Here is a 72089-nt window from a genome sequence, read left to right as displayed (position 1 = left end):
AAAGGAAAAGGAGGAAAAGAAATGAAAGAGCCAAGGTAAGCAAGAAGTAAATGTGGGGGGAAAAATGCATTTTACATGTACATAATCCTGATTTAGTTTGGAGAGCCAAGTCACAAATTTCACACAAAGCTAAAGGCAAGTCGAATGTGATAGCAAAGGAAAAACATTCAAAGACTGAGATATAGATCGATAAAATAGCAACGACCTAAACTGGCAGGTTCTCCAAAGGTTTCTGCCAACTCAAACAAAACCTCAAAAGAGTCTTGTAATACAAAATGCAGAATTACAAAAGATGAACCTTGTCCCCTTCTAGTATTAGTCACTCAATGACTTTGGAGGCTATCAATGAGGCATTTTTAGCTGAAATTTCCAAGTAACCTAATGACATCGATGGCACCATAGAGGCCACGTTGATCTCTTGAAATCCCTTTCTTCTTTGCCGTTCACCAATTCTACGATGGCAAATTGTCAAACTATTTGAATTTAAACATTTGAAGTAATTTGAGTTGAAAAAAGAAACGAGCGGCTCAGAACATTTCCTGTATTAAATATAAGTTAGGAAAGTATACCCTCTCCGACAAGTTTGAGGGCCAATGCAAACCAAATGATGCAATTGTTGCGTGTGATTATAAAAGACAGAAAACCAACTGTCCTAGATCGTGGTGCCATGTTGAGGCCAGAGAAGGTAGACCTGGCCCTTTGATTTCATTTTTGCTCTTTTTATTTCCCAAAAGGCAGTTGATTGGTCACTCAAAAAAATATAAACTTTAATCTTACAGCACCCCTCAAGGGACAGGTGCCAAGATTTGGCTGCCACCAAAAGGCCGCTTATACAGAAAGCAACGTAGATGGCCTTTAATGAGGAACAGGCTGATTGACCTTGAGGACAATATACATAGGAAGAAAAAAGGGGGGATAGGAATTGGACAATGTGGTTTTAATAATGACCCTGGCTACCTCAGAAATATTTTAAAAACAGTAAAGTATTTGGCTCACAAAAGGCTTACTGAGCACCTAGCAACAAGCCCTTTTGTATTGGAATAATAATAATAATAAAAACTCAGAATAAAACTGCTTTTAATAACTCCTGTTCTATGTGTGGTATTTCTTGGACATTCTTTTTACTGACAGAAATGAAGATTTGCACCAACCATGAAGATTCCAAGTGCCTTTGATCATCTTCTACTTATTAAGGCTGGTCTAATTCCCTCCCTTTCCTCCCCAAATAACACCTGTAGGTACAAGGGGCTCTGTGTAAGTCTCACAGTAATTTTAGCAAGCGTTGGTGAACTGCGTTTCACGAAATGTGCATGAAAGACTTACTTATGAAGACAGACATTTTTAAATCAAGGTGCTTCTCCAAGCTCCACCACAAGCTCTTTCAATGGAATTCAATAGCTGTCATGTTGCAAATTGAAGTCTGCTTTAGAGGAATGGAAACATGGCTAACAAGCTTCAAATAAAGTGAATGTTTGGGTATTCCTAAGAATTACATTATTTGGGATATCAGGCTTAGAAAATGGGAAACATGACCAACTGAGTTTTCATGGACAATGTTTCATTTAACATTTGTTTTTTTACAAACATTTCATGCCATCGTAGTGCCCATTAAAACCAAGTTTCCAGGTTTTAAAAATAATTGTTTTGGGCTAAATGACATGGAAGAATTGACTTTTTTCTTTAATATATATGTGTGTGTGTGTATGTGTATGTGTGTGGGTATATATATATATAAAATTTATATTTTGCTGATAAAGAAATAAAAGGGAGACTAGTATAGATTTCTTTCTATACTGCTTGAGGGCTCCTGGATTGGAGCTGAAAGGCAAAAGGGATGAAGTACGCTCCCTCCCACATGTTGGGCTAGACCAGGTGTCTCGATAGAAAAACACATAATCTCTCCCCTGGCTCAAGCTGATGAAGGGAGGAGAATTTGTGGCTCAGAGGTTAATACAACTGCCTAACATGCGGACAGCCCAAGTTCGAATCCAAGTAAGGGTATGGCTAGCTAAATAGCTTGAAATAGATCTATACTAGTCTCCCTTTATTTCTTTATCAGCAAAATATAAATTTGGTATAAAATGGTTTGTCATGAATGCGACTTCTTGAGGGCTCCTGGATTGGAACTGAAAGGCAAAAGGGATGCAGTACGCTCGCTCCCACATGCTGGGGTAGACCAGGTGTCTCGACAGAAAAACACACACACACACACATATATGAACAACAGTATAGTACTTGGGTAAGGGCCAATTTTTCTTTCTTCTTTCTAGTTTTTAGGGTTTTTTAATTTTATTTTTGGGGATTATTTTTCAATCATCATGTCAGTTTGGCAAAAAGCCATGGAGAAAAATATGGATTATTGGAAAATATGTGGCGATAGGAAACTTTTGCAAAGGTCCTTTGGTGTCAACTTTTCCAAGTGGTTGTCAGCATTCTGATGCTGCCATAAAAAGGAGGAGACGAGGCTTGACTTTTCACCTACTTATTTTCTCTGTAGATAATATCCCCTAGGAGATGGAATGGGAGGTGGGGACATTCCTGTGGGCTGAGGTCAGAAGCTGGGGAGACTGACTTGGAAGATGGCTAATGAGAAGATGAGAATTGGGGAACAGAAAGGGAAGGGTTTGGGGGTCAGAGGGTTAGTATCGGCTATGATGAAGTCGGGGCCAGATCTGTTGTACTCAATAAATGGAATATTTTAGCAAAGATTAATTATTTCGGAGTGCAATTTATTTGAGATGACACCGAAACCTGACAGTTGTCTTCTTCCACTTGGGTTGGGACCGCAGCTCCTCTGAAGCTGGAGAATTGTAGTTCCAACTCAACAAGAAGGTGTCACTTTAGGAAAGCCTGCTTAAGCCTATTACATTCAAGATATGCAATCAAGGGTCTCGCTACCTCATCACTGATGGATGTTCATCCTAAGCTTAAATCTTCTGTACTGAAAGAGAAGATGCTATCCTCTGTTTCACCAGAAACTTACTCTTTTGTTTAGCTGAAGTCTGGTTTTTTATGTCACTCCTACGTCCACCATTGATTTCAAACCTGTTCGTCCAAACGATGGACTTCTATGGTCTTTCCATTTATAACTGATGTTCTTTCAGTTAGAAATTAGGAAATCGTGACATATTCCACATTAGTAACTTCCAGCTTTTAGCCTTCAGATTTGGAAGAAAATAGTGCAACTTGGTAAATGAACCTTGCCAATTGGACAAGTTTGCTAATATTTTTTTGACCATTTTTTGCCTAGTCAACACAGTCTTCTGCTCAGGCTATTAACCTCTGCACACTTGAGCCAGGAAATATATACTTCAGATCTATTCTGGTGGCATTGCTCATTCTCAGACAGTTTTCAGTGGAACATTGGTGGGTAGAGTTTTAAAATAATATAGGGCATATTCTCTGTAAAGAGTGCAGTATTTGATTATTTCATTGTTTCTGTAAGTCCTAGAATAAATGCACGATGCATGCTGACACTGAAGAACAAATACTGCTCCAACCTATAAGTTGTTTTTCAATGAATTGCTTTGCTGCAAAAGATTTTTTTTATATAAAATGAAACACTTGGAGATATAGGTTGTTTATAAGGAGAGGTTGTTAAAATTATACCCAAAGCTGTATTATTTCATAATTTCTGTTGTCTAGATTTAGAATAGAAGTTCTTGTTATAACTGGGTGATGTGAAGAACTTTGTAAGGATATCTGTGTGGCACCTTTCCAATTCAAACTTTATAGAGTAAAATCAGAAAGCGCTCATCTGCCAAAACTCAGCTGGAGTTCAAAAAATCAAATAAAGACAAAAATGCCGCTGAGTTTTAGATATATTTCAGGCGAGCTCTTAGTTCAAAGAAAGCAAAACTAGCAGGCAGTAAGGGGGAAAATCCTCCACTTATACGATCTTCTCAAAAGTATTCAGTCACCTTTTCTTAGTGTATGGTGAATGTTGAAAAGGGTATTATTAGACGTGATAGATTGCAAGAATCTAACTTTTCAATGCTTGCATTGTATTACTCTGGCAGCATTTACAAATGAAGATGAAGCAATTCTGGAAAATGAGCAGCTTCATGTGAAAACAGAAACTAATATAAATCTTTCAATGTTAAGACATCCAGGCTGCACTATGCACTGATCAAATACAAAGAGTTATGGCTGCATTCAGTGTCAAATTATTAAATATGCAAGTCACTGGTGGGTTTCAAAATTTTTTACTATTGGTTCTGTGAGCGTGGGTTGGTGGGCTTGGCAAGGCTTGGTGGGCATGGCTTGGTGGGTGTGGCAGGGGAAGGATACTGTAAAATCTCCATTCCCACCCCACTCCAGGGAAGGATACTGTAAAATCTCCATTCCCTCCCGATCAGCTGGGACTTGGGAGGCAGAGAATAGATGGGGATGGGGCCAGTCAGAATTTTTGCTACCAGTTCTCCGAACTACTCAAAATTTCTGCTACCGGTTCCCTAGAATTGGTCAGAACCTGCTGAAACCCACCTCTGATGCAAGTTTATTTACATAATTCAAATGTTTTATGCTTCTTCAAACTTCACAGAAGTGGCAAAGCTGCTCCATACTATAAACTCAGTAAAATAGAATAATCCAAATAGCATCTTTGCTACAATTTACTTCCAAATCCTAAGAGTGATACAAGCGCCTAAAATCTGAGTAGATAATGAAAGATCTAAGAAAAAAAGCCATATCTTCCAATTTCCCTTGCAGCAAATATAATTATGATTATAAATTTCTCTCTTATTCCATGATTACACAAAAAAACCCCTCACTTTTGCCTATTATCGAAAAAAAAATTAATCATCAAAACTATAAGTCAAAAGTGCATTTTTTTCTGTTTCATGCAAAAATAATCTATCAGGGGATTCTAATCAGCCAGAAATGGAAATATTGTCTTTTTTTTTTTCTTTGATCAAAGGTATGAATTAAGCCATCTCTGGAACTTCCATCATTATTTGTCCATTGTTGGTAGTTTTCTCTTTTGAGCCTATAATACTTTCAGTGCAGCTATCATACATAAAACAAAGTTCTATGAATTCTTTCTAATTGTTTATCCATTAGTCCCAAAAGAAAAGTCTCTGATTTAGTTCTGCCTTAACCTTTAATATCTTCTGAATAAATTAATATGTTTTTATCCTTTTTTTTTTTTTTTTTTTTTGCTTTCTTACATGTTTCCCAAACATGTTGTTCACATTTCCAGGAATGACTCAAAATACCTTTATACATTCTAGACAATTTCTCTGGTGAAAAATATCAATGATATATCATATTATAAAAACTCTCTTTAAAGCTAGAACATAATATAAATTTCAGGCCTTTCAACAACATATTTTCCCGTTGATCCATTTGTATATTATAGCCAAAAGGTTTAGCCCATTTGATCATGCAGTCTTTCATAACCTTGATCTTCTTCAGTCTCATATTTCAGCAAATGTTTATACATTTTAGCAACAATATGTTTGTCATTAGTATGTAATTCTATTTCAAACTCAATCTTACTTTATTCAAAACTGCAAAAAAAAAATCCCCTTAAACAATTGTCCATAACAAAATCATTGACAAGTATATTTATTTATTTATTTATTTTATTTTGCCGAGTACATATTAGATAATATATATAAATATAAGCATGAATTGAATATATAAAATGAGTACAATTAAAGGGAACATTAGGACAGGGATGGTAGGCACGCTGGTGCTCTTATGCACGCCCCTTACAGACCTCTTAGGAATGGGGTGTGGTCAACAGTAGACAGTTTTAGGTTAAAGTTTTGGGGGTTTTGGGATGAGCACAGAGTCAGGTAGTGCATTCCAGGCATTGACCACTCTGTTGCTGAAGTCATATTTTCTGCAATCGAGTTTGGAGCGGTTCACTTTAAGTTTGTATCTATTGTGTGCTCGTGTATTGTTGTGGTTGAAGCTGAAATAGTCATTCTGTTGTCAAAGCTTCTCTTGTTTTCATTTTGCAATCAAGTGAAAGAATTGAAAAATATAGATGGAAAACTCTCTTTTCAAGTCAAATCAGAATATAAGTATAAAGTTTGTTTTTTTAATTATAAAATCAACCTATGAGTCAGAAATACCCTTTAAGGGTAAATCAGAGAAATAAGGCACAGATTAAATACATGTAAACTTCAAAAGTAACTGAAAGAAGATTACAACTTGCTTTATATAATGGGTTAGATCCATAGATTTAGTTAAACTTAGAGGAGACTCAATCAAATCAATGAAACTTGCCCTGGAGTTAGTCATGAAATTAGTCATAGTTAATTTTAGCAGGCTCGTTAAAATGAAATATCTTCCAATTCCAATTCCAATTCTATTATCTTTTGACAATTATTTCTAATAAAGAAATAAAGAAAAAAATTGCTTGTATTTAGCTCTCTTCTCTTGGCTGGCTTAGCTTCTTCCCATCAGTTCCATGATAATTCAGCTTTCCTTCCTTCCTTCCTTCCTTCCTTCCTTCCTTCCTTCCTTCCTTCCTTCCTTCCTTCCTTCCTTCCTTCCTTCCTTCCTTCCTTGAACAACCTCATTGGGATTTCACTATGTCCACAAAAAGAAGAAAATCCAATTTAGCATTTCTATAGAGTGAAGGTGCTATGGTGATTGATTCTTGACTATAAAGGGATGCAATTCTGCAGTTTTCTTACATGTTTATGAAAGAGGTTTGACATTGAATTCTTTCAGTGTATTTTCGAGTTTCCCACTTCAGCCAAAAGCCCCGATATCCTTCAATGATCTCCCATTCTAGTGTCAATCAGGTCTAATCCTATTCAGCTTCTGAGCCCAGTGGTTCATATTTCAAAGGTGCTTTTCCAAAGAGAACTGGATTTTGGAAAAACACCTTTGGGACAACCTGATTTGGATGACTGAGAATCTCCATAGACAAGTGGATCGTATGCTGCAACATGCTAAGATAAATTGAATAATACCAATGAATTTTTAAATTTTAAATTTTTAAAATGCCATTCGTTTTTATATAGAATGATCACCATCCAATCAGAAAGAACAGAAGTTTAAATATTCATGCTAATGGAAATGGATTTATACATAGGCAACATCACCATCTCCCAAACATTCTCAAATCCTTGTTTGTGGACTCCTTGCTCATAGCTGTTGTAAGGTTCCTTAGAATGAGCCAGTCTGTTCTCCTGATAGCTGACCAGAGATCAACCATGGCTGGTGACCCTTTCCTATACCTCCATCTTTTGTTTTGCCATATTTGTTTATAGCAAGGAATAATAACAAGTGGTATACCTAGAAAAATCCCTGTAATCTATAATAATGTCACAGCTTGTTCTGCCCCAGCTACGGACCCCAAAGAACGCAGCACACACAAAGTCCGTTCAAACCTTAGTTTACTGAATAAACCAGTCTTTTATAACAATGGCTGTTAATTAATTGCATTAACAGCCGCCAAGAATTCAAAGAAGAATAACTGAAAACTTACTATGGTTGGCAGAATGCCCAGAAGCAATTTGCAGAAAGCTGATAAGATAAGCAAAATAAAGACACGAAGGTATGTGAACTAAGTTGTTTCCTGCAAATTGCTTCTGTAGACGTTCCTCCTTAAATAGGCTAAGGGAGTGGCCAATTAACCCCAAGCCTTACTCTCGAGGCAACCTCCTCCTGAGAAGCCACTCCTACCTTTTGGCAGCTCTGCGCGCCCGTACATCAAGAAGAGGCTCCTCCTCTTCGTCCTCTTCACTTAAGGGAGTTTCTGGAGGTTCTGAAGGCCCTGGCTGAATCCCCGCCTCTGGCATCACATCTTCTCCAGCCTCCTCATTGTCCAACTCGAGTGCTAGATGCACAGGCTGCTAGCGCAGCACCACACCAGCCTCCTCACTGTCGGAATCAGCTACTAGCTGCACAGGCCGCGTAGGGACCACAACACAGCTGAAGTGACAAAGGTTGACCCATAGTTCATCCCCTTAGCTTTGAGTACATCAAGTTTTGTTGTTTAAGTTTTTCCATAGCTGAGCTAGAACAAAAGTAACTTAGGTGTTTATTGGTGAACCACTTATTGTGGAATTACAGCACAGAAGAGGAGCCCAGAGGCACTAGGCCACTATGAAAAGGGTAGTGAGGCTCAAGGCGAAAATGCTGTAAGAGTTCATTTTGTGTTAACTTATTCTGATGGAAATCAGAAAGTCCATAGCTTAAGTATCTCCCACGATCAAAAACTATGATTAAGGTTTCAAAAATAATGGGCATGACGTTTTCTGAAATGTGAGCAATTTTTAGTTTTTAATCATAGAAGCAACAGAAAGTTACTCACTCTCCTGGGGTTCAGAAAGCTCTTAAGACCTGGCTTTGTTCCCAGGCCTGAGGTTAATTTGTTTGTGGGGCCTTTGTTGTCTTTCTATTGTAGGACTGTTTTTATTTCAGTAAATTTTCTTCCATGTTTATAATTGTTTTTACTCTGTATTTTTTATTATTTTGTGAGCTCCCGACGATCTACTGGAGTGACCATAACAAAATATTTTTTTCTTCTTTTGATTATCATCATCATCATATTGTAGTTTTTCTTCCCTTGCTTAGGGAATTTATATAAATATGTATGTATATATATTTACGTACATGTTTATATCAGGGATGAAATCCACCAGGTTCTGACAGGTTCTGGAGAACCGGTAGCAGAAATTTTGAATAGTTTGGATAACTGGCAAATACCACCTCTGGCTGGCCCCAGAGTGGGGTGGGAATGGAGATTTTGCAATATCCTTCCCCCAGGAGTGGGGAGGGAATGGGGATTTTGCAGTATCCTTTCCCTGAGTGGGGTGGGAGTGGAGATTTTGTAGTATCCCTGCCACACTCACCAAGCAATGCCCACCAAGCTACACCATGCCCACCAAGCCACGCCCACAGAACTGGTAGTAAAAAAAAATGGATTTCACCACTGGTTTATATATATACGTATTGTCTGTCCCCAGTGATAATCCCAATTTCCTCAGTTCTCATGTGCATCTGGAAAAGAAAATTCTCATTTCCCATGCAGGAAAGGATGACCTCCCACACCTTCTCAACATTACCAGCCAGAAGCAAAACCATCAGCCAGTGACAAGCACTGCGTGATTTGAGGTACAAACTGGTGATTCCCAGCTCAGAGATGTCCATTATGTAAACAAAGAAAGCCATTCAGTTTCAGGACCACCAGCTTATGCACAAAGTATCTTTGTAAATTCAGAAAGGCAGGAAGAAGAAGCCACAAATTTAATCCCAAAATGCATAAATGCCATTTATGTTTTCTCACCAGCAATGGGCAATCAATTATTGGGTAGGTTTTATTCTTGTCCTCAATAATCCTAATAACTGAGGGAATAAGCAAAGTGGACAACTCTCACATCTTATTCAAAATTTGGATTTGGAGAACTCACGGCATGCCTGAGTTCAGGGAAGATAAGTTCAAGCAGAAGCTAACAATTAAAGACTCCAGATCTTGCTTGTTAGAAAATAAGGCATTACCCTCCCCCAAGGCTTAGTGGCTGGGTCAATCAGAAATTAAATGAACCCTAGGCATACAGATCGAGACATCAATCATTCCTGTAGTTCTATAGAGTCAATCTGGAATTGAAATATAACTGGAAGCTTTAGTAAATCTTGGCACAATGGACAACTGAATCCTCCATCCCCCACTGCAACCACTCAGCTGTTCAGTCTCCTGTTAGAACCTTCTGTTTATCATGCCGGTCTACTCTTCTCCATAATGCAATGGGATTTTAGTCCTTAACACACTAAATCTTTGTTCAAAAGGAGCCTGTAAAATACTTCACAGGTAAGGAGGGACCTGTATATGAAATAGCCAAAAGAAATAGCCAGCTTTCTCACATTGGCTTCACCAAACAGCTACACACGTTACATGGTGGCATGAGTGCAAAAAGAGCTCATGGAGTTCAAATCATCCAGCGTTCAGCCCTTTCTATATCTTTGCCAGCTACCATAAAATGTTATTGCTTGCTAGATTTTTTTTAAAAAAAAGATAATGCAAGACATTCAGCAAGGAGCTGCTACCAGAGTAGTCATCGTATCTTTGATGCTTGGCCTGAAGATCCCACAGCAGCATTCAGTCACTTGGTTTATTTTATTTTTTTAAAATCACAATAATTTAGGTCAATTTCATTCAAGAATGGGCTGTCAGACTCTTTAGAAAACTCCAATTTTGACTCAGCATTTTTAGAGTTGCAATCACCATCTTAATTGTTTTGTAAAGGAAAGCGCTTAATGTATGTTCAAGGTAAAGTGTTCAAGGTATGTTCAGAAAGTCAGAATGGCAGCTGAGATGGTTGGATCAAGGTTCTATGTGTATCACATGTGAAAAAAACGTGGAATTTCGATTGCCCTGTCACACCTGCCATCTTGACCTGCCATTTTTTTAACCATACTTTGTTGACACATCTGAAGTTTTTTTGTTCTCCTGCAATGTTAGAGAAAAATGAAATCAAGTGTAGTGTCTATGGATGTACGCATACATTTGCATTTCTTGGCTATAATTAAACATTTAATTAGTGGGGGAAGCAAAAATCATTGCCCAATGGTTTTGCCTGTCACATGCTAAGACATCTATCAGAGCCTAGGTTCCTAAATCCTTCTAAAGACTTTTCTAGATAGATTTTATAGGAAATGAGATTTTGAATGAACACAAAAGGTTTATTCAATGTTTGAATTATCAGTATTTTAAAAGACATTGAGGAAAGGGTTGGAAAAAATACAGATGTGGCTTGTATTTTTAAGTAACATTTTTAAAAAACAAGGAAAGTTTGAAGATCTAAGTTTGGCTCCTTTTTAAGTGGTTTGTTGTACAAGTCAACACTTCAAAATAGTAGTATTTTCCAGGCATCCTTAGGCTATACCATGGCAGTGGAAGCAAAATACCAATAATTCTAGAATTTGCATTAAGAGGATAGAACAGGCTTTTGATGTTATGAAGATTCAATAGTATTTCAGTGTCACCTAAATTGATGGAACATTTTAAAGCAAATATTGAGGTTGAAAGTATTAAAATAGCACCATCCTGGCCACACAAGAGGTGAACTGCTCCATGTCTTGCCATATATTATGTCAAATAATTGCTATACTAGCAACAGAAGAACATGTCTAAAAATAATTATCACTGCTTTTGCCTCAAAGACATTTTTTTTACAATGAAGCTAAATCCAAAATAACAAATCAGTCATTCTCCTGAGCCAGTTGTTTAACCTGGATCATAGACAATTTTGGATCACATCACCTTATGGATGGCTTGCTTCTATCAAAAGACCAAGACTTCCAGATGATCTGTACAATAATATTTGGTTCAATACCGTAAAAGCATATAACCTTTAATCCAACAATAAGCAGATTATTAAAAGTAAGGGATAAATTGAACAGATAAAACTTTGCATAGTTCAATAATCTGTATTTTTTTTTCTAGGAATATCCTCATGAAATTGCAACTTAAATCAATCACAATTATTTCTTCTTCTTCTTGTGCCATATCCGTCTTCGGATGTTGGCAATCATGTTGGCGATCCTATTTTTATCAACAGCCGCACAAAAAAGTGCTGCTGAGTTTTGTCCAAACCAGTCCCTTAGATTTTGAAGCCATGAAGTTCTTCTTTTGCCTCGACCTCGTTTGCCCTCATTTTTTCCCTGGAGGATTAAGTGAAGTACAGCGTCTTTTTCCGGGTGTCGCATCACATATCCAAAATATTCTAACTTTCGCTTTTTAATGGTTTTGATGATTTCCCTTGGCTTTCCCAGGCAGCTTATCACCTCCTCATTTCTGATTTTGTCAACCCAGCTTATACGTAACAGCCGTCTGTAAATCCACATTTCATCCACAAATATTTACTAGTTCTTAATGCTTTGAATATGTGATATTTCTTCAGTCACTACTGAAAAAAAAATGTAAAGCAGTATTCAACATATTTAAAAAGGAAAAAACTTTAAAAATGAAAAAGCGTAACGGTAGAGATAATTGTAGTACTTCAGAAATAAATATTCTCTAAATCCGAAAACGTTCAAATCACATTCATATCAGAAGCACAATGTCACTTCTGGGTTGAAAGGATTAGCCAGTGACATCACCATTGCCTGGGGAACACCCAGTTGGGGCTCCTTTTGTGTTCCTGGCAGGAGCTGGAGCAAAGGATGGGTACTTACCCCATCTCATGGCAGCATTCGGGTCTCAAATGTAGGCTTGCTCATTTCCAATCCAGCATCTTAGCCAAGGAAGCCACCATGGTCAGGGGTGAGATTCTACCAGTTCGGATTGGTTCAGGCGAACCAATAGTTCCGACAATCAGTTGGGAGCGAACTGGTTCTCCCCGACATTCAGATGGACCCACCTGCCCGTCCACGCTTTATCTTCTCAGCTGATTTGCACAGTAGAGCAGATTGCCGCACAAATCAGCTGTGTTACTCCTCCGAAGAAACCAGGAAGTGAAGATTTCTTAAAACTGCGCCTGTGCATACGGCAATTGTGTGATTTGTGTGTGCGCTGTGTGTGCATGCGCAGTTTCAAGAAATCACCGAACCGGTTGTTAAGCCAGGAGGATCCCACCACTGACCATGGTCGTCATCTTCAGGCTGTTGTTTTCGGCTTCGTGCTTCTAGGAGCAATGTGTGATCGCAGCTGTTTCTTCTGCGATCACACATTGCTCCTAGAAGCACAAAGCCACACACATACACACATACACACACACACATAACTTACTCTATGTAAAAAATACTACCGGGATCTTTATCTTATTTAGGGAAACAGTACTTGTAAAATCAGTTACTACTTGTTTTCCTTCATTTTCCCTATGAATTGAAATGTAAAAGAGAAACTTCTTAATGCAGCTACTACCACACCAATGACAAGTGGGGAATATTTTTAAGGAAGTAAATCTAATGTTAAACTTTCTCAGGAAATATAATATAAATCATCTGTGAATTTGTGTTTTGTGACTAGCTACAATCCGTCAAGTGAACCATCTTGTAAATACTTGCAATAGTATTAAATGAACCTACGTCCAACAACTGCAAAGGCCGAGCATGTTGCAATATTTTCAGGATCAGACTCAATAAAGATAATAGGAGTTAGAGCTTTAAATATATTTCTTTTTAATTATGATAGGCATTCTATATTCACTGAATATTCAAGGTAGAAGCGACGAGAATGGTGAGGGTGGCTCCTTATATATACAAGGGGTGGAGCTAGGAATGGGAGTGGTAAGTTATGAATACATTAAAGTCCAAAGAATAAGTTAACCTCTGATGTTCCATATATACATTATTTACACATTGGAGAATAAGGCATTTACATCTGACAAATCCCCCTCTAAATGCCGGTTCGTTACACAACACCAATTACATTCTGATTCAGGACAATATAATACATATAATTTAGAAGTTAAATATTTGTGTTGTTTAGAAGGTAAGGGTTTTGTTAATATGTCAGCTAATTGTTCAGAAGTATCGCAATGTATTGCTTTAATGAATCCGTCTTGAGACAGTTGTCTCACATGCTTAAACTTTATATCAATATGCCTGGACCTTTGTCCAATTGCATCGGATCTGGATATTTCAATGGCCGCTTTATTGTCTTCATGCATAATAAATGGTAAGGTGGGTTTCCTCCAAACATCAGTGATCAGATCATTGAACCATACAAGGTTATTTGCAGCCTTGGACAAACAAACATATTCCGCTTCTGTAGTAGAAGTGGCTACTAGTTCTTGTTTACCAGTATACCAGTAAACTGGACAATCATTCAATAGAAAAACATAACCAGAAGTACTCTTTCTGCATGATGTATCACCAGCCCAATCTGCATCAGCATAACAAGTAATTTTTGGTTCTCTGTCATTATTGGGTTCCAACATTAAACAAAAATCTAATGTACCCTTCAGATATCTTAGAATTCTTTTGACAGCTTCCCAATGATACAAGGTTGGTTTACTAACATATCTTGACAATAGATTGAGAGGTAATGCAATATCTGGCCTAGTCCAATTAGATATATAAAGGAGTGAACCTATAACTGATCTGTAAAATGTGTTGTCTTTAAACTCAGGGGAAGATTCATCAGTGTTTCTAAGAAAATCAGTTTGCATAGGGGTGTCACAGGTTTTAGCATTATTTAAGTTACATTTGTTTAGGAGTTCGATGATTTTATCTTTCTGTGTAAGTTTGAATCCCCTTTTAGTTTTGTTAATTTGCACACCAAGGTATTTATTCACTTTACCCAGAGATTTCAGTGAGAAGTGTTCATTTAACTTATTTACAAAGATTTCCCTGCTCTCTTTATGCTTTCCAATGTATAAAATATCGTCCACGTAAATTAATACAAATTCAATATGATCATTACTCTTTTTTACAAAGAAACAGTTATCAGCAGTGGTGGCGTTGAAATCCATGGTCTTAAGTACTTTTACCAAGCAATCGTACCATCTTTTGCCGGATTGCTTTAATCCGTACAGACTCTTATTTAATAACCAAATTTCGTTCTTATTAGTGTATTGACTGTGTGGTGCTCTTACATATATTTCCTTATCTAATTTTGCATGTAAGTATGCGGTCTGTATGTCATATTGGAATACGTCCAGATTGAGTGCAGATGCTACTACAAGGGCTGTTTTGACACTCTCTGTTCTCACTGTGGGTGAATATGTATCAGTATAGTCTTCTGGATATTTTTGTGCATAGCCTTGTGCAACTAGTCTAGCCTTGTATAAGGTATTGCCTCCTTCTAAGTTCTTAATTTTATAAATCCACCTGGTACCTATAATTGTTTTATCCTTAGGTGCGATCGCAGGTGTGAATACATTTAATCCTTGTAAACTTTCCATCTCTTTTTCCATAGCTAGTTCCCATTTTTCTCTTTCTTCATGTGGAAGTTTCAATACTTCTTCATATGTATTAGGTGTTATTTGTTCTCCATTCATATGCATTATGTAATCTTTGTATTTATTTGGTATTTGGTTTCTATTGTTTCTAATAGTTCTTTCAGGCTTGCTATGGTTATCATGCAAATATCTAGTTTCCTTTTTTGTTAATGTGTCTGTCTTTATTTTATGCTGACTATTAGTCCAAGTTTTGGTTTTGTTCTTACTTTTGTTAATATTTTGATTTTCTGTTGTTCCTTCCTCGCAAGATATCGTATCTTTACATTTATTAGGAAATATTTCATTAAGGTGCAATTTTGACCAATTGGCCTGTTCATGGAACACAGCTGTTCTGGATACTATAAATTTGTTATTACTATCAATAAATCTGTACCCTTTGGTTCCAGTTTCGTATCCCATGAATCTTAATCTCCTGGATACGTTTTCTCCCTTTCTCCTCAATTGTTTAGGTATGTGTACGTCTGCAGTGACTCCAAATATGTGCATGTGTGATAATTTGGGTTTTCTATTGTACATCACCTCATATGGTGTCTTATTCACAATACTGGACCAGGTTCTATTTTGAGTGTAATTCGAATAATGTAATGCCTCTGACCAAAATTGTTTGCCTAAACCAGCATCCTCTAATGTGCACCTAATCATGGTTTGTAGTGTGGAATTTTTCCTCTCTGCAACTCCATTTTGAAATGCAGAAAAAGGATTGGACGTGAAATGTAACATTCCTCTATCCTTTAACCATTGGGAGAATTCTTTAGACATGAACTCACATCCCCTATCTGTCATAATTTGCTTTATTCTGATATTATGTTGTGTTTCTATACGTTTGTAGAATTCCTTAAATTTCTGAAATGTTTCATCCTTGTGCTTTAATGTGTAAACAAAACCATATCGGCTGTAGTCATCCACTATTGTTAGGAAGTAACGTTTTCTATAGGTAATTGAGGGACTTAATGGACCAACTAAGTCCATATGTACCAAATCAAAAATATTGTTAGTTGATCTGTTAGATTTTTTTGGTCTTGGACTGGTTTTTAGTTTGGTGGACTTACATACTGAGCATTCCAAATAATTTTCACAATTTTTTATTTTGACACCTTCTGCGTGTTCAGTCATTTTTTGTACTACAGGAAAGCTTGCATGTCCTAACTTCCTGTGTAAGATGTGAGCACACTCATCATGAATTGGTTTACCTATTTTTGGTTTCTTTTCCTTGTATGTATTTTTGTGATCATGAGTTATTCTACACTCATCATTGTCACTGTTACTGACATTTTCATCATCTGCTTCAATACAATCTTCCATATTTGAATCAATGTTATGTAAACATCTTTCTTTAGTTATCAGATAGGGTAGACCTCCTTTTATCATTACAGTACCTACATTTGTTTTGTTCTTTTCTATAGTTGCTTTCCCCTTTGAGAAAACTATATTGATATCAGATTCTCTGCTTAATTTTATGGCACTTAGTATGTTGTGAGGTATTTCTGGGATTAATAATACCCCCTCTATTTTCCCTAGACCAGGCAAGGTCACATTTCCTTTGCCTAGTACTTGAACCTTTTCTTGATTAGCTACCTTTATCACAAACTTATCTTCTATAAATGAAGATAATATACTTTTGTTGTTGGTGGTGTGATTTGTTGCACCAGAATCAATAAGCCAATTGTTATTCTCATCCTGCTGTGTTCTGGTGCTGTCTTGTTTATTTAGCCCATTCAGTGACCCAGATTTCCTCTCTTTTGAATTTTCTCTACCCCTTCTACCTTCTTTGTAATTTGGTGGACTTCTATATTTGTGTCTATCTGTGGAAGATTGTCTGTAATTATATTTGCTCCTATATTCTGGTCTATGTCTCTCTCTTGAGACTTTGGGGCAGTCTCTTCTACTATGTTCCCTGGATCCACAATTGTAGCATCTAAAGGCCTCATTATGTTTATCTTGAAAGACTACTTTCCTAAAAGGTTTGTGGTCTGTTTGGTTACTGGATCGATTTTTTCTTGAATTGTCTTCTGCTATCAATTTGTTAGATAGACTTTCTATGGATAAATATCCCAAATTAATGGTATCTAAGTGTGACATAAAGCTATCCCATGATGGATCAAGTGAATTGATAATAACACTTTTCATTGTTTGATCTGAAATCACTTCCCCCCTCAATTGTAGCTCAGCTCTTATTTTGTTTAGATTTATCAAATGCTCACTTATAGAAACCCCTGGTTTTACTCTAGAGGAAAAGAAATCCTTAGACATTCTTGTGGTTGTAGCTACGCTATCGCTGTGAAATAGATTAAACATGCATTGAATTATTTCTGATACAGTTAGGTTTGGTTTGATGCTATGATACATTGCAGGAGACACGCTAGATATTATTATGAAAAATGCTTTATGATGTAAACAATCTATTTTTAAAGTCCAAGGTCTTCTTGGAGGGCTAGTTATAAAGAATAGTAAATTTTCTTTCATGAAAATAACCTGAAGCTGTTGATACCACTCTTGTAAATTAATGCCATCAATTCTAAGTTTTGGGAAGTCACTGGGTAAGTTACCTACATTATTCTGTCCATTACTTACAACCTGGGGCAGTCCGTGATCTCTCAAGTGCAGGAAATTACAGAACGGCATTGGGATGCTTGCAATGAGTCTGCGCGGTTCTCTGGCCAGTTCAAGTCCTTCTGGGTCGTCTACGTAGTTTCGCACATGCGCGTTGCTCATTTCTTCTTTGGTGGCGTCGTGGAAGGTTCTCTCCCTTTCAGCTCTCTCGATCCGCTCCTCCTCAGATGAGTCGGTCTCTGGCTCGGTTTTTGGGGTTCTGGTGGTGGCGATGGTTCTTTTCTTCTTTTTGTGTGCGTTGGTATTCGATTTTGTCTGTGGTATAGGGCGAAATCGGCATGGCTCTCTGGGCTCGGGCGTCGTCGCTTTCGAAGTCAGGATGGGAGCGTGCAGGTCTTGAGTCGCCGGTTTGATTTCTTGCTTCTTCGTAGATGTCTTGGTAATTTTCAGTCTTGGCCCAAAAGCAGCAAAAAGCGTTTTCATTGCTGATTTTACTTGAGATTTTGTTAAATCGTCTTCACTTTCTGATTTTGGATCATCTGAAGAGTTTGAGACTTCTTTCTCACTTTCTTCGTCTGATAGTGTTTTTCGCGCCAGAAATTTTGAACTGAGCGTTTTGATTGGCTCTGCTCCATTCTCTTTTGAAGTTCGTTGAAACCAAGATGGCTGCCATTCAAAATTTCGCGCGGGATCACATCTTTTCTTTTTAACAACTATTTTCTCAGTAGTCATCTCACTTACGGTTTTTTGATCTTTGGGTTTTTCTTTAATGACGTTTTTCTCTTTCGCTGCTCCGCTGTTCTTCAGCATCTCCTGGAGGTCCGCGATGAGACTTTCATCATTCTTTTGGCTTTTTAGTATCTTTAATATCTCTGACCTGAGTTCGTTATTTTCTATTTCGATTTCTTTCTGGTCATTATTTTCACTCATTAGTTCTTCTTCTTCAGTGGTGTATTCTTCGGATTCTCTCGAAATCGCATTGGTGGATTCGTTGATCATCTCTTGATCAGTTTCTATTTCTTTGCTGTAGGCCCTGGTGTTGGGCCTATCTTTCTTGGACATTTTTAATTACTTATTGAGTCAATTAACCATCCTCTGCTACCAGCTTGTTGCAATATTTTCAGGATCAGACTCAATAAAGATAATAGGAGTTAGAGCTTTAAATATATTTCTTTTTAATTATGATAGGCATTCTATATTCACTGAATATTCAAGGTAGAAGCGACGAGAATGGTGAGGGTGGCTCCTTATATATACAAGGGGTGGAGCTAGGAATGGGAGTGGTAAGTTATGAATACATTAAAGTCCAAAGAATAAGTTAACCTCTGATGTTCCATATATACATTATTTACACATTGGAGAATAAGGCATTTACATCTGACAGAGCATTAATCTAATCTTCTGTCATCTTCAGGAATTTACACAGTCTTGAGCTGCCGTGCTTCAGACAGTTCTCTCTGAAGCAAAAATTGTTACTTGACAAATTTAACTACTTTAAAGTATTTTTTCTGAATAAAAAAAAAACTGTAGCTCTATGTGCACATTTGCCAAAGTGACTCACCTATTCAGTAGTTACAAATATCTCCAAAGCTAGCCACTGACAATGTTACCTAATTAGGGTAATGAAACATCTGCAAGCAAGCTCAGAGAGTGCTAAGGACCCGTCATTTCAACCCTGAGCTACAAATATTCTCCTTTATTGGTATCTCTAAAGTGTTTTCCTATACCAGGGGTGTCACACTCAAGGCCCGGGGGCCGGATCTGGCCCACAGGATGCTTAAATCTGTCCCACAGGGCCACCCCAGAAACAACAAAGGAACGGCCCACTGTGCCTCTGCCAGCGAAAATGGAGCTCGTACGGTCCTCCCGAGCTCTGTTTTCACTGGCAGAAGGCTGCAAGAGGCCACCACAACTGAAAACGAAACTCCAGAGCCCATTTTCACTGGCAGAGTACTTGGGCCATTACAGGAGCCCCCATCACGAATGATGAGCTGGCCATGCCCCTTGGCCACACCCACCCTGACCCTCCGAGGTCAAACACAACCCTGATGTGGCCCTCAGTGAAATTGAGTTTGACATTCTTGGCCTATACTACTGAAACTGATGAAAAAGTAAATAATTTTACTTTACTTCCATCATAATATTTTTCTCTACGAATCATACAATAATTATCAAATTTTGCATATAATAGTCGGGGGAAAGAATAATCACATGTTTGTTTCTAACTGTGCAATGCACATCTGGCCTTGTACGTTTGTTCAGAAGCCTGTTCCACTGAATTTAGCAATGGGCAATTTTTAGAAGATTGCCTTGTTTTCATACTCCACTGCACCACTAATGACATGTCGATAAGTCTAAACAAATGGTATCAATCAAGGAGGATCTTAAACAAACTGCAAATTAAAATACAAGTCTTCTTCATCCTATGCACAAATAGCATTTTTCCCCTCCAAGGAGCTGGAATAATAAGCAGTCTTGCAGGAAACTGGAAGAAAACTTTACGCCTGCTCCTCTCAAAATTAATCAAATGAGAATTTGTCATTGTGGGTAGTCATAGAATGCTAGATGGTTACTGAGGGATGAACATTTATCTTGACTGACTAAATTTCCAGCTGACTGGAAATTTAAATAGGAACACCGCAGATGGTAATGCCTGAGCTGATTCTTCCTTCCTTCCTTCCTTCCTTCCTTCCTTCCTTCCTTCCTTCCTTCCTTCCTTCCTTCCTTCCTTCTTTCCTTTCCTTTCCTTTCCTTTCCTTTCCTTTCCTTTCCCTTCCCTTCCCTTCCCTTCCCTTCCTTCCTTCCTTCCTTCCTTCCTTCCTTCCTTCCTTCCTTTCTTTCTTTCTTTCTTTCTTTCCTTTTGATAAGAAGAATCAGTTTGGTGACAGTTCTACCAATATTAGTCCAATAATCATATTGTTGTAAGTGAAAATGATAATAATAATCATAACCCTATGTAAACTCAACTTATGTAATGAATGCTTGGACAAGTAGCCCAAGTACAGAAGGAATGGCCTGAAGATTGTGCTTCAAAATGGGATCTTGAAAGTGACATTTTTTGCCACCAATCTTCTCTTTTCTTTCCTTTTTCTGTCCTGTTCCTGCTTCTTCATCCAAGAAGATTAGATTGTGTCTTATTAGGGGGAGCCATATGGGTCAAAAGTAAGTATATTCAAATAAGCTGTCCACCAAAGAAAAAATAGCTCTTCAACAATGGCCAGACTCAAAGAGAACAAATGGATTTTCAAGCTGTATTGCTACCATGACTCTTTGTGGCTAGTCATTAAGGTAGATTTTCTCCTCACAAAAAGAAGTGAAGGAGTTCCAGTTTGTTGTCATACAGGCATTATGCAAGAGACTCTAGATGCCTATGGAGATTCTCAGTCATCCAAGTCATGGTTGTCCCAAAGGTCCTTTTTCAAGAGGTAACTGGACTTTGTGGTTTTTCTTTGAAGATGTTTTACTTCTCATCCAAGAAGAGCTGAAAAAGCTTCTTGGATGAGAAGCAAAACGTCTTCAAAGAAAAACCACAACGTCCAGTTGTCTCTTGAAAAAGCACCTTTGGGAAGAGACTCTAGATCAGTGATGGCTAACCTTTTCCGGACTAATTGCCCATAGCGCGCATTCGGCTGAACCCCCAAAATGCAATGTGCACGGGGGGGGGCATGCATGTACCCACATGTTCCCTGCCCCATGTGCATGGGGCCCCCCTGCATGTGCCCCACCCTCCATGCATGCACATACACCCCCTGCATGTGCCTCCCATGCATGCACATGCAGGCCCCCCATGCGCCCCTCCTCGCCCATGCATGTGCGCACGGCCCCCCCGCACCTGCTCCACACATGCACAGCAGAGACCCAAAAACCAGCTGGCCGGTGGGAGGCACACACCCCTGTGCAGCAGACCTGAACTGAGGCAACAGCACGTGTACCTCTGGTACACGGGCCACTTCTCTAGACTTATATCGCCACAGTTCTTTTTGTTCTTTCTAAACAAACTGTTGTAAATTGAGAACTACCTGTATTTGTCCTTGATATGCAGATTTTTAATTGTAGGTTCCTCTTACTCCAGAGTGTATTTCAAAATTCAGTGCCTTACTTTTGTTACCAGCAGTCTAAGACCATACAAGAACTATAATCTTGTATAGGTAGTCCTGAATTTATAACAGTTCATTTACTGAATGCTCAGAGTTACCATGACATTGAAAAAAGTGACTTATGACCATTTTACACACTTACAACCATTTGCAGCATCCCCGTGGTCACGTGATCAAAATTCAGATGCTTGGATCCAAGGGTCATGTGATCACCTTCTGTGACTTCCTGACAAGCAAAGTCAACGGGGAAGCCCGATTCATTTAACAACCATGTTACTAACTGAATAACTGCAGTGATTAATTTAACAACTGTGGCAAGAAAGGTCATAAAATGGGCAAAGCTCACTTAAGAAATGTTTCGCTTAGCACAGAAATTGTAGGCTTGGTTGTGGTCATAAATCAAACACTACATGTAATCCATAAACTCTTGTCTTCATGGTCATCTGACTAGGGCCTTATACAAAAACCTTTGCACCTATAGTCCAAAAACATTAATTTTCCTATTATTATCTGTCTTTTATATGATTGCAAAAGTAAAATGAGCCAATGAAACAAATAGCATCAGTTGAAGATGCCAGACAACCCCTGCCCCCGGGAATAAATGAATAAAACACAAATAAGTAAGTAAATAAAAATATTTGCAAAGTTCCAGATGTTCTTTCTCACATAGATTTTAGTTAATTAAACAAAATCAGTCAGAAGGTTTCCAGGCTTCAGTCCAAATTCAGTCCAGTTAATAAGTGAATCCTATTCTCTTTTAATATCTTTTAAATACAGAGAGTCCTCAGTTAATGAACGTTCGTTCATCAACCATTCAAAGTTACAATAGTGCTGAACCAGTTCTTGAAGTTCTGGACATCCCAGCACCTCTGCAATCACCGGCATATGATTTGTGTCTATGGTTATGCTCAGTGGTGGGATTCAAATTTTTTTATTACCGATTTGGTGGGCGTGGCATGGCTTGGTGGGCGTGGCTTGGTGGGCATGGCAGGGGAAGGATACTGTAAAATCTCCATTCCTTCCCTACTCCAGGGGAAGGTTACTGCAAAATCCCCATTTCCTCCCGATCAGTTGGGACTCGGGAGGCAGAGAATAGCTGAGGGCGGGGCCAGTCAGAGGTGGTTCTTCGAACTACTCAAAATTTTCACTACCAGTTCTCCAGAACTGGTCAGAACCTGCTGAAAACCACCTCTGGTTATGCTTATGAACCCCATGCCAATATTGATTTTCACTCTTCTTGAAAAGTCTGAGAATCTCTAATTTTAAATCATCTTGCTCTAAGGAAGAATTTATGAACCCTGTGTCCTGATAACTAATTAAGACTGTGTCCTGTTTAGAAAGCATAATATGAGACACGAACAAAAGAAATTAGATTCCTGTCTGAGAACAAAAATAGATGCTGTGCTCTTGGAGTTTCCATTATCTAATATCCCTACAGAAATAGCCTATTTCTCTGAAACAGCTGAAATAGAAACTAGATGATAAGTCTTCATTCCAAGATACTGCTACTGATTACTAAATTTCCCAATGTGGCCATTACCAGGCATTTTCTCCTACCTAAATTTTTACATTTTTTTAAAGTCTTATAATTAAAAAAAAAAGTGGGGGGAAGCTGGCATGTACCAACAGAACAGCCTTCATTGTTACTTTTATTTCCAAAAATGCCTCTCAGCCCAAATTGATCCCCCAACTTTTGTTAGAAAATAAAAAATGATAATATGACTTTGGCTGTTTTGAGATATCCCCTACATATGCAGAAAAAAGGAGCAAAAGTTAGGAAGGAAGCAGGACTATCCAAGATGGAAGTAGGCAAAAAAATCAAGATGGCGGTGGCTGCAATTGAAAAATTGAAACTCCACCCATTCTGTTCAGTTCCAAAGAGATCAACCATTTCACCAAGCCTCTAAGCAAGGTAGAGATATTCAAGACAAAAACAGCTTTAAAAGAAGAGGGATAGCATATTAAGCACGAGCCAAAGAAGAAAACATTGCTTTGCTCACACTCTAAATCAGGTGTGTCCAACCTTAAAGTTACTAAGGTTGGACACACCTCCTCTAACTGGTCTTGTTCATCATGCTGAAATTAAAAACATACAGTGGCTTAGAGGGGCATCTCCATAGCATAGCCAGTTTATTAAGGACATCAGTGTGTTTAACCTGGTTTCTGTTACTACAATAGCAGATTTTGTGTGTGTGTGTTTGTGTGTGTGTGTGTGTGTTTGTGTGAGCCCTGGGACCAAGTTTGTTGGAAGAGTCAGTATGAGGAGAGGATAAATATTAGTGTTAGGAAACAAATTATTTTTGATTCATTGAAAAGGAAGTCCTTAAACCAATCCAACAGTTAGCCACAATACTTTTTTTATGTGTATTGGATGAAGAGTACATGTAAAACCAGTGCTTCACTCACATAGTCATAGGTGCCATTTTGCCTTTTTTCGACTTCCCCCCTCCCCAACACAATAGGTTCCTATGGGACGGTAAGTTGGAGAGAATGGCAATAAATCTGATTAATTATTATCCCTTAGGCCCACTGCCATTTGCAAATGGGCAAGTCCTGCAACAATTATTTTGCATAAATCCCCAGATATGCCCCAAATTCCAAATGCTCTCACATTTCCTCAAAAGTTGTGGATTCCTGGTTAATAATTGGTATGTACAGTATATTTATTTTTCCTTTGATTACTTTTTGAGTGTTGGGTTATAGATCTGAATGTGTTCAAGCATAAATTCCATATCATATTTTCCACTTCTGTAACCTAAAACATAGACATGCATTGGTGGATATTCATTTGAATAACTATATTAGTATTATTTTTGAACTTAAGAGCCATTTCTTACTTTTTAAAATAATTAGTTCAGTGAATAACAGATATCAAACAAGTTCATAATGTAATAGATGTATATTTCATAGACCTACAGAAAACATAACCTTGCTAAAGATTTAAATGGAATTCAAGCAGTCTGGGAAGGATTATGATTTGTTTTGTATTTATTTAAAATACTAATATTTAAAACTGTGATATTGATGTTTAAAAAGGTTTTTCCCCTAGGGGGAAGATAGATAGATAGATAGATAGATAGATAGATAGATAGATAGATAGATAGATAGATAGATAGATAGAGGAAAGGAAGGGAGGGAGGGAGGAAGGAAGGAAGGAAGGAAGAAAGGAAGATGGATGGATGGATGGATGGATGGATGGTGGAAGGAAGGAAAGAAGATAGATGATAGATGATAGTTGATAGATGATAGAGAGAGAGAGAGAGAGAAGGAAGGAAGGAAGGAAGGAAGGAAGGAAGGAAGGAAGGAAGGAAGGAAGGAAGGAAGGAAGATGGATGGATGGTGGAAGGAAGGAAGATAGATGATAGATGATAGAAGATAGATAGATAGATAGATAGATAGATAGATAGATAGATAGATAGATAGAGAGAGAGAGAGAGAGAGAGAGAGATGATAGAAATCAAGGAGAGAGAGGCAGAGAGGCAGAGACAGAGAGACACAGAAAGAGAAGTAGTCTACTTCTCATGGGAGAAATAGCAAAGCTTTTAAAAAAGAAGGAAGGAATCTTGATTTTGGCATTAGTAATTATCAAGGCGTCACAAATCTTTTGGAAGAAGTACTTCATAATGTTTGGGAGTGTGTATAATGCATCTCTCTTGGAAAACTCCTTAAAGCAGCTGCATCTTTCTCTCAATCCAGAGCTGGGTAGTTGCTTCAGTACCGTATTTGTAACTATATGCGCAGTCATATGTGAAATGGCCCATGTGTTATGAAGTGCTTTTTAAAAAGATTTTTCATAGCTCTACTAATGATCTACTACTATTCCAATGATCTACTAAACATTGGAGAATTGCTGGATTTTTTTTTCTTCTGCAAAAGTTTATCACTTGGCTGTGTATAGAGTATAGAATTTTCAGTGAAAAATTTTATATTGGTCTAAAGATATTTTTGGTTTTAGCTAGATTCGTTTTTTCTTTGAAATGATGCACTTCTGTTTATATTTCGCATCCTTACATCTCAACACTGGCAAATGCCTCCTCACTGTGTGCCTTACTCCAAATTGTTACCTCGGATAAAATTGAATTTACAAAGTAGACATTATAAAGATCTAGCCGCAGGGGCTTTCCTGAAGCTCTGAAGACAGTCCGCAGGGAGCTATCCTACCGATAAGATAAAATTAAGTTGGGGTAAAGTTCTGTACCTGAACATTTTCCCAGGTAATCTAGCTGACCAATTTTAAAATGATATCCTTCTCACCTCATAGACATTTATTCAGGTCCACACTATTGACTTGTGTCTTGTGGATTTTTTAAACAGATTTTGTAGACAATGAGCAGCAGTGACCTAGCTATCTGGTCAAAGGGCTGCACAGAGCAGAGAGATAGGCCTGTTAAAGTTTAACTTATAGAACTGTAAACCGACTAGGGGTTTGCTGAACCTTTGGAGCTTGATATAATGATTAGAGAATAACCAGAGTGACACGTTGCAAGTTCGGCATAATCAAGGAGAACTTTTCCAGGTGGTGGTCTCTGAAATTGCTCAGGTATGGTGTATGCCATTTTCCATCATAGGCTGGGGTGTTGGTAGCCAGTAATAGTATATAGCATTTTAGTTGATCAATGGGTTGTACTGTCTGTTACTAGAGTCTGTAAAGAAGATCTTAATATTAGTGCTTTCTGAACTAGAAAGTTTTCAAATGTCAAAATCCAACTTTTGGAGTCTGTAGCTCCTAAGAGTATTATCAGCCACAACTGAAATGGGAATTTCCCCAAGTATTGTTCTGTAAAGATAGTATCACAGGCAATTCAATGTTGTTTTCCCTCATTTTCAAGTGGGCAGTTGCTGAAAGAGTCATGGGATTCAGTTAATAGACAGCTACCTTTTTGCTATTTAACTGGTTAGATAGTTGTATTTCTATCTTTCTATCAGCAGAAGGAAACATTTATGACAGGTTTATACGAACAGAAATGAAACAACAGGCCAACAATATATTGCTTTCGTTTATATAAAAGAGGCTTTTTAAAAGAACAGTTCTAGTTGTTCCCATTCTGACAATTAATTTTAGATTTGTTGAAGCACAACTTTCTGTGGCTAATCATTATATGTGTCTTCATTTTTCCTTTACAAAACAGCCTTTCGCTTTAATACATATATGTTTTCAAATAGCAGTTCATTTGTTTATTTAAAGTTTAGGTTTAGATCGTTTTGCACGGATAGATTTTTTGGGGGGTGGATTGACAGGGGTGTTTTCAGATTTTGAAATACCTAGCTAAGTGACACTGAACGGTAATAACAATGAGATAAAAAGAGTCCACGTTAAATAACCTACATGTCAGTATTTAATGTAAAGTAGATTAATAACAGCCAATGTATCTGTACTGGTGTTTTCCTCATTCATTTTTAAAATATGAAATTTTGTATGTGAGAAAATGGAAGCTAGTAAATTTTGTAGATTGCCTCCCTAGCCTTGTTCTTATCACTGTCCACATAGAACTTTCCTCTATTCATGGAGCTTCTCCACCCGATATACTGCACAACCCAATTTTCCAGGATCCTCAATGGCACAATAGACAGCAGAGTCCCTACTATGCACAGTTACACCCAAACTGAGATAGCCTATTTGTAGAGTGTTGTTTCTATGTAAGATAACACTCTTCCAAAATATGAATGCTTCATATTTCAGGGAGAATTATAGCAGGCAGATCATGGCAATGGACCATAAATTTATGTCATTGTTCAGCCAAAGCCATTTATTGTCTAAATAAATTATAATAATGTTTTCCAACAAATGAGAAAAAGTCAGTTTTTGACAATGGTATTATCCTGTTTGTGTTTGAGGGTAAGGATTAAAAGGCAATAAAATATTTACACAATGTAGGCAGAACCATTATAATAATAGTTGCACGTACTGAAAGTTTGCTATATTTGTATGTGAGAATGTGGTGAAAGAATTCATATATTTTGTATTAACATTGCTTTGTATACTATGGATTGTTTCTTGCCTCAGCTCACCTACATTTCATTATAATGTTACCATCAAACTCATTTACCATATCATGCTTAACCCTTTTTTTAAAAGGCTGTAGGTTGTTGCTTTGACTTCATTTTTTAAAATTTGATATTTTGGCTCTTTTAAAAAGAACCGAGTACGAAAATCAAAGTGCCTGGAACTGTAAACTGCAGTATTTTTACTCTTCATTCAGTAATTTTAGGTTGTTTTCAAATACAGGCTTTACCATTTCAATATGGCTTTGTTTTAGGTGTCTCTGGTAACGCAGTATTTCCAAGTGAGTTGCTCTATTGATCCGCAAAAGACAAACATCATTTTTTCTTATCTTATTCATGTAAACAGTAACTAAGCTTCAAGAGAGTGCTGCTAACAGGCAACCTCAGAAGGCAAAGCACAGATGGTGGGAAAGTAATCCAGTGGCAACCTGTCTTTCCATCAGATTAAGAAATTCCAGGTTTTTTATTCTTTGCAATGAAGAGGAAGACAAATGTGTCAGGAACAATGGCAGTGGGATGTCGGGGGCGGGGGGTTGAAGATAGACCTACTTAGTATATGAAAGTGAATATAGTAAACAAAGTTGTGGAAAGTAGCTAGAAGTAGCTATCAAAATGAGAATGTGTTGTTAACATATCACATGCTCATAGGTAAGAGTTTCAGGGATCAGGATGTTAGAGTAAATAAATGTATATTTAAATATTTCCTATTATTGTATTTATTTATTTATTTATTTATTTATTTAGCATATGGCTCCTATTGTACAATATTACAGTCCAATTATTTTTTACAAGAAAATAGCAATAAGAAAACTCTGTTATGTCCATAATTACTTTTACAATGTCCTTAAAAAACTTCTCCCTGTTACTGTCAAGAAAATCTACCTACTGCCAATCAGAAGGAACTACTGGTAGTTCTCAATTTGCAGTCAAACTGGAGCCTTTCCATTACAGTCATAAGCCATGATGGTCATAAAACAGGTTATCACATGGCCAACCTGATTTTATGATGGCCATTTTATTAAGCAAACCCATTGTCCACTATGAGGCCTTTTTGCCGAAAACCAAAAGTAAGCACCAGTTTTAGGTAAAAACATTGTAAGTTGCTGAGCACCCAAAATGCAGTCAAGTGACCATGGGGGACAGCTATCAAAACTTTGGAACCAGGTCATAAGTACTTTTTGGTGTTCATTGTAACTTCAAGTAGTTTCCAAGCAACCAATCATAAGTTCAGAACTAATTGGCTACCTGAATAACACAGACCTTAAGAGGCATCATTTTAAAATTTTTATTTTGGACAGTGTTTCATATTGGTATATGACACTGTACTCAACAGAGTGGTGGTTATAGATCAAAACGCCTCAGGTCTTGTCTCTTTGCAGTCTTGAAATTTACTTTAGATTTTATATGGAAGAGAGAAGAAACCTAAGCTTCATAGAGAAATGGCAAGATAAAAATAAGCAAATAAGCCAAATAAACAACTATATTGCATTCCCTTTAAGGCAGGAATTCAAGAACTGTGAGGAACAGTCCTCCACAAAAGGACACATTGTAATGTGAAAGCTGTACATTAAATAGCACTTAATATTTAAATAATTAATCTGTACTTCACCTTTTATTATTTTTACAAATAACTCAGGGTGATGAACATATCCAACACATCTCCCTCCTATTTTCTCCACAGCAACAACTCTGTGAGGTGAGTTCCTGACCCAGCTGTTTGCATGGCTAAGCTGGGACTAGGACTCACAGTCTTTCTAGCCTGATGCCTTAACCAATAGACCAAACTGGCTGTCAAATATATACCAAAATTAAGAACTAATTAAATCTTTGAAGGATTTATTTCTTTCAAGAAGCGAGCCAAGATTGGAGGCCTACGCAGACATATACAGCATGAAAAATTAGTCTTATTCTCTATTTCAGTATTTCTCAACCTTGGCAGCTTTAAGATATGTGGACTTCAACTCCCAGAATTCCCCAAACAGCAAATCCCCAGAGTTGGAGCTCACACATCTTAAAGCTGCCAAAATTGGGAAATACTGCTCTATTTGAAAAGACAGTTTTTGTAAGATGTTGAGTTGTTGTTTGTTCATAAAAAAGGCTCTAGCTATCGGATTTAGGAAAATTATTCTTCAGATGATTTAAGGGAGTTTGTAAAGCGCCTCTTTCTCTTGTTGATCCAAAAATGCTAAATTTGCAATGTCATTCAGACTTATTGCTGAGGATTATCTGATTTCCCACTGCCATTTAAAACGCAAATGAAATTGAATGGCTTTCTGGAGACTAAGACAGTTTCTATTCTACTTTATTTTTTAAAAAAAACCTTGTTTTCTATAAAGTGTTTATGTCTACATCAAAACTATATTTAAAAGGAAAATTTAAAAAGTCTAGATCAAAAGACTTACTATTGAAAGTCTACATTTTGAAATTGCTTTTTGATTGGGAATGGAAATGAGATGCAGATTGAACTGACCAATATAGTTATTTTCTTTTTGAAATGGTACTGATAGTTCCATGCCATAATAGAATTAGGAAATAAGATTTTTGCAGTATTCTGATAGCAGATAATACTTATTGTGAACTGAGATCCCTCTCCACATTTAACTATATTAGAAGCAAAGATACTTTTTTCCCCTACAGTCTTCTGCAATCTTACAGTAAGGATATAATCCTACAGCATATTAGTTTGTCTCCAAAAATTTGTAGGTTTTGTGGGACTGTCATTTGATTCCTTCCAATGTTCAGAAGCCCTTGCAGAAATGTCTTCCAACAGAGGTAAGCCTTCCATGTGTAGAATTGGGAAGATCTTCATTTTGTCTACTTTCAGAAAAGTTCTCAAAATTATACTTGATAGTATGGACTAATAATTTTGCCTACAATGGTCTCATCTGCTTGTCCCAAAGGTGTAGTGGTGGGATTCAAATAATTTAACAACCGGTTCTCTGCCCTAATGATTTCTTCCAACAACCAGTTCACCAAACTGCTCAGAAAGTTAACAACCGGTTCTCCTCAAGTGGTGCGAACTGGCTGAATCCCACCACTGCAAAGGTGCTTTTTCAAAAGGCAACTGGGCTTTGTTTTTCCTTTCACTTCTCATTCAAGAAACTTCTTCAGTTCTGACTAAATGGTGGAGGATGGAACGATTTATATTCCTTACAGCAGGGGTGTCAAATTCGATTTCATTGAGGGCCACATCAAGGTTGTGTTTGACTTGCAGGTTGGGGGGGACATGGCCAGGATGGGTGTGCCCAGGGTGGGCATGGCCAGCTCGCCATCACTCGCCAAGGCTCCATTTTTGGCCATGACGGTCTCCTGTAGCCCTCTGCCAGAGAAAATGGAGCTCGGGAAGGCAGCGTGCAGCCCGCTCGGGCTCCGTTTTCGCTAGCAGAGGCACCACAGGCTGGTCCTTAGATATTTCAAGGATGGCACTGCAGGCCAGATCTAAGCACCCCATGGGCCGAATCTGGCCCATAAGCCTTGAGTTTGACACGCCTGCCTTACAGTCATCTGGTCTTGGATCAGAAGCTAAATGTTTTCAAGAAAAACAAAAATCCAGTTGCCTTTCAAAAAAGCATTTCTGGGACAACCATGACCTGGATGACTGAGAATCTTTGTAAACATTTCATCTGCTTCATTGAAGTTTACAACATGACCTAGTTTGCATATATGAACAATGAAATTTCTAGTTAGAGCTCAGGAATATAGGTAGTTCTTTTTTAGCAACCACAATTGAGACCAGCAACAGTGAAACTGTGACTGCACTTACAATCTTGCTTCAGTTTTTCTTTGCTTTACAGACCCACAAAGATAATCAAAGTGCGGATTTTCATTTTTCATTTTCATTTTATTAAATTTGTATACCGCCCCACTCCCGAAGGACTCAGGGCGGTGAACAGCCATAAATAAAACATATAGATACAAAATTTAAAATAGAAATAAAACTAATTAAATAAATTTAGGATTAGTTATAACGTTATTTCTTTGTCACCATCATAACTGCAAATGGTCCCTAAATAAAAACTACTTGTAATCCAACCCTGCTGGTGGAAGTAATGCCAAAATGGAACAGGTGATTTCAGAGAATGGAATGGAATGGAATGGAATAGAATAGAATAGAATAGAATAGAATAGAATAGAATAGAATAGAATAGAATAGAATAGAATAGAATAGAATAAACAGAGTTGGAAGGGACATTGGAGGTCTTCTAGTCCAACCCCCTGCTTAGGCAGGAAACCTTCAGACAAATAGTTATCCAATCTCTTCTGTTGGAGCATTCACACCTTCTGGAGGCAAGTTGTTCCACTGAGTAATTGTTGTAACTGTCAGGAAATTTCTCCTTAGTTCTAGGTTGCTTCTCTCCTTGATTAGTCTCCACCCATTGCTTCTTGTTCTACCCTCAGGTTGGGAGAATAGCTTGACTCCCTCTTCTTTGTGGCAGCCCCTGAGATATTGGAACACCACTATCATGTCACTCCGAGTCCTTCTTTTCATCAGACTAAACATACCTATTCTAGCAACCGTTCTTTGTTTTGAAAGACAAGTTGAAAGACAATTATGAAATGAGAATTTCCTTCCTGCAGAATCACACATACCGTGATTCTGCTAGGATGAAAAGCCTACCGCTATTTTTCTGCCAGTTCTCTCAGCTCTGCCTTGTTTAGTTTTGTGGGGGAAGGAGGTGCAGAGAAACCTGGTCAAAAAGACCACTATGAAGCAGAAAGCAAAGTTCATTGATTACTCATTATCAAACATGAGCCTCAACTATATAATTTGGTTCAGGAACCAAGTCAGCAATTTGGAAACTGAATTCACCTTGATTAGGGAGAGCAAGTTTTCTAGTGAACATGTACCTCAATTTGGAATAAGTGGAAGTACCGGTAGATACGTGGCTATTTTTGAAATTTGTGCAGCTAGCCAATTATTAATTCTGCCAATGATGAAATGAATAAGCACAGTGGTTCTGGTCTATTTTTTTGTTTGATTAAACATTTCTCCCATTTAAAGGAGTTATTGAAATCTACCTTGGAGCATGAGTAGATAAAATTTGTAAGCACCTCATCTACTGCTTCAAATTAATCGAAGCAGAAGGATTTGTGCAAGAATAAAAATCTAGGTTTTATATTTTAGTGGACAGTGGTTATAAAAATGGCATACAGATTAAAAATGGTTATGAAGATGGCCTCAAAAAAATAACTTGAGAATTTTGAGACAGATAGTATCAGGACAGTCATCCACTTCTCCCTCTTCCTCCACTTAACAATTTAGAGGAAAATGATGGACATCATAATATCCTTTTAGACCAGAACCCTTTTAAAAAATCAGTGTTTGGGTGAGTTCCTTTAATGAATGGCAGACAGGCGCTGTGCTCAGGTGAGGCTGAATGCAATGGTGAACAGATGCAAAATGCAATTATCGATTGTGAGGCACCTGTGAAGCAAACTATGCTCTTTCACAAACACTTTCAAAAGTAAATACAACAGTGAATATTTAAAAAGAGGGGTTCATCAGGCTGGAAATCCACTCACTGCTTACACTGCTTACACTTCTACACATTCCATGCTTAGAAAAATGCCACGATGCCCTTTTGCAGCATTTTCAAACCAGTGTACTAATCGATAAATCAAAATCCCCCCCTGCTTTCTGAATATGAGCTAAGTTGGAAAACAATAGCTTTTATGGACAAGGTTGGAGAAGGGATGAACATTTCATTCAGAATTGTAGCTTTCATTGCAAAAGCAGGTAAAAGTTACATCATATCTGAAAAGTCAACTGTCAGGTTGATGACAGGGAAGAGACAGCACAAGCTATTGGCAGAATTATCTGGGCACTGGGCAGCATTCTATAAAGCCTATATTAGACTCTGTGGGGTTGCAATTACTATCGTGTGGATGCACGGAGAGGGCATGATTTTGTGTGCTGCCTGCATATGATGGATGGAGCTTCGGTTGTTTGTGCGGACTGGTTTCTTGCATGCCATGGACCAGTCCATGGATCGGGGGTTGGGGACCCCTGGATTAGAAGGCTTCCAAGGTCCCTTCCAACTCTGTTATTTTGTTATTCATAAAGCATGAATAAAATTCTGTGGAAAAGATACAGTATATGAGAAAGAATCTTGAAGGAATCTGTCTTGTTGATCACTGAAAAGTCAAGACCTCAATAAAAAGAAATTTTAGTCCATACTAACAAGAGCCATGGTGGCGCAGTGGTTAGAATGCAGTATTGCAGACTAATTCTGCCAGCTGCCAACATTCTCACCGGCTCAAGGTTGACTCAGCTTTCCATCCTTCGGAGGTCAGTAAAATGAGGGTCCCGATTGTTGGGGGAAATATGCTGACTCTGTAAACTGCTTAGAGAGGGTTGTAAAGCACTACGAAGTAGTGTTGCAGTATTGCAAGCACAAAGATAGCCAGGGAAGTGATTGAAGCCCAGGAAACTGACAAGTGATTGTCAGTTAACAGGAGTGCTGAATTACTACCAGCTTATCAAATACTTTGGAGCCGGTGGCTTGGCAGCACAAGGAAACAACAGCCACTCACCAATCATCAATACACCAATCAGATATATATATATATCTTTTTTCTTTTTTCATAGGCTTTTATGTGCATATTCTTTCTAGCCAGGTTTTACCTATGTAAACTTAGTTGTTCTTCAGCCCTAGGTTCTGTGAAATCTCATTCACAAGTTCTTGGGCCCTTTTTCTGCTGACAAACTGCAACTCTGTTTGGGTGGGGGCTTGGTTGTGCTCAGCTTAGTCTGAGTTGCAGGAGGATTTGAGCTGGTGAGCTGCGTTGTTGTTGTTTGGCTTCGTGTTTGTGGCCGTGCGAGCTCTTCATGGTGGGTGTCAGTCTGCTTCAACGCAACAACAACGCAGCTCACCAGCTCAAATCCCCCTGCAACTCAGACTAAGCTGAGCACAACCAAGCCCCCACCCAAACAGAACACACCCCCAGCCAATCAGAGCACAACCAAGCCCCCATCCAATCAGAGCACAGCCAAGCCCCTAACCAATCAGAACACACCTCCACCCAATCAGAACACAGCCAAGTTCCCACCCAATCAGCTCACACCCCCACTAGCAGTTAAAAGGAAGAGACAGCTGCGATTTCACATTGCTCCTGGAAGCACGAAGCCGAGAACACCAGCCTGAAGATGACGAATGAGACTTCGTCGAAACGTCGCCAAGACACTTCCAATTTTACGTGGGAGAAGACCCGAATAACCAAAGACCTACATATATATATATATATATATATATATATATATATGTGTGTGTGTGTGTGTGTGTGTGTGTGTATATATTTTTACAGCAATGAGACAAATAAAGACACTTTGTATGCTTTCAAGTGGCTTGATCAAATCTCATTCCCTAATGATATATTCAGTGCTCTGAGTAGCTTCTACTTTCCCTTCAGGTTTATAATACCATACTTTTTTATGCAGGACGAGATTTCAGCATCAGAAGTATGAATTAGAATGAAGTGGTTTATCCAACAATGATTTGATTTTTTTTTCTCCATTCGTGACGATTTCTTTCATTATTATTCAGAAAATATCAATTAACTTTTATTTAATGTTCATTAAACATTCAAAATCCACCCCCATACTGCAGAAGGTTATTAAGGAATACGGGGTATTAGATAATATTAGAATATTAGATAAAGAATGGGGAATATTAAGAAAGGAATGCTTTTGAATCCATTCATCTGTGTCTTTCAAGCTGAATCCTTTGATCTTCCCACTCATAATACAATACTGTATGCTTGATAATTTATCCTTGGACGGAGTTCTGAAAGTCATCTTCAATAAGAAATCATTTCTAAATTTCTGCCTTTGCATACATGTTGAATAACTAGGATTTTTCAATACTTCTTTCAGGTGCTTACTGCCTTCTATTTATAAATATTTCATATCAAATGGGAATGAAGAATAATAAAAGGAAATGTGAATGGGAAATCTGACACAGTTCAAACTATCAGCTATTATGACAAATATCAATCTCTTATTCATAATTAGAAATATATTGTAATGAGAGAGAGAGAGAGAGAAATTAAAAGATAATTTATACTCCTAATTGCTGCAAAGAATATCAGAAGCCACTTCTGTTATATTTTTTCTTTCCTTTCTACTTTTTTTTCAAATTTTTCTTTTTTGCACTTTTTGTTTTTTCTTTGATTTTTTCTTTTTTTCTTACTTTATATCAGTTTGTTTTAGCTTTTATCTTCTTGTTTAAACTTTTTAATGAATATTATGTACAAAAAAGACAAATCAAATCTCTTGATTTGAGCTAGGAACATCTCTTTGGCTGATATGAAATATTTACTACTTGAAGATTTTGGCTAAAGAGCATTTTTTGACCAATAATTTTGTGCTAAGAACTATTTTTATAACATGGCATGGAGTAGATCAACATTTTCAAGTACTAAATAAGTATTTGGATGATGATGATGGTGGTGGTGGTGATTGATGATGAATGTATTTTATTCTCCTTATGTACACTGAGAGCGTATGCACCAAAGACAAATTCCTTGTGTGTCCAATCACACTTGGCCAATAAAGAATTCTATTCTATTCTATTCTATTCTATTCTATTCTATTCTATTCTATTCTATTCTATTCTATTCTATTCTATTCTATGATGATGAGCCATAAAGGCAACATCAACTCTTATCAACCACACAGAAACATCTTGAAAATGATCTGCCCCAGTTTGTTCTTTTGGGTCCAGCAACTTGATGCTGATTATTCTTTTCTTCTCTTTCTTTCATCATTCCCAGCTTTATTGCTTTCTCTTGAGAGCTAGGTCATCACATAATATGTCTGAACCATGATAATTTTATTCTTTGTACATCATCTGGCTTAATTTATTCAATTTATCTGTTAGTTTGTTTTCTTGGCTGTCCTTGGTATTCTCAGGAGTCTTCTTCAGCATCAGACTTCAAAAGTTTCAATATTCTTTTTAGCCTGTTTCTTCAAAGACCAATTTTCACTTCTGTTGATTGTCACAAGAAAAAACAATAATGCATTGTGTTCCTTGGCTTTTTGAATTGGCATTTCTCCTTCCAACCACGTTTCTAACCCTGTTTTGGATGATCTAACAAGTTTTTGCTAGCATGTGACATTAAAGATACTGGACAATAGTGTTCACACTCTGTTAAGTCTACTACCTTTGGTATTGGTAAGTAGACTTCCAACCTATTGGCTAATGTGTCACTGTCCAGATTTGCTGGCATATTCGATTAGAATCTGTATTTCTTCTGTTGCTTTCCATATTTCTGTCAATCCATGTAGTCTTCCAGTTTGGTAGTGATCAGAGTGCCAATCTAACTTCATCTTCTACTCCGAGAGGTTCTTGTACGTTCGGGGTGCAACATTTAAAAGGCCTATTTTAAAAGACCTTTAAAATAAGGATGGGAGAACCTACACAGAGGCAAATAATGTTACTCATAAAAAAAGTAAATTCATGTGACACTTGCTGAACACTGAAGAAAAATGCATATAAGGAAAATATTCAATCCCCTTCCCATTTTATATATTCATTGAATTTCTGAAGATGACCTGAACTGGATGGCTGAATCTTATCTGGACTTCCTTAGCAAACTTATATTTGGTTTTTGTGCAGACAGTTCTTCCGTGGGTATTAGAATAGAAATCCTTTCATCAGCGACTATCTAAATATTTAACAAACAAGGCGTATTTCATACATGTGTTAGATAATTTAAGGTACTTTTTAAAATACCGTGTTTACATGCGCAGCAAAGTGAAATGACTTGAAATGAAATTCCCATACATTTGAAATGTCTCTGAAATCAAGCTTAACTCCTAGAGCCGTGATGGTGAACCTATGGCACGTGTGCCACAGGCGGCACGCAGAGCCATATCAATGGGCACCCGAGCATTGCCCTAGCTCAGCTGTGCACGCCAGCCAGCTAATTTTCAGGCCTTCCGGGCCCACAAAAAGTCGGCCTCCAGAGGGTCTCCTGGGGCAGGTGAAGGCCGTTTTCACCCTCCCCAGGCTCCAAGAAAGCCTCTGGAGCCTGGGGAGGGCGAAAAATGGGCCTTCAGGTCCCACTGTGCCATCACATGTCAAAAATGGGGGTTACGTGGGGGGGGTCACATGCGCATGTGCAGGGGGAGTATTGAATTATGGGTGTGGGCACACGTGCACGTGATCAGGCCAGCGACAGACAAAGAGGCCTGGGGTCAATAATGGTCTATGAGAATGACTTTGAGGGATAGGGGAAGAAGCTGTCCCACAAACGATATCACAACCTACAAAAGAAAAGGGGGCATGGGAAGCATCTCAGAAGAAACTCTCCCTAGTTTTTTGGAGAGTGAAGTAAAGGGAGGGGGAGAAGTGCTTTCACACTTGCAAGATTCTGTTACTGTAATTTTACGATAAAGATAGTATTCATGGTTTGTGCTTCTTGTCTAGACTACCTTGAAGGATAAAAAGGGTCAGGTTAAGTATAGTGAGACATAATATTGAAGTTGGTAAGAAACATTTAAAAGATGTTATCTTATCATCAAGAGATGTTTGAAAATCATTTAAAGCAGGGATGTCAAACTCAATTTCCTTGAGGGCCACATCAGGGTTATATTTGACCTTGGGGTGCCAGGGGGGGCATGGCCAGGGTGTGTATGGCCAGCTCAACGTCACTTGTGTTGGGGGCGCCTGTGGTGGGCCAAGCACTTTGCCAGCGAAAACAGGCTCCTGAGCGCCGTTTTCAGCTATGACGGCTTCCCGCAACCCTCTGCCAGCAAAAACTGAGCTCAGGAGGATCTCCCCCAGCCCTCATGGGCTCCGTTTTCAGCTGCAACAGCTTCCTGCAACCCTCTGCCAGCAAAAACTGAGCTGAGGATTGCCCGCAGCCCTCACAAGCTCCATTTTTGCCTGAGACGGTCTCCTGCAACCCATTGCCAGTGAAAATGGAATTCGGGAGGGCCGCCCACATCCCAACCGAGCTCTGTTTTCACTGGCAGAGGCACCCCAGGCTGGTCCTTTGCTGTTTCCAGGGCAGCCCCACAGGCCACGTCTAAGCACCCCACAGGCCAGATCTGGCCCCTGGGCCTTGAGTTTGATACCCCTGATTTAAAGGAATACAGGACATTTCAAATACTGCAAGCTAAAGCCAGGCATTGCTTTATACAAAAACTTTATACCAAGGGTCCCCAACTCCCGGTCTGTAAACCAGCACTGGGATGCGGGATGCCAGAGCCCAGGCCATGCAAACAAGTGAAGCCCCATCTACAGGATGCAGGCAGTACGCAAAACCACGCCCCCTCTTGTCTGCGGAAAAACCTCTCTCCACAGAACTAGTCCCTGATGCCCAAAAGGTTGGAGGCTGCTGCTTTATACATTATTTTGGAGTGGACCATCTGAACAATTTCTTCTCTCAAAGTCCTCACAAATCTTAGGGAATAAGAATATCCTCAGCCTGATTCTCTGTCTTTTCTGAAGGTGTTGGATTTCCAGTTCTGTTTTCTAATTACTCTGAGTGATTCCTATAAAGACCTCCCTCGTTGCTGTGATGGAAATTTCCTTTACAAAACTATTTTAATTTGCTTAATTTATCTTAAATTTGATTGCAGTGAGTACTCCTAATTAACCTGATTTTTTGGTGGTAATCACACACAATGGAATCAAATAAAAAATCCGGGGATGGATTGACCGGCTCACAGAAAGAAGCTGCCCTACGCACTTTAATTCAGCGCACAGGATATAGTTTGATTCAGGTAGGAACTTCCCTGTCACATAAATACAACTGCTAATTTGAAAGTAAAACAAGGAGATTGATGTCTACTACACTTCCCAATGGGTTTCACCAGAGGTTCTCCCCTAAGTAATATCTTTTGTTTCGTAATGAGGATCAAATGCTACATGGGTTTTCCTGTGCCAGTGACTTCCATCCTGATAATCTTGCTACCAGGGGTGTTTCTGTGAAGTGCCAATTCACATGGTAGCCCTGCATTCAACATATCAATGTGAATCTAGGATTCAGCAGAGGGACAACTAGGTCATTGATGATTGGTCTCAGATTTTTTTCCAATCAGTTGCTCATTCTCTTGCCTTCCATGCAGGTTTATGGCTTTGAACTCCACACACAGAAAAATGGAATATGTTCTCATGCACATTTCTCCTAAATATACTGTATGCATGGGCTAATATATTTCCTCAGACAATGCTTTTTACATAATATACATAGATTTCTATGCAGCTTCCTCTAGTAATGCATTGCAACCTAACATCAGGGGTGGGATTCAGCCAATTCGGACCAGATGCTAATTTTACATCTGGTTCACTGAACCGGTAGTTGCAAAGACTGACTAGCCCCGCCTACCCCACCCCTCCCAGGAATCTCCACGTGGCCTGTTTTGGATGCCAGGTAAGTGCAGGGCCCGTGCGGAGGCTCTGGAAGGGTGAAAAATGGGCATCCCACAAGTTCCAGAAGTCCAGAAACGATCCTGTTTCCAGCCTCCGTAGGGCCTTCAGAGCCCACGGGACGCCATTTTTGCCCTCCTTGAGGAAAGCCTCTGGAGCTTGGGGAGGGCAAAATTGTCCCCCCTCCCCCACCAACATGGTGCAGGAGACTGAGTAGGCCACACCTACCATGGCCATGCCCACCAGCAACCGGGCAGAGAAAATTTGCCTAATTTTGAATGCTAAAATTTTTGAATCCCACCCCTGCCTAACATTATGAAAGGCAAATATACACACAGAGAGACACACATTTAATTTACCATAATGATTCAGAAAGTATATATTTGCAATTTAAATCAGACAATGAAATACAAAATGAATCCAGTTCGTCTTCATTCTTGCACAATTCCAGCCATCTTTAAATGCTCTTTCCTCATGACTAAGTAAGTTCCTTAATCACTCGAGAGGTAAACAGAGGTTCTAAAACAAATCTAACGGAGTCAAGACAGGACCAGGAGCAAATAAAAGGAGGATAAAGTTTGAGTGAAAAAGATATAACTACAGGAAGACAATTCAATGATATGACTAGGGATATATAAGCAATGTTGAAATTAATACAATTCCAAATTTTGTTTTTTGTTTTTTTTTCATTAAGGAAAATGGTCAACGAAAATATGGAGGGCCGCCACCTGATTGGAATGGGCCACCACCAGAACGAGGCTCTGAGATTTTCATTGGAAAACTTCCCCGAGATCTCTTTGAAGATGAACTCATTCCATTATGTGAAAAAGTAATAATATAATTTAGTAGGTTTTCTTTTCTTTTGTGTATATTCCAAGGAATGAAGTTATTGGCAGGACTCGTACCTTAAAAAAAAAAAAGTAAAGTTAAATGAACGTTTCTCTGCGGTGCCTGTGTCTGGACTTCTCAGGAGAAAATGTATTTTTGTGGATGCAACACATTTCTTCGGATATATATATTTTTTCCTAGAACAGCACTGCATGTTAGACAGAGACTCTACCACAGCAACTCAGATGTTACATTTTCTAACATCTCATAGGTCATAGTCAAAACCTTGTTGGGCTCTCCAGAGCAGTGGGTTGCCTCGTGTAAATCTTATCCTTCAATGAATCCATTGTTCATACAGACCTGCTCTGTCTCATTCACTTTTAATAATTGCACAAAAAATAACCCACTTTTAAATATTGACCGGAGGTAGCTAATTTGCAATTCCCAGGTAAGCATCCTGTTTTGTAACTCCATGTGTAATCTATAAAAGTGATTTTACAAGGGCTACTCAAATATCTTTATGGCAGCCTCTATCATTTCTAAGTATTGTTCTGGACACACAACAATCTTCAAGATGACACAGGATTTAGTGTTGTTCTTAGACAAATATGTCTACTATTCTGTAACTTACCTATATTATTCCTAAAGCCTTTAGAAACTCTTGAAGTGGTTAAAGTATTACATTGACTAATCCACATTCATTTAGAAACCATTAATGTCTAACTAAAATGGTGCTTATCAAAGCAGATCCAACTAAGGAAATGTATCAGAAAGAACTAAAAATCCATAATTTTTGGATCCTTTGTGATAAGTATAATGATCACATGACCTGGAACACTGCAACCGTCATAAATATGTGCCGGTTTCCAAGCGTCCGAATTTTGATCATGTGACCACAAGGATGCTGCAACGGTCATAAATGTGAAAAACAGTCATAAGTCAGTTTTTTCCGTGTTGTTGTAACTGGTCTGTATTGAATTTCCACCCCAATAACTTTGGGGTGGAATAATAACATGGCCATTGGCCACTGCTGGCTGGGGTATACAGGAATTGAAATCAAACACATCTGGAAGATAGCAATTCTGAGAAAATTGTTCTTCAGAGTATGCTCAATGTCTCAGTGAGGTCTAAGCAGGGGTGAAATCCAGCAGGTTCTGACAGGTTCTGGAGAACCGGTAGCGGAAATTTTGAGTAGTTTGGAGAACAGGCAAATACCACCTCTGGCTGGGGTGGGAATGGAGATTTTGCAATATTCTTCCCCCAGGAGTGAGGACGGAATGGAGATTTTGCAGTATCCTTCCCTTGCCACACCCACCAAGCCACACCATGCCCACCAAGCCACGCGCACAGAACCTGTAGTAAAAAAAATTGGATTTCACCGCTGGATCTAAGTATACAAAAGCAGTCACCTATCTATTTATTTTTCTTGGGCTTATATGTCATTTCATTCATAACCAACTTTAAATGGACTAGCCTCAGCTTTTAGATGTTAATGTGGAAACTTTTTCCACATTCATATGGAACGAAATTTCATTTTAATGTATGCCAATTAGTGTACATTCAAAGCAACAATAAAGTTATTCTAAATCTAAGCCTAAATTTAAGTCTAAATACCAAAAGAATCTCATGCTTGTATTGCATTGACTAGGGAGCTATTTTTCTGCTATTTTTGTCTTGAAGTATTTTTCTCAATGCAAACAATTCATTGTAACAGTATGACTTACCATACACTTTATAGTACATTCACAATGAAAATTTAGTATTGATTTTATTAATTTATTATTACAACTTAAATTAAAGCCCAAGAAGAAACGTATTCATTCAAGTTGATAAGACAATTTAAATCAGATTTTCTTAAGGTACATTTAAATCAGTGTTTCTTAAACTTAAATCAGGGTTTCTAAGGTTTCTTAAGGGGGGTCCCCCATACTTTCAGGAGTCCTCAAAAATCAAAATTATTTGCCAGCCTACGTAGAAAAATACTATACTACCATATTAAAATCCTATCAACCATGATAAGTAGTAGCAGCAGCAAACGTGTTAATATTAATTTTTAATATAATTTATGTCAAATAATACAACCCACACAAAGAAAAGTTCTTTTGGGGCCCTTCGTAATTTTTAAAAGTGGGAAAGAGTCTTGAGAGGAAAAAAGTTTAAGAAACACAGAGGTTTCCTGAAACAAGTCTATAATTTTTGGAATATATTAATAAAGGTCTTTACTAACTTCCTGGAGCTTCAGCATATGCCTCTTGGGTTGGTTGGTTGGTTGGTTTGATTAATTGATTGATTGATTGTTTCAACTGTATAGTGAGTCAGAAAACAGATCTCAAATAAAGTCTATTGTAAGGTAACCTGTCCTAAAATGAAACAGGCATACAGTCAGAATTGTGAGGAAAACAGATCTTGATAAACTGTAATGCAGATAATAATTCCTTTTCTAAAAAAAAAAAAAAAATCCTATGGAATTTTGTGCTTGACTTTTCCAGATTGGTAAAATCTATGAGATGCGGATGATGATGGATTTCAGTGGAAATAATCGAGGATATGCTTTTGTAACATTCTGTAACAAACAAGAGGCAAAGAATGCAATCAAGCAACTGAACAATTATGAAATTCGGTAAGCTGACTTTGCTTATTTTTATTTAATGGATTGGTATTTTGCCTTAAAAGGCCATAAAATTTAACAGATGGTATAGAAGCCAAGATCTGGAAACAAAACAACACAAAATAAATAAAGATTTTCCAAGGAGTTTCACTCCCTCAATGAAATTCTCTTTTCATACAGGGATGGTCGGTTACTCGGTGTTTGTGCCAGTGTGGACAACTGCCGCTTATTTGTAGGAGGAATTCCAAAAGCCAAGAAGAGGGAAGAAATTTTAGCTGAGATGCGGAAAGTGACGGAAGGTGTGATTGATGTCATTGTGTACCCTAGTGCAGCTGATAAAGCAAAAAATCGGGGATTTGCATTTGTGGAATATGGAAGCCACCGAGCAGCAGCTATGGCAAGACGAAAACTGCTTCCAGGTAGGGCCCAAAAAATTCCCTTACATGTAGTCCAGGAGTCAGCAACCCACAGCTCCGGAGCCACATGTGGCTCTTGCATCCCTCTTCTCCCTGTCGCCGGTCGGCTCCACAATTGATAGAGCTTTTGATTAGGAAAGGTAGAGGAAAAAGGACCCTGCATCCTAGACTCTATGGTGGGGGAACCGGACTTCTGGTTGGCAGAAGAAAAAGGACACCACACTAGGAGGTGGGGGAACCGGACTTCCGGTCAGCTCCAGAATTGAATGGGGAGCTTCAGTTAGGACCTTTGTGGCTCTCTGAGTGTTTAAGGTTGCCAACCACTGATGTAGCCAAACCAACCTCAAACTGCAGTTGGGAGGGAGGGGTCACAGAAAAGCAGAAAATTGCTACTTATTATTTTACTAAAGGGTCTGCAGCCTATCCTGAATACCAATATTCACTTTAAAAATAAAAACCCCAAAGATTGATCTCCAGCTCAGCACAGTAGCACTTGATATCATTTCTAATGCTTTTGTCAAGTTTCATGCAAGAAGCATAAGCCAGAGGTCACAAAGTTATCCCTAATCCCTTATCTTCCTTCTCAGTGTGCAGAACTCAATACACTGACCAACTTGTTTTGCCACCTGAGGCAGGAAAAAAAAATCCCCCACTTTGAACAGTGGAAAACCTCCATCCCTCTTTTCAATGTGGCCTGGCAGCCTGCTAGCTGTTTTGCATCTTTGGCTGCCTCTGAGGAAGTGTGTAAATCTGTGTGGGTTTTAAAAGAAAAGAAGAGAAGTTGACCAGAATAGGCCCTTAAAACAGGACAAGCATTATTAAAATGGTTAAGAAACTAGAAAGATTGAGTTTACTCTACAGCAGTGTTTCTCAATCTTTGTAACTTGAAGTTGTGTGGATTTTAACTCCCAGGATTCCCCAGCCCTACTGGGGAATCTGGGAGTTGAAGTCCACACATTTTCACGTTGCCTAGGTTGAACGACACTGTTCTATATAGTAAACTTGAGCAGGCATTTGGAAGGTCAGGAACTCCAAACAGTCTTCTGATACTTTGGAGATCCCCAGCAGGATGTCCAGGAACCACCAGTTGGAAAAGGGATTAATTTTTCAGTTTGTTTATGTGATTGTTGTTACTGAGGTGCGGGTGAGAATCAGATTTGGAACCTCTTTGAGACTAACTCTTCCCATCCAATCCTTAAAACACCTAACTCTGATAAATCATCTTGTCAAAATTCACCTCCATTCTCCCACTGAATTTTGGTATCTAAGTGAGGGGAAAGAACTGGATGCTAAATCTGATCCAAGGAAATCACACTTTCCTTTAATGTAAGATGTGAAGCTAATTAAAATAGCAACACACTAACAGAATCTGGCTCCCAAGCTTCACAAGGTGAAAAGTCACATCAGCAAAACTGTTTCAAAAAATATTACAGGTAGTTTTCGACTTAAGACCACAATTGAGCCCAAAATTCTGTTGGTAATTGAGACATTGAGTGAGTTTTGCTCCATTTTACAACCTAACTTGCCACAGTTGTTAAGTGAATCACTGCAGCTGTTAAATTAGTAACATGGTTGTTAAGTGAATCTGGCTTCCCCATTGACTTTGCTTGTCAGAAGGTCGCAAAAAGCGATCACATGATCTCAGGACATCATAAATACATTCCAAGAGTCCAAATTTTGATCAAATGACCATGGAGATGCTACAATGGTCGTAAGTATGAAAAATAGTCATAAGTCACTTTTTTCAGTGCCATTATAGCACTTAGCAATAGCATTTAAACTTATATACTGTCCCATATTGCTTTACAGCACTCTCTGGGCAATTTACTATGTCAGTATATTGCCCCCAACAATCTGGATCCTCACTTTACTCACCGCAGAAGGATGGGGGGTTGAATCACTCTAGAGCCAGTGAGAATCAAACTGCTGGCATTTGGCAAAATTAGCCTGCAATACTGCATTCAAACCACGGCGTTACCACGGCTCTTATTATTTTGAATGGTCACTAAACAAATGATTGTAAGTCGAGGATTACCAGTATGGACTCCAGGAAGATTCAGATTGATGGTTAAAGTATAAACTATAGTAAGTGTTTAAAAAAAAAATCCTAATCGAGCCTTGGTAGTACAGTGGTCTAAGGCACCCTGTTATTAAACTGGTTATTAAGACCAGCTGCCTGCAATTACTGCAGGTTCGAATCTCGCCAAGGCTCAAGGTTGACTCAGCCTTCCATCCTTTCTAAGGTAGGTAAATTGAGGACCCAGTTGTGAGGGCAATAAGCTGACTTTGTATAAATATACAAAAGGATGAAGGCTATTGCTGAGCACATTGTAAGCCACCCTGAGTCTCCGGAGAAGGGCGGCATATAAATCAATTTTTTTAAAAAAATCGGCTTTTTCCTTGTTCAGGAGTATCTTTTACAATAGCATAAATTCAGTTTACCAATGCATCTCTTCAACAAAAACCTTCTTACCTCCTTCCATAAAGATGACTTAACTTTTTATATTTATTTTCATTCCAATTACATTGCAGGACGGATACAGTTATGGGGACATCCGATTGCTGTAGATTGGGCAGAACCAGAAGTTGAGGTTGATGAAGATACAATGTCATCTGTTAAAATCCTCTACGTGAGAAATCTTATGTTAACTACTGCTGAAGAAACAATTGAAAAAGAATTCAACAACATTAAGCCAGGTAAAAAAGAAAACTAGCTTGGTCAATATTTTAGTAAGCTAGAAAGTTTAATAAAGTAATCCACTATTTATTTAGAAAAACACTAATTCCAATTGAAATATTTTTAATTTGTACGAATGTCAAAAAACTAAAAATAAGAAAGAACTACTTTATTGTCCAGAAACAGTATTTGTGTTGAAATAAATTACACCTTTAGTTGAACATGCTGACTGTAGCTAATAGGTAGTCCAACACATCTGGATTAAGACAGGCTCAGAATGTAGTTAATTCTTTAAAATTGATGTAAAACTGCACTAATGTTTGCTCAAATAAACATCAAAATTAATTTTTAAGTGGTGCATTCCAGAATTCTTAAATAAATCTGTTTTTTTAAGGCTAGCAAACCATAATTTCACTGGTTCATTAACCAGAAAAAAAAAGGTTCCGACGATCGGGCGGCACAGCTGATTGACAACTGGTAGTAAAAAAAATGCTTTTAAAAAATTGTTCTGATGATTGGGCAGCATAGCTGATTGACAATCAGTTGTGCTGCACGATCCTCGGAACCTTTTTTTTTCTTTTTAAAGCATTTTTTTACTATCAGTTTGCCTGAACTGGTAGTTTTTATCACTACCAGTTTGCCCAAGCCATAGCAAACCAGCAGCATTTCACCCCTGAGATAATCAAGCTGTCAATCAATAAGCATTTTTGTAAATTTTCCAAATCCTTAAAATTATGGTCCAAGTCATGCTGTGGAACATTTGCTCTCCCAACAAAAGTGCAGTGATAAGTCACAGTATGAAGTTGAGTTGTGCTCCACACTGATTGAACTATAGCATAGCTAGAAGCATGCCACTTCAAACAATTTGGAAATCTCCTTATGCTAGAGAATTTGTGTGGGCAGATACACTTTCAGAAAAACAAGTGCTTTATTTGTGAATCTTTTTTTCATATATCCAGTGAAATCCTGGATAGTGAACAAAATAAAAACAGTCATAAAACCCCTCAAAAGAAACCCAAATAAATAAGTCAAGCCTTCCCCCCACTCACCTCACAAAATCTCAGATCACATAGAACAGGGGTGTCAAACTCAAGGCCAGGGGCTGGATCCGGTCCATGAAGCACTTAGATCTGGCTCACAGGGCCGCCCTGGAAACAGCAAAGGACCGGCCCACGGTGCTTCTGCCAGAGAAAATGGAGCTCCATTTTCATCTGCCACAGCCTCTTGCAACCCTTTGCTAGTGAAAATGGAGCTCAGGAGCCTGTTTTCGCTGGCAGAGTGCTCGGGCCACCACAGGCGCCCCCAACAGGAGTGATGTCGAGCTGGCCATGCCCACCCTGGCCACACGCACCTGCCCCCCCGAGATCAAACACAACTCTGATACAGCCCTCAATGAAATCAAGTTTGACACCCCTGACATACAATGTGCCTGCATACAAACCAGAACGCCCATAATGAACAATCTGGCATCAAAACCTGAGGGAAGATGCAGGGTTTCCTGGTCTTCCCAAAAACCAACAGGACTGAAGCCTCCATATTTCTGGAGGGCAATGCCAGATGCTTATTGGGACTCAGCAGGTAACACTGTTTCACCAAGGGGACCTGGGGATGCCACATGTAGATAGATAGACACTATCTGAGATAATTGGTCCCGCAGATAACCTGACTCTGAGCGTCACATCTGAAAATGCACATCTTGAATTGCATCCAGAAGCATGTGCACCCCACAGAGCCAAAGTTTACAAGAGTGAACCATAGTGTACTCAATACTGCACATTGCACAATATATGCACATATTTAGGCTTCGTTGGAAATATGTCTTTCTTTTAGCATTTTTTATCTACTTGGACTTAAATAGAAGCCAATAGTGTGCAGCAGCAGCCAGAAAAGCCAATGCAATCCTAGGCTGCATTGATAGAGGGATAGAATCAAGATGATGTGAAGTATTAGTACTGCTTTACAAAGCCTTAGTAAGACCATGCATGGAATACTGAATAGTTCTGCTCACCATGATATATATAAAAAAGTTGAAACTCTGGAAAGAGTGCAGAGAAGAGCAAGAAAGATTATTAGGGGGCTGGAAGCTAAAACTTATGAAGAATAATTGCAGAAATTGGGTGTATCTACTCTAGTGAAAAGAACTAGGGGAGACAAGATAGCATTGTTCCAATATTTGAGGGGCTGCCACAAAGATGAGACTGTTTTCCAAAGCACCAAAAGGCAGAAAACTGATTAAGGAGAAAAGCAACCTAGAATTTAGGAAAAATTTCCTAACAGCGAAAACAATCAAGCAATGATTCAAGAATCAAGAATCAAGTGAATCAAGAAGCTTGCCTTCAGAAGTTGTGGGTGCCCCCTAACTGGAGGATTTAAGAATAGACTGGACAACAATTTGTCTAAAATGATATACGACAGTAGTGGGTTCCTCCCGGTTCGGTCCGGTTTGGCCGAGCCAGTAACAGTGACGATATGATGTCACCGAACCGGTTCTTCCCCCCCCCGCCCTCCCACCCCCCCACCCACGTTACTCTTACCTTTTATTTGGTCCCACTCCCAATCTATTGCTGCCTCCTGAGTCCCAGCTGATGACTAGAGGGAAAAAAACTGTTTCAACTCTTGCCGCGGGGCTTCAAAGGGCCGTCCTACAGCTGATCAGTGTTAAAAGCAAACAAATGAGTCGGGTTGTAAGTGCGAGGACTGGTCGTAAGTGCAAGGACCTTCCAGAAATGACTCTGACCAGTTAGCCACGCCCACCTAGTCACATGACCTCCAAGCCACACCCACAAAATAAGCCACGCCCACAGAACCGGTAGTAAAATAATTTAGAACCCACCCCCTGGTATACGGTCTCCTACTTGAGCTGGGGGTTGCATTAGATTACCTCCAAGTTATCTTTCAACTCTGTTATTTATGTTCAATGTATCTGCATTTAAATTTCAACCTGGTTCCCCATAACTTCTGTCTATATAGCAACTTAATTCTGAGGCCTGCATTCACTCTCACAGTTTAGAAGTACGAAAGAGTTTTGTCCACACAGCCATATAATGTTGTGAATTCAAAAACATCAAGTAAGTAAGGAATTTCCTTATATTCACACATTTGAAGAATATCCACAAATTTTCAACAGTATTTGAAACTTTTAAGTTTCTTTTTCTGATGCCAATACTTTCCAAGCACTTCTTAATGAATGGCCAGAGTCCTTTTGAATAAAAGTAGACAAACGAGGGCGATATGAGAAAAGTGCCCATTTTAGCTGGTAAGTGTAAATTGCCTGCAGATTGGTTGTTACTCAAAAGGTGAAAAGAAAAAGCAACAGAATAAGCCAGCAATTATAAGGTAGTTATATTGGGTGATTTTTGCTCATCCCTTTGACCATTGTTATATAAAGTTCAGATCTATGCCTACCATGCTGTTTAACATCTACAGGAATGGCCAAAACATTCTCAGATGGAGATTTAAACTTCATTGCCATCAATATATGGATTGCATCAAGTTCTAACCTCTCCTGTCCATCACTTGCCAGGAAAGCTCTGACATTTCCAAACCACCTAAGAAATCAATAAAGCTTTGCTACTAGTCAAGTTTCTCTCAAATAAAGGGCTCCTAGTATTATCAGAAAGCTGCCATATCCTTCCTTCCACCTTTATTACCGTATTTTCCGGAGTATAAGATGCACCTTAGTTTTTGGGGAGGAAAATAAGAAAAAAGCTGATTGGCAGGTGGATCAGCCTCCTGGAATACCCCCAATCAGCTGTTCCCAGAGGTGAATTTTAGCAATAGGTTCCTTGGTTGTGAGCTCTGTGGCTTACTTTTTTTTGCTTTTTTTCTGCCTCTGAAACTTCTGAAACTCTGTTTCAGAAAAAACTTTCTTTCCTGCCTCTGAAAGCCTCTGAAACAGAGCTTCAGAAAAAAAGCCTCTGAAGCTTTGTTTGGGGGCTTCTTTTCTGAAGCTTCTTTTCTGAAGCTTTTTTCAGCCTCTGAAACCTCCGTTTGAGAAGCCTGGCGGGGCGACATTCGGAGTATAAGACGCACCCAGATTTTCACCCTCATTTTGGGGGGAAAATGGTGCGTCTTATACTCAGAAAGATACTGTAGATGTTTTCTGGAAATAAAAATTACCCAAAAAGTGATGAGAAAATTTCCAAATGGAATACAACAGTTTATGGGCTCCTAATATGGCGTGAATGACAATCCCAATAGGTACAACATAGCCTGGTAGCAATGAGCTGCACAGGTATTCCTCAACTTATGATCAACCTTGAGCCCAAAATTTATATCGCTAAGCGAGACATTTCTCAAGTGAGTTTTGCCCATTGCACAACCTTTCTTGCCACAGTTGTTAAATGAATCACTGCAGTTGTTAAGTTAGTAACATGGTTGTGAAGTGAATCTGTCTTCCTCCTTGACTTTGCTTGTCAGAAGGTCACAAAGGGGGGATCACATGACTCTGAGACACTGCAACCGTCATAAATATGAGTCAATTGCTATTTTGATCACGTGACCATGAGGATGCTGCAAAGGTTGTAAGTCTGAAAAACGGTCATAAGCCACTTGTTTTAGTGCCTTTGTAACTTTGAACGGTCACTAAACAAATTGTTGTAAATTGAGGACTACCTGCATTAGGCTTTAGCATTGTTCCCTAATGCATCCTTGGGAGAAAAGAGATTGTCATCCCTTGTCATTTTTTATTTTGTTTTAGTGCATTCATTTATTTAATTTAAAACCACAAAAATAACCAACAATGCTGTAAAAGGAGTTTTCAAGTTAGAATTAGTCCATTGAAAAGGCAAATGTTAGAAGAGGTCCTGGATGGAAAATCTAATAAAACACACCATTGCTGAATCATCCTGAAGGCAGGTCATTCTATAAAACAGGTGTCACCACTAGAAAGGCCCTGCTTCCATTTCATTGCCTACCAGCAATCTACATCTGGAACGGCAGCATTTCTCTTCCACCAATAAGAGTAAATGTTCAATGAATAGTGTAATCCACGGGTATCAAACTCAAGGCCCGCGCCGGATCCGGCCCACGAGGTGCTTAGATCTGGCCCATGGGGCTGCCCTGGAAACAGCAAAAGACCGGTCTGCAGTGCCTCTGCCAGCGAAAACAGAGCTCAGGAGGGCCACGAGCAGTCTTCCCAAGCTCCATTTTCGCTGGCAGAGGGTTGCAGGAAGCCGTTGCAGCCAAAAACAGAGCTTGGGAGCCTATTTTTGTTGGCAGAGCGTTTGGGCCACCACAGATGCCCCCGACGCAAGTGACGTTGAGCTGGCCAGGCCCCCCCCTGCCAGTCATGCCCCCCCCTCTGAGGTCAAACACAACCCTGATGCGGCCCTCAATGAAATTGAGTTTGACACCTCTGGTATAACCAGAGATCTATTTGCTTTTGAACCCTTTTCCTACTGTTTTTTAAATATATTATTATGTGTGCTTGTGGGAGGGGTAACTCATTTCCCTATTTTCATAAGCCTCATTAAACCAACCTTTTAAATATATTAAATAGACATACTAACAGTCAAATTAACCTAATTGGTGCATGGATTAAAAACTATATTTTTTCTGGAGGGATAAGACCAGTACTTCAACTGGCATTTTAAAAGATGATAGTCTCCAAAATAATCTCATTAAACCATTTAATAAAATATTGATCAGTGGCCAACCGTTGTACTTGGTCATTAAAACTGAGCACAGCTGTTTGCTGCAGCAAATTCAGAATACAAATTCTCTGGCAACATTACAGTCCCAGAGCCTAAACAGAAAAGCAGAAATACAGAGAGGCTTTAGTTTAAAAAGCTATGTGTTGGGCTTAAAATGTATAGCTTCTCTCAAAAGATTTTGGTTTTATCTTTTGTTTTCCCAAAGATGCATGTACAATTATTCAGTGTAATTTTTTTATTTATATGACTTGCTAACTCTACCATAGAATAACAGAAATGGAAGGAACCTTAGAGGTCTTCTAGCTCAACCCCCTGCTCAGGCAAGAAACCCTATACCCGTAATGGCAAACCTATGGCATGCATGCCATAGATGGCATGCAGAGCCATATCTATGGGCATGTGAACATTGCCCTAGCTCAGCTCCAGCGTGCATGTGCGGGCCAGCCAGCTAATTTTCGGACCTTCTGGGCTCACCAGAAGTCAGGAAACGGGCTGTTTCTGGCCTCTGGAGGGCCTCCAAGGGGGTAGGGAAGGCTGTTTTCGCCCTCCCCAGGTTCCTAGAAAGCCTCTGGAGCCTGGGGAGGACGAAAAACAGGCCTACTGGATATTGGAACACTGCTATCATATCACGCCTAGTCCTTCTTTTCATTAAACTAGACATACTCAATTCCAGCAACTGTTCTTCATATGTTTTAGCCTCCAATCCCCTAATCTAATCCAGACAATATTTAATTTTGGGCTAGTATCAAGATCACATCATTGAGGCATCCATTGAAGTCACTTCTCAGTACTCTTCTGCAAAGCTTCTAGACCTCATGCTATGTTTCTTCTCATTTTATCCTACAATGTGGGTACACTGTTTAAATGTATATCAGTTAGAATGCAATTTTTTTTTAAATTAAATTCTGGCTTTCTTTAAGTCTCAGATCACTATGAATCAGTGAAGCCAATGAAGGCAGCCAGAGCTTGTCTCGATGGGCATCCGTAGAATCCAAACTTCAAAAATGGACTAGGCTGAACATTTTTGACTAGGGAATTTGTTTCGGAGATGCTACAAGCCATTTAAAACTTGCAAAGGATTAAGGCATTAGAAAAACCATTGAGCAGCCTCAGTTCTCCTAAAAAGGCATTATTTATGCATTTGGACAGAGATGTTTACAAGGGAAAACAATCCCTATTGGACATTTTCATTTTTAAACAAACACCAAAACTTTTTTTTAAAAAAAATGAAAAAAGAGGTCAAAGATTTGCAATCAGTTTACTACAGTTATGTCACAACTCCGTGAGCTATTTTTCCTTAACGAAAACAAGAAGTAGGAATTCCACAAGAAAAAAAGGTTACCCATCCGTGACATGTACAGAAATTGCTTACATAATTTATATGTCCAGGTAGTCCTTGAGTTGTGACCACAATTCAGCCCAAAGTTTCCGCTGCTAACCAAAACAGTTGTTAAGTGAATGTGGCCCCATTTTATGACCTTTCCTGCCACAGTTGTTAAGTGGCTCCCTGCAGTTAAGCTAGCAACACATTTGTTAAATGAATCTGTCTTCCCCCTTGACTTTGCTAGTGATCATATGACCCCGGGACATTGCAACCGTCATAACTATGAGTCAGTTGCCAAGCGTCCAAATTTTGATTATGTGACAATGGGGATGCTGCAATGGTCGTGTGAAAAATGGTCATGTTACTTTTTTCAGTGCCGTTGTAACTTCCAACGGTCACTAAAGGAATGGTTGTAAGTCAAGGACTACCTGTAACAGGATTCACATGATGGCATGCTGCTTCATGCTTTGCAGAACAGGACGCACAGAAGGAAATTCCTTTCTGGAGGTAGCATCTCCTAAATATACCAAAGGGGGAAAATATTACAATACCTCAAAATCGTGGTTTATACTGCCAGGATTTAATGCAGCACAAAAACCATAATTTAAAATTAAAGTGTGAGATCTAAACTTAAAAGCTGAGCATAAGGCTATGCCTTTTATTGTACAAATATGCACACGAGGTTTATCCTCCAAATCTCTTCCACAGGTTCAGTGGAACGGGTGAAGAAAATTAGAGACTATGCGTTTGTGCACTTTAATAATCGAGAAGATGCGGTGGAAGCCATGAAAATCTTAAATGGGAAGGTAATGATGGATTAGTTCTGCAGTTGCTGGAAGGCAGACAGAGAGTTGCATGCATGTTGCATAATATGATTTATAATGTTGGTTCTAGTACCTGTATTGCTGCTATTGGGGTAGGGTGGGGGGGTATGTACGTATCAAATAATGCGCCCTATAAAAGGCTTGGCAGAGAGTTTGAAGGGAATTGCTTCATTTTGCACTCCAGCAGTTTATTCTACTATGAAATATGTGGTTCATTGTTTTTGGATTTTGAGCTGCCTGATAAATCATCAGAGTCGACCAAAAGCAACTGCATTATTTATAATCCCATAAATGTTCAGCTAGCAAAATACCAGTCTGAACTGGTCAGTTTTAACAGTGCGCAATTTGCTTTCAAAAATACCAAGTGGGCTCTGTGTGTGTGTCTGTGTGTTTTGATGCACCTGTCCTGCTAGTCTTCAAACATCTCTGCAAGTCTTGCCCCACTTATGTAGACAATTTTCATACAGGGATACCAAGGCTGTATGCCAGTAAATCCAGATATACAATGCCAGTAGTCCTTGATTTATAACAATTTGTTTAGTGACTATTTGAAGTTACAGTGGCACAAAAAAGTGACTTAGGACCATTTTCACGCTTAACTATTGCAGCGTCCCCATGGTCATGTGATCAAAATTCAGACACTTGGCAATTGACTCACATTTATGACGGTTGCTGTGTCCTGTTGTCATGTAATCCCCTTTTGCGACCTTCTGACAAGCAAAGTCAATGGGGAAAGCCAGATTCACTTAACAATCGTGTGACTAACTTAACAACTGCAGTGATTCATTTAACAGTGGTGGCAAGAAATGGGGCAAAACTCACTTACCAAATGTCTCACTTAGCAACAGAAATTTTGGGCTCAATTGAGGTCATAAATCGAGGACTGACAAGGAAAGGTTTTCAGAAACTATAATTGCAAATAAGCCATGAGCCAAAAGAGCCATTTCTTTAGTTCTCATGACACATTGGTATAGGTGTGCATATATGGGTTAGTTAGTATCTAGTATTTTATAAATTATTTATTTTTCTCATCCTATATCTCATATATAGGATGAGATATAGCTCAAGACCGTATTGGTTGGAAACATACAGAAGAGGCCTTCACCCTGCAGTGGATAGACAATGGCTAGAATGATGATGATGATGATGATGATGATGAGAACAGAACAGAACAGAATAGAATTCTTTATTGGCCAAGTGTGCTTGGACACACAAGGAATTTGTCTTGGTGCATACGCTCTCAGTGTACATAAAAAGAAAAGATACATTTGTCAAGAATCATAAGGTACAACACTTGATAGTCATAGGGAACAAATAAGTAATCAAATCATCTTAGGAAACAGTCAATATAAATCGTAAGGATACCAGCAACAAGGTTACAGTCATACAGTCATAAGCGGGAGGAGATGGGTGATAGGAACAATGAGAAGATTAATAGTGATGCAGACTTAGTAACTAGTTTGACAGTGTTGAGGGAAATATTGGTTCAGCAGAGTGATGGCATTCAGGAAGAAACTGTTCTTGTGTCTAGTTGTTCTGGTGTGCAGTGATGATGATGATGAAGAAGAATATGATATATCATATATCTTCCTTGTGTTCTCTTCCATTTTCAAGGTGGTGGATGGCTCTCCCATTGAAGTCACCTTAGCAAAGCCGGTTGACAAAGACAGTTATGTTAGATACACCAGAGGCACAGGAGGTCGAGGAGCAGCATTGCCAGAATTTACTTACACCTTTGGCCATGTCTATGATCCTGCCACAGCTTACCTAGGAGCTCCAGTTTTCTATGCACCACAAGCCTATGCTACCATTCCTGGCCTTCATTTCCCTGCTGCTAAAGGCCATCTCACCAACAGAGGCATTATTAGACCTTCAACCATTAGAGGTAATTCTATTGAGCAATGCGGAATATTTCAATGTTCTTACTTGGTTGGACTGTCCTTTATTATTTTTCATTTGGACAAGTCTCTTCTGATATGGAATGGGTTACTTTAATACATAGCCATGTTCTCTAACCCATTTTAATTAAAGATCTTTAATGAAACCTGCATTGCTCTTCAAAATAAAATTATCCTGACTAATGGACTTGTATGTGAATGAAATATATGGCCAAAAGAATCTTATGTGATGTGATTATAACCTTTCTCCAAACTGGTATATTTAAACTATGTTAGAGTACAGCTCCCAAATTTTCAGTCAATATGCCAATATCAAGTGGATGTTGTGAAGGGTTGTAGTTCACTATATTTGGAAAGCACAAAGCAGTGGTGAAATCCAATTTTTTTTACTACTGGTTCTGTGGGTGTGGCTTGGCTGGTGTGGTGTGGCTTGGTGGGCGTGTCAGAGAAAGGATACTGCAAAATCCCCATTCCCTCCCACTCCTGGGGGAAGGATATTGTAAAATCTCCATTCCCACCCCACTCTGGGGCCAGCCTGAGGTGGTATTTGCCGGTTCTCCGAACTTCCTAAAATTTCACTACCGGTTCTCCAAACTGCTCAAAATTTCCGTTATCAGTTCTCCAGAACCTGTCTGAACCTGCTGGATTTCACCCCTGGCACAAAGGCACAAATTACAGAGAGAAGGCTAAAATGTGTGATTGAAATTTAATTTAAAAAGCTTATTTCAGTCAACATTCAGAGTGTAAGTTATGTTGCTTACAGGGATATTGAATGAAAATCCGGTCTACAAGCAAGCAGCAACTGTATTGAGCAATAGCATTTAGGCCCTTTCCAGCACTCTCTGGAAATGATGTTGAAGCATTATTTGCATATTGCCCCCAGCACTCACGGTCCTCATTTTACTGATCTCAGAAGAATGGAAGATTGAATCAACCTTGAGCTGCATCAGGATTGAACTCCAGGTTGTGGGCAGAGTTTGCCTGCAATACTGCATTTTAATCACTGCCCCACCAGAGCTCTTCCTTAGATTTGGGTCATTTGATAGAGCAGACTGTTCCGTGTTGAACTAGAGCTCTACTGATTTGCCTTTGATGGAAATGTTAAGAAACTAAAAAGTGGCATAATGTGAAACCAACTATGCCTGTAGTGGAGCATTGAAATTTGGTAGTTTTTCAGCAGACACGTCTCTTTCTGTAGACTTATAAATTCAGCAAGGAAATATCAAAAGTGATATACATGGATGTGTGAACCATCCTAAAATGTTTACAGAAATGAATTAATTCCGATGTGTGGTTGGGATAAGGTTGGTAAAATTATCGTGTCAAAATTATACCTTAAAACTGAAAAGCTTAACCTTAAAACTCTAAAAGAAATAAATTCCAATCTCTATAGCAGTTGTGGCTTTGAAGCCCCTGCTCTTTACCTATAAATGATAATCCTCTTAGAATTGGCTTCTAGAATTGAATTAGAATTGAAAATAATAATTGCAGAGGGGAAAAAAAGAGATAAGAAAGTGATTTAGAATTAGTCCAAGATATCACTGAGTCTTCAGGCATTTAATGAAATGGAAAATGGGAAGGCCTGTGTTACATGAATAATGACATAATTAGAATGCAGTGCAGAAAATGTACAATGTATAAAATAATATTGTGATTGATCCTTGCAGAGGATTGCAATTCCCAGGTTCAGTGTCTTTTTTTTTTTTTTAGTGTGAAACATGTTTAAATAGAAACCTAGCAAACCCAACATCTGTGAGGTGAACTTGCAAATACTAAAAATAATTAGAAGCCCACAGGATACCTCCCAGTTCACAATAAAATCCTATTGGTAGCTGTGCACGTTGCTGTGAATTAACACTCTTCATTTCACAGGCAATAAACAGAGTTTGTTCTTTGTGTACTGCTACTTCTCAATGGAGTATATTCTATTAACATAGCTAAAGAAATGTTAATGTCAGGAGCTGAAACTCTCAGTGTTATAGTAGATGAAGAAACTAATGTAATACCTATTGGCTTGTAACTAAAACTCTGCTGGGTTCTGCAGAATTTTGCTCTCTTGAAATATGCATTAGATTGTATCTCAATTGTGTCACCTTTACGATGGATGGATTTCAACTCCCATAATTCCCTTGCAGAATTCTGGGACTTGAAGTCCATACATGTTAAAGTTGACAAGGTTGAGAAACCCTGATCTAAATAAACACTGGTCTAAACTGGTCTAAAGAGGTGAAGAAGCTTCTTGGATGAGAAACAAAACATCTTCAAAGAAAAACTAGAAAGTCAAGTTGCCTCTTGAAAAAGCACCTTTGGGACAACCATGACCTGGATGACTGAGAATCTCCATAGACACTGGTCTAAATAGTTTATAGACCTGCTACCTAATGTTGCAGATACTTGGTTCTTCCCCTTGCCTCTTTGAAACTCAGTAAATGAGCCACGGTGGCACAGTGGTTAGAGTGCAGTACTGCAGGCTACTTCTGCTGACTGCCGGCTGACTGCAATTTGGCAGATAGAATCTCAGCAGGCTCAAGGTTGACTCAGCCTTCCATCCTTCCCCGGTCTGTAAAATGAGGGGCCAGATTGTTGGGGGGCAATATACTGACTCGCTTATGTAAACCGCTTAGAGAGGGCTGTAAAAGCGCTACAAAGCGGTATATAAGTCTAAGTGTTATTGCTATTGCTAAAAGGTGACTTTTCATTATCACATCAAAACTCGACATTAAGCCTGCGTGTGCAATCAAGCCTTCCCATACTGTAAGAATCAGGAAGATTTTCCTGTGATTTGATTCAGTTCAATGCCTTCTTACATTCCTAGAAATTTACATGAATGTACCTGTAGGGGCTGCTGGAATTAGAGGAGTAGGAGGTCGAGGCTACTTGGCTAACCCTGCCCTGGGTCGCGGATACCAGCTTAAAGGAGAAAAAAGAGGGGAGGACAAACTCTATGATCTTTTGCCTGGAATGGAGCTTACGCCGATGAACCACGTCAGTTTAAAGCCACAAGGAATTAAACTTGCTCCACAGGTGGGTAAAACAGATCTAAAGGAAACATTTCAGTTCTTGATTGCTGCCTACCCCATTTCTATAAGAAATCTTTGCAGACTGGGCATTTTTATTGTTGTTGTTGTTGATTCTATTTGATTTTATTACATGCAGTTTTGACATAAAACAGCATTCCTACAGTAATAATATTTTTTCACAACTCCCTTCATGAACTGGTCGCACAGTGAGATTATGCTGGACATACTGTGGGATTATAGGAAGTCATCTGTGAAAACACACCATTTTCTGTACACACAATGCCACACACAAAGCTGAGAACCCAAATAACTTGCAGGAAAAGATAGTTTGCACAGATCTGAAAACTCTTTACCAAAAGTCAAGGTATTTGTGCTTGGCAGAGAATATGGAGCAAATGTTTATAAGGTTTTTGTTTCATTTTGTTCATTGAGTTGATTTTGAGTGCAAGTGAATTTATGGAACAGTCCGTGCTGTTTTCTTGACAAGATTTCAACAATGCTACTACATTGCCTTTTTCCAAGATGCTTTCTGATTTCCCAGTTTAATGTTGAAACAGAGTGACTGGCCCAGGTCATCCGGTTCGTTTCCATGCCTATGGAAACATTGGAACTGGAGTTTTTCCCCTCCTAGTCCAGTCTTAACAGCACCAGTCTAGCTCTTAAAATTAAGCAAGTGTCTTTAAAGCAAGTGATGTCTTTTAATTGTATTTTTAAAATGTTTTTATTGGTTTTAGAGATGGGCAGCTACATAAATATGCTATATTAAATAAAATAGGCAAAGTTGTGTATCTTGACAGAATATTGATTAAAGATGAGAAAATAGATGGAGAAATTTCAAAGAAGGTTGATAGACTGCAAACAGTATGTAGGCTTCTATGTGGAAGGAATGCTTATACAGCTCGGAATAAAAGCATGCTTCTAGCCCCTTTGTAATGGAATTATGGAAGTGAATCTTGGGTGTATCCAGACAAATGTGATGGGCATAGGGTCTTAGCAAACATAGTGATAAAACAAAATGAGATCCCAAATGAAATCTTAAATGAAAGTACATGGAACACAGAAGAGAATAATCAATACAAGAGAAGCAGGTTGAAATAGTTTGGACCAGAAAATGGTTGAAGCTTGAATTTCCAAGCAAATATATGAAGGAATCAGAATTGATTAGACCTGGAAAGCAATGTATGAATCAATGTATGGATGACATGGAAGAAGAATAGCTTGCACAAATAGAAAAGTGTGGGAGAGTATAGTGTCAAGTAGACTTTTCCATAATTTTATATACAGGGAGCATAGTGGTTAAAGATGCTGACCTTGTCAGCTGAAAAGCTGACAGTCCAGTTCAAAACCTGAGCATCAGTGAGTTCCAGTTATTTGCCCCAGCTCCTGCCCACCTAGCTGTTTGAAAGCATGCAAATGTGAGTAGATAAATAGGTACCTCTTCAGTGTGCCTCAGCATATAGTCATGCTGGCCACATGGACATAGCAAGGTCCTTGGCCAATGCTGGCTCCCTCAGCTAAGAAATGGAGATGAGTCCGACACAACTGGCCAAGGGAAATCTTTACCTTTACCATTATCTCATGCCTCGAATGTCTATTGCTCACTATTTCTGTGATTTGCATACTCCATAAGTGATGAATATACATGCATGGAAATATCATTAGATTCATTTTATCATTATAGATATTAGAAGAAATTTGCCAGAAGAATAACTGGGGACAACCTGTTTACCAACTTTATTCTGCTGCTGGACAAAACCAAAGACAACTCTTCTTATATAAAATCACTATACCTGCCCTTGTCACTCAAAATCCTACAATGTAAGTAGCTAATATAGTCATGGGGCTTAACTAGGGTTGAAGGGCTTTGTAAGTAAGCCATTACAATACCTGGATAATATGAAATTGCAGAAGAATTAGAAGGATGTGGGAGAGCAGCTGCAGCAGCCTTTAAATTGAAATTCCATGAAAAAAAAAAACCCCAAATATTTTTGACGTTTAGGTTTCAAAATAAATAAAAATGAATTTTGGTACATCGATGCACATACATGTATCTACAATGTTGTGTGTGTGTGTACATACATACATATAGTCTTGGAAGACTGAACAAGAATATAAATGACATTTAAACATAAACCAGAGAGGATGTGCCTTTTAATAGCCCAACCAACATGGCCAAAGATGAAGGATTTTGGACCTTACATTTCACTGATATTTGGAGCTCCATATGTTCACCATAAAATCTAAAACCTACACAGCCAAATGGCTTCTCAGTGTGCCAAGAATCCTACAATGCTAAACTAATTCTGCATGGTTTGGTATCTGTGCCTTGTAGCCTGATAAACTGAGGCATATGGATTCTCCAAGGCTATTTACTATATGTAGAAATAATGGCTTAGTTTAAGACTCCTACCTAAACGGGGAATTTTTCTCATCATTGTTGGGATTCTGGTACATGATCTTATTTTGTATCTAATTTTACTGTTCAGTGCAATTCCTAATCCCACTAAATGCTACATTTATGATTAAAACACCATACAACGAACTCTAAAAGCAGATGCAGAAGCCACAGAGGGTGAAAAATAAGCTTTGACATACTATCCCATTCCCACTAACTCTTTTCCCTGGTTAAATTAAGGATTAACAAAAAGCCACAACAAAAAGGCTTTGAAAGCAGCAAACACTGAGAAGAGAAACACTTACCAGATGTGCCAATGTTGACTAAAATCCAATACATTTCAGGAAAAAGAATCTTCCTTTCCTTAGTGACATTCCGAAAGTGTACATAAAAATATATAAGATTACATTTACATTTCATGGTGAAATAATTTACAAGCTGGTATCTGTATCACTTCTTTTGCTGGTACAATTGATTGATATAGGATTATATTCAATTATTTTACAGGCATCCCTTCACACCACCAAAGCTAAGTGCATATGTAGATGAAGCCAAAACATATGCAGCAGAACATACTCTTCAGGCATTGGGGATTCCCACTGAAGGAGCAGAAAACTCTGCCACCAATGTACCATTTCCTGGTATGTGATGGTTGTATTTTGCATTGGACTAACTTAAATTAAACTAACAAAGTTTAGCAAAGAAGCGTCTGCATAAAATCATCTGCAACTCTGGTGACTCCTGAATATTACAGCATGTTGGGGCATGAGGAAAAGAATGGATGCTAAAGTTTCTTTTTGTGAAATGTAACAATCCAAACATTTTCCCCTCGGGGTAACTAAATGTGATCCTATAAATTGTCTATTCATAAGAAGATTCTAAGGAATTTGCTTTTAGAAGAATGGGTACAAGTTTGCAGTCAGAATACGCATTTAAAGGTAGCAAAATCACAGTCACATTGAATTCTTGCACCTTTGCAAGTATTTAGCTGCTCCTCATTACGATAGTTCCGTTTTTAAAAATCACTGTTTCTTTTGCCAATTAACAGCTTAGCCGGACTGCTACGTACTCAACTACAAATAGAAGTAACTGCACGTAATCAAAATAAGTCTTGACGACAATTTCTCTGAAATTCAGAGTTTGAATTAACACTTTTGGGTTATTCTAGTAAATGGCCTTTTTGCTATCACACACACATTTTTTTTTCTTTAAATTTTGGCAACCAGTGGCAATAACACCTACAATGTGTGGATGTGGAGGGGGGTTTTTTGTTGTTGTTGGGTTTTTTTGGTTTTTTGGGGGGGGTGTAAATCAGGACACTGCAATTGTCGTAAGTCTTGAGTCCGTTGCCAAGCATCTGAATTTTGATTGCATGATCACGGGAATACTGCAAAAGTCATAAGTGTGAAAAATGGTCATCAGTCACTTTTTTTTCCAGTGCCGTTGTAACTTCGGTCACTAAATGAACTGTTGTAAATTGAAGACTGCCTGTAATCCTCAGAAAGTTATTGAGCAGTGGTATGGGGAGGCAGGGAAGGTGAAAAGCCAAGATGACAGCTTTCATCGCACAGTCAAGGCTGCCATCGTGACTTTTTAAACCCTCCCAGATGTTCCAGATGTTGGGATCTGGTCCTTTATGTTACCATCTAAAAACCTGGAATGCTTTGATGGAGAAGACGCATCCATAGAAAATTACTGTAGGGTTAAAGTTATCTTGCAGTTATGCTGACTATGATAAAGAATACAAGGTAATATAGGGAGCCAATTGCTAAATTTATTATACTTATTTATTTTGTACCTATTTATACTATTTAATATATACATGCAGTTAATGAGAACCAAAACTTTCTGGATTTTACTTATATACAGTATATCTTTCACGTTAAATTACTCTCTCTCTCTCTCTCTCTTTTTTTTTTTTTTACATTACTGGAAACACAGTATACATACCAGTCAGTCCTTTTGATTAATACCTGCAAGGAATCATTCAGAAGCATCAGGGCTTTTTAAAAAATTTAAAATCCATCCTGTTTCCTGCCACAAAGAAAAATCAATTTGTCTAGGCTTGTTCGAGCTTCCGCATTATGTAAGATACACTGATGTTTTATTGAACTCAGCACCATTTACTGCTTAATTACAATGACCTTCCACTGTCATTGTTCATTTAGTTGGAAACAGCTCTGAAACATTTTATCCTTTCAATTCAGGTGAACCTAATAGTCCAATAAAAACGGTATCGGTTAGGTTCATCAATGCTGATATCAAATGCATCATTATGAACTACCTCACTCTCTCCAGCTGCCCTTGAATAGGAGAGAATCTAGGCAAAATAAAATATATTTGTAGAAGGGAAAGGCATGTAACAGAATAGCAGAAAAATAGAGTTGGAAGGTCTTCTAGTCCAATCCCCTGTTCTGGCAGGAACCCCTATGCCAGGGGTGTCAAACTCTGATTTCATTGACGGCTGCATCAGAGTTGTATTTGATCTCAGGGGCATTGGGGGGGAATGGCCAGCTTGATGCCATTCATGTTGGGGGTACCTGTGGGGGCCCAAGGGCTCTGCCAGCAAAAATGAACTCCCAATCTCCGTTTTAGGCTGCAACGACCTCCAGCAACCCTCTGCCAGTGAAAATGGAGCTTGCGAGGGCTGCACGCGGCTCTCCCGAGCTCCGTTTTCACTGCAGAGGCACCGCAGGCTGGTCCTTTGCTGTTTCCAGGGCAGCCCTGCGGGCCAGATGTAAGCACCCCACAAGCCAGATCCAGCCCGCGGGCCTTGAGTTTGACACCCCTGCTCTATGCCATTTCAGTCGCTACATGAGGCAGTCAGTAAGCGAGGGCTATCTGTACACATATAGCATTGGATTATATTGGCATTGCTGAGTAAAAGTGCTGGGACCTGTTGAAGAAAAGGCATAACATTACTGTATGTATCCCTGCAGATAAATATCACTAGTCAGCAAACACTAGTCAATATTGCAGATTGCTATAAAGTAGGAGTTGTAGGTAGGACTGACCAACTAGGGTGGAAAAATCCAGATGACCACTAGATAGGCGGAAAAAGATCTTTGCTGCCAACTAGTGGGCATCTGAATTTTTACATCTCAGTCTGATGCTGTAATGATTTATTTCCTTACTGATTAGCCAAGAATGGCCACATCCATGCACCGGGTTTTAAAAGCATGCTTCGAAAACAATGTTTTGGTGTGAATATAATTGTAGACTAAAATTATGCATAAAGGATTGTGTCGATCTCTACCGTTCTGGTAAAAAAAGTTTTCTTTCTGAATTTTTCTCCAGGATATATTGCTAACACAGCTGCCACTGTCGCAGCTACCCAGCTTAAGCAAGCAGTGAATCTAGGACAAGATTTGGCAACCTACACAGCTTATGAAGCTTATCCAGCCTTTGCGGTAGCTACTCGTAATGATGGTTATGGAGCCTTTTAAATATATATATATATATATTTAAATATATATTTACATGTACGTGCATACAGTACATACCTCCAGCTTTATTTAAATATCTCTTTTTCATTTCTTAAGCTGTGACTGGAATAGGAGCTATTCCAGGTTAATTATAAGTCACCCTTAATTATTCTCAATTGATGGTAAGGCATAATTTGATATGGCAAGAATTCTTTGCTTTAGTTTAACAAGGTTGACAAGCTGTACTTTTTTAAAAAAAGCCTTTAAAGTGGGGAAAAATTATCATAACTAGAAAGGAAAGAAAACTTTTTCAGAGGAATGTCTGTCTCTCTGTGTGTACGGTATTTATATGTATCCTTGATGGCAATTTTCAACAATTACCACTTTCAATAACACTTTTAGTAGTATTGTTGAAAGTAATAGCTTGTAATAGCTTCATAACTTCAAAGTCTTTACACTTTTAGGAGTGGAAAGCTCTTTGAAGTTGTGAAGCTATTACATTTCTGATTTTCTTGTTGTAAAATGTTTTGTACAGCTACAAAATTGGAATAGCTAGATTGCCACGACCCTAGGAACATATGGTAGAAAATATGTGAATGCATTTACAATGTTGCTGCCAGTGTTAAGCTGATCTTGGGCAAGATGCCCCATATAGTGAAGATAGGGACACACAAACACAGTTTCAGGCAATTGTTTCTTTCAATTTTCCTCTGCTAGCACCATTTTTCCTTATTTCTTGTTCAATATAATGCGTGTGCATATGTACTAGTAAAAGAGTAGTACGTTTTTACTAAAAGAGCACCCTCTGCAAAGAATGAATTCAATTTCCTTTTCCATGTGCTACAATTATCCCTCTTCTATTATTTGCCTTTTTAAAGAAGTATGTTATGTGGCAAAACATATTTAAGGTCACTTGAAGTTTGACTCTTAGCAGTTAATCTAACTTCTGTTGGTAAAAGTGTGGTTGTAACCATCTGCACTGGTCACAACCAATAACAAAATCTAGACCACAGTCCTATACATATCTTTGCAGATATTCATCCTATTGAATTGAAAAAGTCTTATTCTCAATATCAACCCATTGAAATTAGGCTTTTTAAGTGCAACTTTGAGTTGGGTTGGTACCACTGTTCATTAGCAAACTATAACTTCTCATAAAAATAAGCTGAGATGAATTCAGTGGGACCTGCTTCTAAGTAGACATATTAAAAAATGAACAATTTCTAAGATGTACATTACAAAGTATAGTTTTCTGACTGAGTTTTAAAACTGACCATTTCTTAAATCTAAAAATAATGTTTCTGTCATTATCTCAAGACAAGAAAATCTGAGCTTAAAATATGATAACATAATCAGTTCTGAAGACATATTCAGTTCTATGTCTTCAGAACTGAAGACAAATTAATTCTAAGAATTCATAATTATTTTTTGGACTAAGTCAAAAAAAATATTTTAGAATCATAGTTTGAATTATCCAAGGAGGTCAGACAAGTGCATTTTTATTCTGAAGCAAATCCCAAGTATTCTGTTATAGTTACTAGAAGGGAATTATATTAAATTTCCATTTAGACTGCCATTACAAGTTATCTTTTAATTGAATTTTGGAGTATGTGTTTCATTTTAATATTTTAGTAAACCAGATGAAAATATTCATCAACTAAATTGCTGACATAAAATAGTTCTATTTTCAATCTTATTTAGCTACCAGTAGTTTATTTGCATATGGATTTCAAAGAAAGTAAAAAATTTCTGTATCCCTCAGCGAAAACCAAAGCAGATCTGAAAAAATGCCAATACATATGAAATTAAGGTTGAATTTTGATGTGAATTATAACAAAAATGATGCATACACACAACCCACATTTTTCCAAATTTAATAGCTAATTTGGCTCTCTTTTTTTCTTTGTTCATAAAATATATTCATGAAAAGTCGCAAATTATAAAAGTTTATTCCTTTCTGATGTTATTGCGAATCATCATGAGAATAGAAGGAGCAACTTGATGGGTTCTTAGCAACTCTGCCATGTCAAAGTGATTTTTCTAATCAGAGCTCCAGCAATGCTCTTTATTGCTTGTTTGGCACATATTCCACTTGCCAAGTTCTTGGCTCATTTCAGTTTCTCTTCTTGTAAATGATTCTTCTTTATGATTGAGTTTGAAGAGTCTCTCTGTCCCTCCCAGATGTGTGGGTTACACAACTATTATCAAGCTGATTGGGGGAATCTGAACTTGTATCTCGACCTTCTCAAATCAAAGGTCAACATTAAGAACTACTGATACATAAATATAGTTTAGGCCAGGGGTGTCCAACTTTGACAACTTTAAGACTTGTGGACTTCAACTCCCAAAATTCTCCAGCCAGCTGGCTGAGGAACTTAGGGAATTGAAGTCCACAGTTCTTAAAGCTGCCAAGGTTGGACACCCCTGGTTTAGGCTATTCACTATTGGACAATAGTGTTGATTAAAATGGACCATGAGATAACTACCAGTAGCTATTATGAATATTCATTGAATGTGGGTGACAAACCATCACAGGTGCCTGTTCTAAATGTGATGATGCCAAAAGAATGAAATATGTATCATCACATCGCAACACATTTCATAATTGTTTGGCAGTAGCTCATGCAAATAGATGAGGATGGGCTTATCACAATATTATAAAGAACATTTCACTACTATCCCTCCACTATCAAGGCTAACAATGGGTTTATATTTCATTGTCATCACGGCAACATTTTTTCCTTCTTGAAGTCATTGATGGATCTCCAGGAACACAGGGACCCCTTTCAAACAGTCAGCATCTTATAATGAGATGTGGTCCTCATGATCCTGTTGCCTCTATATTGTAAAATAATGTCTCTCTGGCCAATAGCGTTTAAAAGAGTTTTTATTGTCCTTTGGTAGATGAACACGAAAACTGAGAATTTAACTGGCTTTCAAATGCATCCAGTTTCTGAGCCAGAAGCATACCAGTAGAGAACAAATGGCATGAAAAGCACAGAAAGCTGTGCTAGCTCATTTGGTTTAGTACTGTCTGCATTTATAAACTGTGATTCTCGAAGGGGTCACTACCTGGTTATGGCCAGAAATTGAAAAGCACAAACTGTTTCCTGTTGCTACATCTCTCGGAGCGCCTTATTCAAGAGATGGCAGGATTCCCTACATCTAACCGTGTCAGAGTACATTTTAATCAGGAGGAGCTTCTGTCGCACTCCGAAGGAAATAAGGACTGCTGCCTGCAGTGTATTTTGATGGTGTGCAACCGTTAGGTGCCACAAAACAACATCATTTTGCAATTAAAAAGACATTGTCTTAGCCACAACATGAGACAATTTAAGAACACCCCATTTCCTAACTACAGAAAATCTGTTAGATGTACTATAAAGGAAAACTTTATTCCTACTGAGCAAATCAAGTCTTGGAAGAGTTGAATTATTTGAAATTTTTCCCACAGGGATATGAAGCCCATTATAGAAAATTTTCTAGTATAAACTTCACAAATAATTTTTTTTTAAATGTTATCTAATTCTGGGTTTTATTTAATTGGCCAAACTAAGTAATAATTTTAATTAGCAATTTTATGATGTTTGTGTGTCTATATTTTTCTTGGCTGTACACCGCCTTGAGTCCTATGGGAGAAAGGCGGTATAGAAATATAATAGATAAATAAATAAATAAATAAATAAATAAATAAATAAATAAATAAATAAATAAATAAGCTTATGCATCAGGGGAGGAATGGCCAATAAAACATGAGTCATGTTTATATGGTATTGCAGTCCACGATGTGTATGGTAGGACATACTAGACTGATGTGGGAAAAAGAAGATCCATTCCTTCAGCCTGCTTCTTTGCTATGCAGGTAGTCCTTGAGTTACAACCACAATTGAATCCAACATGTATGCTGCAAAGTGAAACATATCTCAAGTGAGTATTGCCCATTGCACAACCTTTCTTGCCACAGTTGTTAAATGAATCATTGCAGTTATAAAGTTAGTAACCCAGTTGTTAAGTGAATCTGGCTTCCCCATTTTTTTTTTAAATTTGATTTATATGCCGCCCTTCTCCGGAGACTCAAGGTGGCTTACAATGCGTTAAGCAATAGCCTTCATTCTTTTGTATATTTTATACAAAGTCAGCTTATTGCCCCCACAAACTGGGTCCTCATTTCATCTACCTTAGAAAGGATGGAAGGCTGAGTCAACCTTGAGCCTTGGAGAGATTCGAACCAGCAGAAATTGCAGGCAGCTGTGTTAATAACAGGGTGCACTAAACCACTGTACTATCAAGGCTCCCATTGACTTTGCTCACCAGAAGGTTGCAACGGCTGATCACATGACCCTGAGACACTGCAACCGTCATAAATATGAGCCAATTGCCAAGTATCTGAATTTTGATCATGTGACCATGGGGATGCTGCACTGGTCCTAAGTGTGAAAAATGGTCATAAGTCACTTTTTTCAGTGCCGCTGTAACTTTGAATGGTCACTGAATGAACTGTTGTAAGTCGAGGACTACCTGCACTCACCTGCTATAATCTTCAATCTGCTCTTGTCCAGATATCTTCTGATTATAATACACAAATTTTCCAGGCTAGCTTATCCGGATCTCTTTTCAGCTTGACCTTATATCTGCAATTGACCTTTTTTTTTTAATTTATGCACAGCTAACCTTTAGATATTGCATACAAGAGCTCAATATAAACAAAAGGGGGGGGAAGATAAATGACAGGTCTTCAGCAATTCCTAAATTGAGCCTTCGTGGCGCAGCGGACTAAAGTACTGTTAAGTAACAGTAGCTGCCTGCAATTACTACAAGTTCAAATCTCACCAGGCTCAAGGTTGACTCAGCCTTCCATCCTTTCGAGGTAGGTATAATGAGGACCCAGATTGTGGGGGCAATAAGCTGACTTTGTATAAAAAAAGAACACTGCTTGTGGGGGCCGAAAGCCCTACTAAGCAGGTATATCCAAAAGTATGAAGGCTATTGCTTAACGCATTTTAAGCCGCCCTGAGTCTCCGGAGAAGGGCGGCATATAGATCGAACCAATAAATAAATAAATAAATAAATAAATAAATAAAGTAAACAACCCAATCAATATTATTTAAGAAGCAAGCATTTCATTCATAATGGAATAAAGGGAATATTGTGCAGTGTAAAGTATAAAAATATATTTTAGAACCAAAATGCAAGCAATGGTGAAGTTTTTGCTAGTGATGTGATACCTCTCTCAATACGTATTCTTGGTGCAAGCAGAAGCCGGCTTCAAATATATGACTGCCATATTATCAGTGTTATCCCAGTGCTGTAAAAATTACAGCTTACTGGTTCCTCGTTCACGCTTTTTAAAATATGCTCACTCTATGTGCATGACTATGCTTAGCTGCATTGATCAAACTTAATGCATTGTCCATTCCTTTTCTGGTTCCTGGTTACAATTTGGAAATTTCTGTGATTTTAAATTTGCGCCTCACAACGGAGGAAAAATGTTTAATATGACACCAATATTGCCCGATGGTTTCAATTTTATGCATATTTTATATTGCTTTAATCTTGCTTTCAAGGCAACCTTGAGCCACGATGGCGCAGTGGTGAGAGTGCGGTACTGCAAGCTAATTCTGCTGATTGCCAGGAGTTCAGTCCTCACTGGCTCAAGGTTGACTCCGCTTTCCATGCTGAGTACCCAGATTGAGTAAAATGAGGACCCAGATTGTTGGGGGCAATATGCTGACTCTGTAAACTGCTTAGAGAGGGCTGTAAAAGCACTGAAGTAATATATAAGTCTAAGTGCTAGTGCTCTCTGTTATCAGTTCTTAACATGTCAACCTCTGAAGATATGCCAATGCTGCTTCTACAAATGGCAATGACTTATCTAGTTCTCAGATAAGAAGATTCTTTTTTTTAAAACCAGTCCATGGTTTAGAGACCTTTTATCCCGAAGAAGAAAAGTACCAGTGATGTGTTTCAGATCTTAACCTTTCCTATATTGGTATGAGTCATTATGATCATGACAAAACTGTCATGATCAAAATGACTCATACCTGACAAAACTGTCTAACCCAGGGGTATCAAACTCGTGTCATCACAGCATCACCATGTGACTTATCATGACTTTTTCCCTCTTCACTAAACCGGGTGTGGGCGTGGCCAGCGCATGACGCATCTGGCCCACAGGCCACGAGTTTGACAGCCCTGGTCTAACCTGTTTGGTGATTCATGAGTAAACCATCATGTAGGCTGCCATTTTGTCTCCACATGTGTTTGTGGTATGGAGCATTTGTAGCGGTCTGAAGAACATTTCCCACAGCTATTTTAACACTTCGCTGTATGGACAAAACGCAATGTGGGTCAGTCTCAAGGTTGTTTGAAATCAATCTTACTAATTATACACCTATCAAAGCTTCCAAGGATTACTGAATTCTCACATCTGATGTGTAAAGATAAAATAAGTCTATTGAATTAAAATTGCTTCTTACTTCTGTTAACTATATTATTCATCAATTTCCCCATGCACATTATTTATATATAGTAAGATAAAGCTGATGTCAACAACATAGAAACAGTATTAAAAGTATACATGTAAAAGCACTTATATTTTCATATTTGTATTACAGTCTTTGTATAGAACTATAACACTGTAAAACCATACATAATTACTTGGATTTGACATAACAAGTTGTTTTGAAAACAGAGTTCATCAGTCACATCTTGAACTGTAAATAATTAAGGAAAAAAACTTGTCAAATTATAGTCTATTACTTTTTTTGTTAATCAAACGGATGTTAAGAAATGATTAAACATTCTTGTGTAGAAGTGTTAAACCCTTTTATACTGTGTGGTTGGAATGATATTTCAGTATCCTTGATGCTCTTCCTAGAGATGGATCAATCAATCTACATCTGGTCCATGACAATTTCTTGTATATGAAGTATTGTTTCATTCTCATCAATTTTTCGTTCCTGTCTACATTTGTTAAATCTAGTCATGCATTCACACATACCCATTTCTTTAACCCATGCATTTAGAACACAAAATTATATCATCTATCTTTTTTTCTGTATACACATTTCGCCAATTTGTGCATATTTGTTCACACATTTTCTTAATTTATACATTTTAATGC

The 72089-nt window shown here is 38.4% G+C and overlaps 1 protein-coding gene across 3 annotated transcripts; it reads left to right on the top strand.

The window, feature by feature from the left end:
- Positions 1-25974: 25974 nt before the first annotated feature.
- Positions 25975-71792, top strand: A1CF (APOBEC1 complementation factor). Of its 3 annotated transcripts, none has more exons than XM_087871750.1 (12): positions 25975-26057; positions 39108-39251; positions 40592-40726; positions 43215-43345; positions 43514-43752; positions 46282-46446; positions 54113-54210; positions 55843-56113; positions 58966-59150; positions 60828-60964; positions 62049-62182; positions 64839-71792. In XM_087871750.1, the coding sequence occupies exons 2-12, from the start codon at positions 39153-39155 to the stop codon at positions 64985-64987; spliced, it is 1743 nt and encodes a 580-aa protein (XP_087727876.1). In that variant the 5' UTR covers positions 25975-26057; positions 39108-39152; the 3' UTR covers positions 64988-71792. The 3 variants fall into 3 exon arrangements, with proteins under 3 accessions (XP_087727876.1, XP_034281842.1, XP_034281843.1); XM_034425951.3 differs by having other exon boundaries at positions 58942-59150; XM_034425952.3 differs by lacking the exon at positions 25975-26057 and adding an exon at positions 30173-30292 and having other exon boundaries at positions 58942-59150.
- Positions 71793-72089: the final 297 nt, after the last annotated feature.

This window comes from Pantherophis guttatus, chromosome 6, assembly GCF_059756535.1.
Source record: "Pantherophis guttatus breed Tessera chromosome 6, ASM5975653v1, whole genome shotgun sequence".
Lineage (NCBI taxonomy): Eukaryota > Metazoa > Chordata > Lepidosauria > Squamata > Colubridae > Pantherophis > Pantherophis guttatus.
This window is presented reverse-complemented; position numbering and strand designations above follow the sequence as displayed.

What these genes read in the sequence shown, in the direction of transcription:
- A1CF (XM_034425951.3), top strand. Translation starts at nt 39,153, where the DNA reads ATGGAATCAAATAAAAAATCCGGGGATGGATTGACCGGCTCACAGAAA. An exon ending in AAGACGAAAACTGCTTCCAG is followed by an intron (nt 43,753 to 46,281) that starts GTAGGGCCCAAA and finishes ATTACATTGCAG; the next exon opens with GACGGATACAGTTATGGGGA. An exon ending in ATTCAACAACATTAAGCCAG is followed by an intron (nt 46,447 to 54,112) that starts GTAAAAAAGAAA and finishes TCTCTTCCACAG; the next exon opens with GTTCAGTGGAACGGGTGAAG.